This window comes from Arachis hypogaea, chromosome 7 (assembly GCF_003086295.3).
Source record: "Arachis hypogaea cultivar Tifrunner chromosome 7, arahy.Tifrunner.gnm2.J5K5, whole genome shotgun sequence".
Lineage (NCBI taxonomy): Eukaryota > Viridiplantae > Streptophyta > Magnoliopsida > Fabales > Fabaceae > Arachis > Arachis hypogaea.
Window position 1 is genome coordinate 14,343,217 of NC_092042.1, and position 72,089 is coordinate 14,415,305.

At 33.7% G+C, this 72,089-nt stretch overlaps 3 protein-coding genes across 9 annotated transcripts in view; 1 reads left to right on the top strand and 2 right to left on the bottom strand.

Annotated features, from left to right (window-relative positions):
* Window positions 1–5,194, bottom strand: part of LOC112702569 (pre-mRNA splicing factor SR-like 1) — a 5,821-nt gene extending 627 nt beyond the window's left edge. Inside the window, exons 1-6 of one of the 6 annotated variants that reach the window (XM_025753665.3) lie at window positions 5,003–5,175; window positions 4,006–4,385; window positions 2,658–2,738; window positions 2,087–2,158; window positions 1,751–1,838; window positions 1–522 (exon numbers count right to left, since the gene is read on the bottom strand). The exon at window positions 1–522 is cut by the window's left edge and continues 627 nt beyond it. In XM_025753665.3, the coding sequence (XP_025609450.1) occupies window positions 1,770–1,838; window positions 2,087–2,158; window positions 2,658–2,738; window positions 4,006–4,293 (510 nt within the window). In that variant the 5' untranslated portion in view covers window positions 4,294–4,385; window positions 5,003–5,175 and the 3' untranslated portion in view covers window positions 1–522; window positions 1,751–1,769. Of the gene's footprint in view, window positions 1,291–1,750; window positions 1,839–2,086; window positions 2,159–2,657; window positions 2,739–4,005; window positions 4,386–5,002 lie in introns of all 6 variants that reach the window. The other 5 variants (XM_072199190.1, XM_025753663.3, XM_072199188.1 and 2 more) reach the window with 5 other exon arrangements.
* Window positions 5,195–12,183: 6,989 nt separating this feature from the next.
* Window positions 12,184–12,876, bottom strand: LOC140174292 (uncharacterized). Its single transcript, XM_072198708.1, has one exon. It carries the CDS (start codon window positions 12,874–12,876, stop codon window positions 12,184–12,186), a length of 693 nt encoding a protein of 230 aa, XP_072054809.1.
* Window positions 12,877–33,103: 20,227 nt separating this feature from the next.
* LOC112702571 (uncharacterized) lies at window positions 33,104–35,614 on the top strand. Of its 2 annotated transcripts, XM_025753668.3 has the most exons (3): window positions 33,144–33,446; window positions 33,555–34,020; window positions 34,290–35,614. In XM_025753668.3, the coding sequence occupies exons 1-3, from the start codon at window positions 33,344–33,346 to the stop codon at window positions 34,303–34,305; spliced, it is 585 nt and encodes a 194-aa protein (XP_025609453.1). In that variant the 5' UTR covers window positions 33,144–33,343; the 3' UTR covers window positions 34,306–35,614. The 2 variants fall into 2 exon arrangements, with proteins under 2 accessions (XP_025609454.1, XP_025609453.1); XM_025753669.3 differs by lacking the exon at window positions 34,290–35,614 and having other exon boundaries at window positions 33,104–33,446; window positions 33,555–34,250.
* Window positions 35,615–72,089: the final 36,475 nt, after the last annotated feature.

Sequence of the window (72,089 nt, forward strand, 5' to 3'; positions counted from 1 at the left end):
CCTCTCATAATCCCTATCCCGATCCCGGTATCTTTCCCGATCCCGCTCTCGATCCAAGTCCCTGCTCCTATCTCGGTCACGATATCTGTCCCTATCCCTGTCCCTATCACGCTCCCGATCCCTGTCCCTTTCACGTTCTCGATCCCTGTCCCTTTCTCGGTCTCGATCCCTGTCCCTGGACCTCGACCTGTCTCGGTCTCGGTCCCGGTCAGAATATTCACGACTCTGGCTGCGAGATCTTCTTATGTCATCACTGCCATTTCTTTCGTGAGGGGCAGGTGCTGTACGGCGGATAGGTGAAGAATCCCTTGTGGAGGCACGATGTGGTGCACGCTGCCCAAAAGACACTGACAGGGCTGCTTTTACAGAGGGTGGTCGACGGGCAGTATCATCAGAACCATGACGGGTAGTTTCACCTGTTGAACCAGAATGTGTAGTAGGTAGCTTCAACTTTTCAAGATTAGTCGTTACCTGCCGCAGTACAGGCACAGGGATGCGTGGAAAGAGGGTGTCAAAGTAATACTGCAACAACAAAACAGATTCATCAATTTCCTTCCTTAATGCAACGTTAAAGCAACAAGATCAAAAATATTTGGAAATTGAACATTTAATTCTGTCAGTGATGCATATTTCATACCATGCACAAAACACCCTTAGATAACAAAGAAAGACTACTACCATGAGGTAGTTTCACTTAATCCAAATCCCAGAGAAGAAAACAGAATAGGAATAAGATTGTGCTCAGTGCTGTTACCGAGATAACAATCACTATCAAGGCAATGTTGGCAACAATGCAGAAACTCTAGTTTAAATTCGGCTTGAATCTACATATATTAAAAAAGTATTTTAATTAGGCAATCTGCTCCAACTTTTGCATTCATCTTAAACTCAAACAGAAACTCTAGTTTGTGTACGCTTTTGTTTTTGGGAAGCAAACTAAAAGCAGATTAAATTTTTATAGCATCATAAAAAATTTTCTATTAAAAAATTTTAAATAAAAAATTGATAGCAACATCTTTAGTAGTCTACCAGCAACCCAGAACAGCAAATTGTTACAAGCATAAATTATCAATGCAGAAAGCAATCAAGAAAAAATGAATGAAGACAGTGACATCAACTGCTGCCTCATTTGCCCCATCTGGGGCGTCAGAAACTGTAATTCATAGAAGTTACCTTGAATATGCTAAAAAGAAATAAAGATAGGGGAGGCAAATACATCTACATACGACATAAAGCATGCCAAATTCCAAAAGTGAGCCAAGGTGTTGCATGAGAAATGGAACCCATCCCCTATGAAGGACACAAAACATTAAGTATAACTTACTTCATCATTAAAAGAATGGTATTAAAGCCAAAAATCTATAACTCTATCCAAATAATGGAGGTTAATAATTTGTAAACCAGAGTTGACAAAGGGGATAAAATATGGGAGATCTTAAAACCGAGAGATCAAATTAATATGACAGGGAAAATTAATAACAAGAAGATCTTCTAGAGTCTAAAATAAGGTTTCTATTCTAATGCGTTTACTATAATTTAAAATAAAAAAAATTAAAACAAAACCCTCGAATTTCTGACTAGATGCCGCAGGTGTTGGAGCAATGATTTTAGAAGAAAGAAGACAACCATTAAGAGAATGCAACCAGCAAGAACATGTCAAGAAAGATAAAAGGAAGATTCTTTCAAACTACTAGTTATCTGCAATTACTGGTAGGTATGAAAGTTTTATGTCCAAAGATACTGAATGCACCTCATACTGCTACTCCAAATTATGAGATGATGTGGAACACATCTGGATTTGCAATCTCGTGATGCATCTTGAATCTGGTAGGAGAGCTCTGAAGAAAGAATTCTCAATTTAACTAGTCAATACTTGAGTCAAAATGATTTTTTCCCCTTAGCCAACATATGGCACTAAATTTTAAACAAAAATTCCCATAATCAATGTGTTAGGGCATAACTTGCTGACTATTATGTCAATGCATTAGATTTTCTACAACCAAAATGAAAGCAAGAGTCCAAAGTGGTTAAATGAGGGAGCAAACTGGTGTAAAAATAATGCAGTCTAATAGATTTGATAACAAACCTGTCCAAGAAGCAGATCACGAACATATACACCCATTGTAGTCATTCGACCATTGGATCCAGGAGAAAATTCCTGAAATACAGCATCATTAGTTAATATGAATAACAGTTTGTATATTATATAAGCATGAACATTTAAATGGTATCATAAACACATAGCAAATTATTTAATACAACTATACACAAATATGTAACCGATTCCATAGAAGATGAACATGTCACAGCATGTATCAGAAGCTAAAGTTTTGACAGGATTGTTCAAAAGCATATAATATGAGAACACTTGGTAGACAAAAATATTTTGACAGGACACAATATCTGCCCTTTGCATAGCTCCAGCACTTTGATCAGAAACTTTCACATATATCATCCGACTTGACACATGGCGGGAAATGCAGATGAATGAAAGACAGTGATCTTTAAATTTCAATTATAATGTAAAAGAATCAAAAATACATTTTAAAATAGAATAATCGACATGTGGAAGAAAGTAACGAATAGCTTAAGAAAATAAATGGCACTTCATACTAGGCAGCCAGAGCTAAAAAGATTTCATAAACATATCACCCTACCTCATCATCTTTAACATAAGGCTCATACCAGCTCCACAGAATTTTCGGATCAGCGACATATCTCAGATACAGAAATCCAATCTATAAGCAATAAAATTATGACATAAGATAAACTGACAAAAGGGATATTAGAGAAAAAAAAAAAGACACTAATAGAATGTTGCCCATGCAAAATATAATCAACCCATCCTTTGAAAATAAATGAAACCCTTTAACATTCTCAAACAAAATAAGCCATTTGATGCGTCCTAATAGGCTAAAGATTGCTGTATTAGTGTATTCTGGGATGATGTGTAATCAAGGATCCCATTTCTCTCATGTTACATGGTATGTAATGGCAGGAGAGCTATTAACAACTAACAAGAGTTATGCCTGTGTTTGGCTATTGTCCACTTCCACCAGAGACATGGAAATGGTGGCACACGTCTACCGTTGTTTTGGTGAGACATGGAAATGGTCTCCTCCTTTCCTTTCATTTTCCTTCCACAGTTAGACCCAACCACCACCGCCTCACTCTCCCTCACCATCCGCCTTTTCCACTGTGAATACTCCTCTATCGCACAAAGAAGGAATGCCTCCTCTGTCGCTCAGCAACAACAGCTCCTTTGGCATTCCATGTTCTATCTTTTGTCGCCTCAACCACCAGTCATGCCACTGCCACCCTTTTCTCTCCTCTCCTCCTCCCTCTCTCGATCTTTCCCTCTTCCTCAAGGAATGCCTCCTCTGTCGCTCAGCAACAACAGCTCCTTTGGCATTCCATGTTCTGTCTTTTGTCGCCTCAACCACCAGTCATGCCACTGCCACCCTTTTCTCTCCTCTCCTCCTCCCTCTCTCAATCTTTCCTTCTTCCTCCTTCACTCTCTCGGTTCCTCTTTCACTCTCTCGATTCGTTTTTCATTTTTTGATTGAATTATTTTAATCTTTTTAAATTCCAAATTTGGTAATTGTATAGTTGTATTTGATGGTAGTAGTTTTAGATATTGGAAAGAAAGAATGGAAAACCTATGGTGGTATTTGCGGTGGTGGACTAGTGGTGGTTGTGATTAATGGTGGTGGAGTAATGGTAATGATATAGGGATAAAACTGACATTTTGGTAGGAAGATAATTTGTTTCTCATGCCTTGTTCTTCATTACCAAAAAAGATTAAATATATTGTGTATTTTGTGTCCATGTCTTAATTATCTATGTCTGTGTATCTATGTCTCAAAGTACTGAAAGTATACACTAACCAAACATAGCCTATGAGCATGAAAGCACACCCCTTAATGAATATACAAAAGCTTTAAGTACTTCTACATAAAACAAAATTAACAAAATCCATACACATCACAAGATACCTCTACATACCGCTCTAATGTAAGGTGAATCGGGGTGTTTTAGTAGCCCGTGCATTTGTTTGACAGTCAGCTTCATGGTGAAGAACTTGTAGAGAAGGCAAAAAGCAGTTGAAGGGCCACGACAATTTCCTGTCATCCATGGCTCTACGTGATCAACTTGATTGTAAATCTCATCAATAACTTCATGGTATGTCTTTAACCGATAGAGCTCCTTGAAGTAATCAGATGACAGAATGTTCATGCAAAGCACCTTCTCCAGCAAGGAATCAATGGGCTTGCCACAAGTCTGTATCTCCATGGTGGTCACAAAATATTCTATTGCTCCCACAGTTAAAATTTGAGAGAAAGGAGAATCAATTTATAGCACAATATGAAGTCACAATCCCATTCCTACAGCAAAGGATAAAAAAAAAAGTGTGAATTTTAAAAATAAAACAGTAAAAAAAAAAATAAGAGAGCATGAAATAAGCAAAAAAAATGTGGTTTCATTTAAAGGACAAGTACACAACTACTTAGTTTTCAACCACGAATCTCGTTTACTGTGGCAATCAAATAATAATTGGGGGAAAATACATGCCCCCGGAAAAAGAAATTCAAACAAAAATCTCTTTTGACTCAAATTTCACAAAGTACAACCTCCCGTTAGTTCAAAAAAACTCAGAAAACCAAAAGATTTTAGAAATATCACTAACAATTCCGCCACAATTACTACCAAAAATGCATAATCGAACATCTATTTGATTAAAAATTGAAACGAAATCGGCTAGTTACTTTGAATCATATTCAACACAGTAATTGAAATCAAAGAAAAGAGTGGAAAAATGTACAAGGCCATATATATACCTGCAGAACCCTAGAACCAGAAACGAAAATATTTTGAGGAAAAAAAAGGCCTTTGCCGAAAAAATCGAGATTGGGGATTTTGCGAGAAGCAAGTGAGATATAAAGGAAAAAAGGAGGAACGAGGAAAGTAGGAAGGGGAAGCAACTGAGTGGAAGAAAACGCACCAATTGGGAAGAGCGGTGAGTGGAAGCGAGGAAGCTGAAGAAGCTTAATGCACGGTGATGAAGAACCCTAGTTCCTGAGGCCTCTGTTCGAAAGAGGAATAAAAGGGAACAGAAAATTGTGCTTTACCTTCACCTATATGGAAATAAAAGCAGAACCGGTGGTATATCGACCGGACCGGACTGGATTGGTCCACACGCATATTATAATTTCATAATTTATAATAATATAATCTTATTTTTAACTGTTTGGTGAGTTTATAAGAAAATATCTTTTTGAAGTTATTCTTTTAAAATATCTTATAAAAAAATAAAAGTAATTTTATGTTTAAATATCTCATAAAAAAAAATTTTTTATCTATCAATTATATTTGGGTATAACAATATAAAAGTACTTTTTTGTTTATTTATTATATGAAAAATATTTTTTTTAAAAAAATATTTAAAAAAAGATATAAATTACACTTTTTTAAAAAAGACATTTTTTATTTTTTTAGTGTTTTTACGTTTATTATTAGAAATTTGTCAAACACACTAAAAAATAAAAAAAATCTTTTTTCATTAAAAAAAGATATTTTTTATTAAAATAATGACACCCAAATAAATACTTTATTTTATATTTTGTATAACAAATAACAATAATTTTATACAATTAGATCAGACGACTATAGAAAAATCTTTCACATTAATATGTTTTAATTAAATTAATTTTTTAAAAAATAAAAAATATTTAAAATATTTAAAACAGTAACTATTTCATGACTCAAAAAATTCTAATTTCAACAAAATATCCATTTAATAAAAGATAAAAAAAATTATCTTAGTGTAACATTTATCTTAAGTTCCGATTTTGTCTCAAATATTTAAACTATTTTATTTTTATTTTAAATATTTTATTTCATCTTATTTTTATCCTTGAAAATAAATTAAATTTTTTAACTAAAATTATTATTTTTTTATTATTATTATTTTTATTTTTTTATTATTTTCACTCTCAAATTACTACTATTACTACAATTCCTGTTATAATTGCAGCTTTTGTTGTTGCATAGAAGAAAATGGTAATGAGGAAAAAGGTATTTCTAGAAGAAAAAATTGAATATTTATCAAATAATTTAAAAATAAAACGAAATAAGACATTTGAGAAAAAAATAAGATTTTTAAATATAAGAGACGAAATTAAAATTAAAACTTAACCTAAATTTTAAAAATTAAAATATTATTTTATTCTTTAGCGAAAAAAAATACTTATTAAGTCTAAAAATAATTAAAAAAGTGACAAATTTTATTAAAAAATTGTTTTAATATTTTTTCTTATTTTCTCTTTACTTTGTTACAACTAAATAAAGTCTTAGTTTAGGCCCAGATTAATCTCACAAATGTCTTTTTATTGAGATAATATTCAGTTCAATCTCTAAAATTTTCAACGCTCATGAAAATGGTCTCAAATTCTGGAAATGACTAAAATGGTCGTTGAATTTTAAAAATTATGAACCTATATTCATCTCCAATTCAATTATCATTAATACACTACAAAAATCGCTGCTAAATGAAAATCTGGCGGCGGTTATCACGATTGATTAGAAAGAGGCTTCCAAAAGCTTCTTATTTTGCAGCAGTTTTGCTATAATCGCCGCAAAATATCGATTTTGCGGCAGTGGTTTCTCTCAATTACTGCAATATGTTTTTAACTCGAATTTTTATGTTTTAACATTGTCATGTAAAATCTACTTAAGTTCTCACTATTTTTTTGGAAAAATATGTTTCAAACACTGTTACTTAATGTATTACATACATTTTCGGATTTGTATTATGTAAAAAATAATTAATGAATTAAAAAAACATATATTGATTAATAATGTGCACAAATTTACGAATTAGGTTTCCTAGTGTACTATCAGCTAGGGGTGAGCACGGGTCGGTTTGGTTCGGATTTATGGTAAAATTAGAATCGAACCGATCAAAATGTAATTGGTTCGATTTGGTTTGGATTTGCAATTTTTTGTACATGTACCCAAACCAAACCAAACCGATTAAGCACTTATTGGTTCGGTTCGGGTAATTGGGTACCCGATGACTTCGAAATTTATAAAAAAAACCAAATTTTATCTTAAAAATTCAACAAGTACAATAAACATGTAACATCAATAGAAATAATCCAAACATGTTAAACACCAAATACATTAAAAACTAAACTCATTAAAATCCAAACATATTAATAGTGAATAATCATTGTCTAATAGAAAAGTCATATATTTTTAAATTTTTTTATTTAATTAATATATGATCGGGTTCACGGGTTGGTTCGGGTTTCGCACTCCCAGAACCGATACCCGAACCAATTACTAACAAAGGCCATCGGTTTGGTTCGGGTTGGACCTGATTACCCGTCGGTTTCAGAACCAATTTAATTGGTTTGGTTCGAATTCGGACGGGTAATCGGGTACCCGCTACCCATGCTCACCCCTACTATCAGCATCTTTTAAGTTTGCATTCAAGTATAAATGTTAAAGAAAAATCAAGTCAACGTCTGAATTTATAAAGTCAAAACAAAGTTCAATAGAGTATAAAGATTAGAATTCTTAAAGTAGGCAACCAAGTAATGAGTCAAAATTTCTCTTCAACATCATATTGACTTAGCCAGAAATACAAATTTACAGCCTTCATATGATAAAAGATCTAATAAGTTATCTCCAAACCATGACTTTTTGTTCAGATTGAAGCTCTTTTTTGTAGCATGTACATCATTTCTCTTTGTTGGGTGTATAAAGTTTCATTGTCTTCTTCTGAAACTTTATTGAGTTCAAACTGTCTCGAGGTGTCAATTCTACCGAGGAGATATCATCTAAATTGTCTTTTGAATTAGTCTCTACCCCATCTAGAGTGTCATTAACTATTTTGCTTGAATATTCAGCTAACACTAAAAATTTCAACATGCATACAATAATCTAAGTTTACTCAAAAGAAAATGATAACTCCCAGATCATTAGCTAGTAATTAAGAAAAAAAAGTTGCGTTAAAATGGTAAGGAAACTTTAAAACTAAAAAAAATTAATAACTACCATCTCCTTTGTCGGTAGTTCGGACAGATTTTTTGAAAAGAAACTCTGTAATGTGTAATTCTATATACTTCATTTCCTCTTTTAAAGCAATATCCAACTCAACAACATGCGTATTTCTAAAGTGCATCTGCATCATAATAAAATGTATAGTTCACAGTCTTTTTTGTAAAGCATACTGTTTCTCTATGATGCACTTTCTATGTTAGATATTTATTTTTAACCTTTAATTTAACAAGTATGTCTTTAGATGTCCTACCAGCTGCACACGTCACAAAAACATACCCAAATTTCTCTTCCTACATTGATCATTATTCATGAAGGTTGCATTTGTTTATGAAAACAGGACAAGACAAGACACAGAGAACAAGACATAAAAGATAGAGACACAAAATTTTGTATTCTTGTATTTTCTTTGGTGATAAACTAGAACAAATTATGAAATTTCAATTTATTCTCATTTTTTTCACTCAAAAATTTGAGACGAAAAATATAATAATAAAAAATATAATTATAAAAAATTAACAAAAATAATGAAAGAAAAAATGAAAAATAAGTTATGTCTCTTACTAGTGTCTCCGTGTCCTTTTTGTCAGGATGGACACAAAATATATTAATTCATTGTCTCTGGACACATTGTCTATGTCCATGTCTCCTCTGTCAAACACGATCTTGTGTCTCTATCCATGTCTCAGTGTCCTGTCTTTGTAAACAAACTGTTCGATTGAACGGTTACAGGACGGTTCGGGTGGATATTTGAGGAGGTGGGAACGCTTCAATCCCGGTTGTGCTGGGATCGGGTCTGCCGGGTAGCCGAGCTCTCGTTGTGGAAGGAAGGAGGGGGTGTCACCTGCAAAGACACTCCGACGCTCTAGTCAGTTAGTGTGCAGGTGAGGAAATTGGTTAGGTGGAAAGTGTGACGTACCTTGGGGGAGGGGTAGGACCCTCCCCTTATATACTGTGTCAGATGTGGGTCCCACGAGGGAAGAACCCACCTTCTTTGAAGTTTCCTTGTACAGCTGTGGCGGTCAGCTGTCCCGGACGCGTGTTCGGGTCGGATATGGGCGTATCATCCGGCCGTTCAGGTCGGGTGGTAAGTGGGTCGGGTCGGTCCGAGTTTCTTTTGGACCGGGCCGTAACAGTACCCCCAACGCGTTAGCAATAGTCGCGTGGGCTGTTGGTGGCGTGTTATTTCTGATTTCATGCGTTGTTGCCAAGTCGGCCGTCCGTGGAGGGGACGTACCTCTTACGCACGTGCCTGTTTGCTGCTGGGGTGATCATTTGTTGTCTCGTTCTTCGTGTGGAGCATTAAATGTTCATAAATGGGTTTAAAACCATTCGTGCAAAGACTAATATGCCCATCGGCTTTCGCGCTCCTCTTGGTAGTGGTTTTAAAACTGTTCTGCGATGCCTTTGGTGTTCATTCGTCGTTTATACTTTCGTTTCCGATCCTGCTATCCCCATCTTCTTCTCCCTCAGTAGTTTCGGGGCGTCGTTATTGTCTTCCTTTCGGATTTTTTGCTATCAGTGTAGGTAATTGTGCATTTTTTTGTCCTTTTTCATTGTTGTTCTTTTGCTTCTGCCAGTGCTTCCTTTTTGTGCATGCCGTTTGTTTAGCTTTGCATGATGATTGATCTTAGGCCCTAAGTAGGTGTGTTAGGGGGGTTGTCATTCCATGGTAGTCTTTGTTTGGGTCTTATCTTTTTTAGCCGTGTTTAGTCTTAGTTGCAGAATAGAGCTTCTGCATTCACTCCGAGTACCCGACCTCTTAGACTGACTGGATGGTTCCCCCGTGTAGGTATGGCTCGCATCGCCTCCCGGGCTTCCCCTTCTCCCGCGGCGTACGACCCCTACGCCTGGGTGGCTTTCGATCTGAGGGACTCCCCCAATCAAATGGGCGAGGATGAGCTCACCGAGTTCCGCCAAAACGAGTACTTATGCGGCGGGACCAACGAGGAGGCTAACTATGATGTCTACGTCCTGGCTCCCCACGAGCGTTTATATGAGATCAACTTCCATGCTCTCCGAGTTGCTGACTGGATTTGGTTCTATAAATCCATGTTTACGCAAGTGGGGGTTCGTATTCCTTTCTCCGCCTTCCAAATGGCACTTCTGGGCCGGATATCCGTGGCACCGTCGCAGCTGCATCCGAACAGTTGGGCTTCAATCCGCTGTTTCAAGATGGTTTGTGAATATCTCGAGCTGCCGGTGTCTGTGGACGTTTTTCTTTTCTTTTTCAACCTTACAAACCCTTCGAAGGAGAGGAAACATAAGAAGGGGTTCATGTCCTTCTGGTCTGCCCAAGGTCGGAGGATTTTTGGCTTGTTTGAGGACTCCTACCATGGGTTCAAAGATAAGTATTTTAAGGTTCGCCCCGTCAAAGGTCGTCATCCCTTTTGGCTGTCGTTAGAGGGGGCACGCCTCATCCCGACCTATTGGAGCTTCGGGGCAGGGTCCAATGCCTTTATTAAAGTGTCCTACAAGGGTATGTCTGCGGTGGAGAGGAAGATTGCCGATGTATTACTGGCAGTCTTCGGGAGGAATCATGTGAATCCTCACCTCCTTATGGGTGACCGGAAAGTCGGCCGGAACTATATTTGTGAGAAGTTTTAACTTGCTTTGCCTTTAGCTTCTTACTTTTTTCAATCTTTCATCACGACTAAACAATTTTCTTTTCTCGTTACAGTGGGAATGTCTGCCGAGATAACAGGTCTCCCTAACTTGTTCCAGACCTTTTTATGTGCAAGTGATGATGAGGCGGCCAATGAGAAGTCGACTGCTCCCCCGGAGGACAAGGGCAAGGCCACTTCCGAGCAAGGGGTTGTAGCCGACGAGATCGGTACCTCGGCTAAAGGTGCCTTGGCTCGCGGCGACAAGGAGGTGCGTGTTTCCCCCTTCTGCGAAGCAATTGGTACTGGGGGTTCGACATCCAACCCAGCGGCCGACGATGAGGTGGAGGAAGTGCCCAGCCTCAAAAGAAGGAGGACGTCCAGTAGTCCCGAGGGGGTTCTTACTGTGATGGAGAAAAATTTTGACGCCGGAAATTTTATAGATTCTCAATTGATTCCCGGTACTGAAGAGCACTTCCACGAGTCATCCCTTGACGGGCAAGCGAGGTGGATGTATCGTACCCTCCTGCGCGGCGCGGTGATAGCTCGGAAGGCTGAGTTTGAGTTGTCCGAGATGGAATCTCTCCGCAGGAGGTTGGAGTCTGCTGGGAAGGCCAATAATGAATTTAAGCGCGAAGTCGAAACTCTTTGGGAGCAACTGACCTAATCTAATGAGAAGCTCGACGCTGCAGAGAACAAAGCATCCGCCGCCGAGAAGAAAGCCTCTACTGCCGAGAAAAAATTAGAAGATCGGACGCCACGGTTTCCCGGCTTGTCGAGCGGGAAATGACTTTAAAGAGTCAGGTTGGCGTGGCTCAAGGGCGGGTGGCCGCGTTAGAGAAAGAGAAGGAAGCTGTCGAAACTGAGCTTGCAGAGTTGAAAACAAAGTATAAAGAAGTCGTTAAGCAGGGGAAGGGCGCGATCTTGGCGACCGAGGAGGCCCTTAAGGCTCAGGTCAAAATTGTTGCTCCCGATTTCGACACATCGGCAATTGGTGTCTTCAAGGTGATCAAAGATGGCAAGATTGTTGACGTGTCTAGGAAATGATTTCTTATGTTCTGTATGAAACTTTTTTGCGAGCTGTTTTGTTTTAGCTCTTGTGAATAGATGGTTTCTTGGGTCGTTTGCCCTTTTTATCGTAGTAAATACTTTCTTATTCGTGTGGTTGTGTTGTCGTTTATATTCACCGTTATTGGTTTGTTGTTCCTGTTCGCTCGACCGTATTGATGATGTTCTGGCTGAGCCAGGTCGTGGCTTTTTAGTGTAGCCGTTTGCTATTGTGGTAGTTGATGGGCTCCCGGGGTGATCAGTCCCGGGGCCGCGTATCATTGCCACGTTGCGTGGAACTCATTTGCGCAATGGGTTGTCCATGAAAAGTAAACAAGACAAAAGAAACAAAACTTTTGACAAGTATATGTTAGTCGGTAATTGCACAAAAGGTCTATAAGCCATAGCGGAAAGTACAATTTCACGGGTTCACTACTTAGCTCGTTTGGTCGGTAAACCGTCACGCGCGCTAGGAGTAGAACCTTCTCAAGTTGCTCGCGTTCCACGTTCTTGGAATCTCTTTACCATTGAGCCTTTCCAACTTGAAAGCGGCTTTGCCGATCACCTCTTTAACTCTGTAGGGACCTTCCCAGTTTGTCGTCAGTTTGCCCTCTCCCGGGGTCGGTAGGCCGATGTCATTACGCCTTAAGACGAGGTCGTTTGGTTCAAACTCTCTTCTGAGTACTTTGGTGTTATAGCGCAGGGCCATTCTTTGCTTCAGCGCTGTCTCCATCAGGTGGGCCATCTCTCTGACTTCGTCTATTAGGTCCTTCTCCACCGCTTCCTCCACTCCCTTCAAGAGTAGTCGTGGGCTCGGCTCCCCGATCTCCACGAGTATTACTGCGTCTAGCCCATATGTTAGCGAAAGAGAGTTTATCCGGTAGATGATTGTTCGATTGTACGGTAGGACCAAAGGACCGAGGCGAGCTCGTCGGCCCAAGCACCTTTTTTTATCATCCAGCCGCTTCTTAAGTCCCAACAGGATGATCTTGTTTGCGGATTCGACCTGTCCGTTTGTTTGGGGATGCTCAACTGAGGAGAACTTTTGTCTTATGCCCAGGCAGGTAAGGAACTCCGTGAACTTCTTGTCGGTAAATTGCGTCCCGTTGTCCGAAATAACGACCTCCGGGATGCCGAACCGTGTTATCACTTGCCTCCACATGAACTTCCTACAATTGGATAAGGATATGCTGGCCAGCGGTTCGGCCTCTATCCATTTGGTGTAGTAGTCAATGGCAACTATAAGGTATTTGACTTGTCTAGGACCGACCGGGAAGGGTCCCAAGAGGTTAACTCCCCATTGAGAGAATGGCTGGGAAGACGTCAACAAGCTTAGCTCGGAGGCCGGTGCCTTGTGGAAATTGGCGTTCTATTGACACTTGACGCACTTTCTGACAAATTCTTTTAGAGTCTGCCATCATTGATGACCAATAGTATCCAGCTCGGATTAATTTTCTTGCTAGGGCTTTGCCCCCTATGTAATGGCCGTAACACCTTTCATGGACTTTTCTGAGGACGTAGTCCGTTTGATCGGGGTGTAGGCATTTCAATAGAGGCTGGTTGAGTCCTTTTCTGAACAGCTGCCCCTGGATGATCGCGTACCTGGCTGCTTCCCTTCTCAGTTTCTTAACATCTTTTTCGTCATCGGAGAGTTTGCCGTTTTCTAAGAAGCTGGTGATAGGGTCTAACCATGAGGGGCTTAGCCTTGACAGGTGCAGAGTGACCGCTGGCTCCCTCACCATACCTTGGATGAGAGGCCGGTTACCCTCTCCCAGTTTTGTGCTAGCCAGCTTTGATAGAATATCTACCTGTGTGTTCCTTTCTCTTGGAACGTGGTGGATCGTGACCTCCTCAAACTTCTGGCTCAAATCCTTGACTTTCTCCAAGTACTTTTGTAATAGTGAGTCTCAGGCTTGGTAGCTCCTATTTACCTGGGAGGTGACCATTTGTGAATCGCTGCATATTTCCAACCTTGTCACTCCAACTTCCGTTGCTAGGGCCAAGCCCCCTATGAGGGCCTCGTATTCTGCTTGGTTGTTCGAGATAGGGAATTCGAACTTGATTGACTGCTCGTATACGACCCCGGCTGGGCTTTCCAGGATGATCCCGGCGCCCCCGGACGTCTGGTTGGAGGCTCCGTCCACATGGAGCTTCCACCGTGTGTCCGTTTCTTCGGTTGGTTCCCCCGTCACCTCTACCAAGAAGTCAGCCATCGCTTGTGCCTTGATTGCTTGCTGGGGTTCGTACCGTATGTCATATTGGGAAAGTTCAATGGACCAAGTCATTATCCTTCCCGCCAAATCGGGTTTTTAGAGCGCTTGTCGGATTCCTTGATTTGTCCTTACGACAATCTGGTGTCCTTGGAAGTATTGTTTCAACCTCCGCGAAGAGGTAAAGAGTGCCAAAGCTAGCTTTTCCAGTTTGCTGTACCTTAGTTCTGCCCCTTGTAGGGCTCTGCTCACGAAATAGACGGGCTGTTAAGCCCTTCCTTCTTCTCGTACCAAAACCGCAGTCAGGGCTTCTCCTGTTATGGCGAGGTATAGGTATAACGGCTCCCCGGCCCTTGGCTTTCCGAGCACAGGGGGTGTCGCCAGGATTTCCTTGAAGTGTCTAAAAGCTTCCTCGCATGCGGGCGTCCATTCAAATGCTATCCCTTTCCTCATGAGGTTAAAGAAAGGTAGGGCTTTTGTTGCCGAAGCTCCGCAGAAACGGGATAACGAGGTGAGTCGTCCTGTCAATCTTTGGACGTCATTGATACAACCCGGACTGTTCATCTGGAGTATCGCTTGGCATTTCTCAGGGTTAGCTTCCACCCCCCTCTAGGTTATCATAAATCCTAGGAACTTTCCAGCTTCCATGGCGAAGGCACATTTGAGGGGGTTGAGCCTCATACCGTATTGTCAAAGAGACGCGAATACATTTGCCAAGTCATTCAGGAGGTCGTCAGGTCGCGTAGTTTTCGCGAGGATATCGTCTACATAGACTTCCACTGTCTTGCGTATGAGATCACGAAATATTTTGTTCATCAGTCTTTGGTATGTTGCCCCTGCATTTTTTAAGCCGAAGGGCATCACCTTGTAACAAAAGGTTTCCCCAGGCGTTATAAATGCTGTCTTGTCCTCGTCGGGTCGATGCATTGGTATCTGATTGTACTCGGAATAGGCATCCATGAAGCTCAGATACCGATAGCCCGCCGCCACGTCGACGAGTGCGTCTATGTTAGGGAGGGGGAAGCAATCTTTAGGGCATGCCTTGTTGAGGTCGGAGTAGTCTACGCACATTCTCCACTTACCGCTGTGCTTTTTTATCAGAACTACATTCGAGAGCCAGGTCGAGTAGTCTAGTTCCCGTATGAAACCTGCTTCTAGGAGGCTGGCCGTCTGTCTGGCCACCTCCTCTGCCCTCTCCCGCGACATCTTTCTTCTCCGCTGGGCTACCGGACGTGCTTCCGATTTGACGGCCAGGTGGTGTGACATGACTTCGGGGTTTATGCCCGGCATGTCGGCCGGAGTCCAGGCGAATAAGTCTCCATTGGCCCTGATCATTTCCACCAGAGGCTCCTTCAACTCATGTGGAAGGTTTCTATTGACAAACGTGAACTTTCCCTCCGTGTCGCCGACCCTGAACTTTTCCAGGTCCCCCTCCGATTCTGGTCTGGGCTTGTCGTCTACCCTGGCATCCAGGTCAGCTAGGAACACTCCCGACACCTCTTTAGATTTCTTCCTTAGGGAGAGGCTGGCATTGTCGCAAGCGACCACCGTCTCTAGGTCTCCCCTAATGGACCCTATAGATCCGTCATCGGTAACAAATTTCATGACTAGTAGCTTTGTGTTGATTATGGCTTCAACATCGTTAATCGTCTTCCTCCCCAAGATGATGTTGTAGGCCGTGGAATCTCGGAGAACCACGAACTCAGCCATTGTCGATCTTCGGCCTTGGGCCTGCCCTACGGAAATCGGCAGGGATATCAATCCATCCGGCTTGATGAAGTTGTCGCCTAATCTGATGACCCCGTGCTGGTGCGTCGATAGGTCGGCGTCCCTTAACCCCACTGCGTCGAACACATTGCGAAACATAATGTTCGAGTCTACCCCCGTGTCGACGAGGATTCGTTTGACGAGGCCGGTTCCCACTCTGGCCATGATGACCATGGGTGGATTTTCAGGGGCCTCGTCGAACTACTGATCTTCTGGTCCGAAAGAGATAGATGGGGGCTTCCTAGAGCTTCGCATCGGCGAGGAGGAGACCGCCAGGACCTTGGCGTCTTTCTTGTGCGCCGACCTCGACCTTGGTACGGTATTTTTGGCGGTTACTACGTTTATCACGGTGAGACCGTGGTCTTTGTCTTCTGGCTCTTGTCGCCGCTTTGCAGACCGGGTCTTGACTTCCTCGTCTTGGTCGTGATGTCGCCTGCTCGGCTCCCTTATAAGATGGGAGAATTCTGTTAGTTTACCGTCCCTTATCGCTTGTTCTAGTGCATCCTTCATGTCAAAGCAGTCCTGTGTTTGGTGCCCATAGCCCTTGTGGTAGTCACAGTAGAGGCTCTTGTTTCCCCCCGTACGGTCCTTGAGTGGCTGGGGCTTCGATAGGATTCCTTTCTCAGCTATTTGCTGGTAAACTTCCATGATGGGGAGAGTGAGTTGAGTGTAGTTGGTGAATTTTCCGATCCGGAAAAACGGTCTGGGTGCCTTGCTCGGCCCTCCTTCTTTGGTTTGTTCTTTCTGTCTCTCCCCGTTACCTTGTTGCCTAGGTTGATTGTAGCCGGAGTGTCGCTTATTGGCAGCCACAACCTGGCTGACCTCCTCGTCATTTATGTACTCCTTAGCTACCATTTGGATCTCGTGCATCGTCCAAACCGGTTTCGTGGTGAGGTGCTTTCAGAAGTCCTCGTTGAGGAGACCGTTCGTCAAGCAGAGGCTGGCTACCGAGTCGGTTAGGCCGTCAATTTCCAAGCATTCGTCATTGAAGCGATCCAGGTATTTTCTGGTCGGCTCCCCGGGCCTTTGGGTTATCCCGAGCAGGTTGATCGGGTGCCTTGCCTTTGCTATTCGTGTTGTGAATTGAGCTAAGAAGGCACGGCTGATGTCCGAAAACCCATAGATGGATCCCTGCGGAGGCCGTTAAACCATCGGATCGCAGGTCCAGCCAGGGTAACCGGGAAGGCCCGGCACCTCACCTCGTCTCCTACTCCCTCCAGATTCATTCTAGCCTCGAAGGCCGTGAGGTGTTCCAGAGGGTCTTGGGTTCCATCGTACCTCATGTCCGTCAGTTTGTCAAAGTGCTTCGGCAACCGGACCTCAAGGATGGACCGATAGAATGGGGTGGCGCCCATTATCACGGGTCGCCGTGTCCTCACAGGCCTCCCTTCTTGGTCTTCGCTACCTCGTCCCGTGTGGCGCGTTTCTTTGCCTCGGGAGTAGATGATTGTGTCGTTTCGTCTTCTCGGGATGGATGAATCTTCTCGGGTGCTTTCCGCTTCTGTTCTGGAAGCGAAGGCGTACCGGGGGCAACTCCTACGGGAATATCTCTCTCGGCTTTCAAGGGATGGCGAGTAGCTAGGATCGCTGGTTCGTCGATCGTCCTCCTGATCGGCTAGTTGTCATTCTAGGTTCTGGACCCTATGGCGTAACTCCTGTATTATTCTAGCGCTGTCACCGCCAGTTCCTCCGAAGGGTCGCGTCTCTCGCGTTCTTGTGCGTGGTTCGGTTCGTTGTCGGGGGGACCTTCGTCGCCCTCCTGATGAGGCGACAGAGGCTGCCCACTCTGCGCCGGCTGTTCGGCCTTGGTCTCCAAAGCCCGGCATGACTTCCATTTAGGCGTCCCCACAGATAGCGCCAATGTTTGGTTGAACGGTTACAGGACGGTTCGGGTGGATATTTGAGGAGGTGGAAACGCTTCAATCGTGGTTGTGCTGGGATCGGGTCTGCCGGGTAGCCGAGCTCTCGTTGTGGAAGGAAGGAGAGGGTGTCACCTGCAAAGACACTCCGACGCTCTAGTCAGTTAGTGTGCAGGTGAGGAATTGGTTAGGTGGAAAGAGTGACGTACCTTGGGGGAGGGGTAGGACCCTCCCCTTATATACTATGTCAGATGTGGGTCCCACAAGAAAAGAACCCGCCTTCTTCGAAGTTTTCTTGTACAACTGTGGCGGCCAGCTGTCCCGGACGCGTGTTCGGGTCGGATATGGGCGTATCATCCGGCCGTTCAGGTCGGGTGGTAAGTGGGTCGGGTCGGCCCAATTTCCTTTGGGCCAGGCCGTAACAGTGCCCCCAACGCGTCAGCAATAGTCGCGTGGGATGTTGGTGGCATGTTATTTCTAACTTCATGCGTTGTCGCCAAGTCGGTCGTCCGTGGAAGGGATGTACCTCTTACGCGCGTGCCTGTTTGCTGCTGGGGTGATCATTTGTTGTCTCGTTCTTCGTGTGGAGCATTAAATGTTCATAAATGGGTTTAAAACCCTTCGTGCAAAGACTAATATGCCCCTCGACTTTCGCGCTCCTCTTGGTGGTGGTTTTAAAACTGTTCTGCGATGCCTTTGGTGTTCATTCGTCGTTTATACTTCCGTTTCCGATCCTGCTATCCCCATCTTCTGCTATCCTAAAAATATGCGCATGTCGGTTACTTTGCCAGAACCTGATACATCTGGTAGCTAACCTAGATATCGTCCTCGTGAAAATCGGTGGGTGGTACACCACCACGAACCCCACTTGGTGGGTGGTGTGGAATTTATAACCCACAAACTAACCGACAAGTGCACCGGGTCGTACCAAGTAGTATCTCAGATGAATGAGGGTCGATCACACGAGAATTAATGGACTAAGTAACAATGATTGAGTGATTTACTTAGTTAGACAAACAGAAAATGGTGTTTTGAGAGTTCAAAAGCATTTATAGTAAATTCAGAATATCAGAAAGCAAGCAGTAAATGGTTTGTGAAATATATGGAGAAAACAGTTAAGGCTTCAGAGATAATTATTTTCTGGATTAACTTTTCTTACCAACTACTTTAATCATGCAAGATTCAATTCATAGCAAACTATATGTGACTAAACCCTAATTCCTTAGACCTTTTTAGTCTCCACTAACCTTTATTAACTGCCGATTCCTTGGTCATTTGATTCCAATTAGAGAGTTAATTTCAAATCTAGTTTATGTGCCACAGAAATCCTAATTATCCAAATATAAGAAGATTATATGTCACGTATCCTGTTAAGTCCAGATAATTAGTGATATAGGAGAATTTGTTTTCAAGCTGTTGTTCAGGTAAAGAACTTTTTCAAGTTTTACAAGAACTCAAATAGAATAAGGGTCATACTTCCGTTCCACCCAGATTCATAAGATAAAGAATAAAAATAATTCTTAAAATTGAAATCAATATATGAATTAAAATAGAAAAGTAATAGTATTAATCCATAGAATAAACAGAGCTCCTAACCTTAACAATGGAGGTTTATTTGCTTATGGTTCAGAGAAAAAACAAGGATTCTGAAAAATTGTAAAGTGCGGAATGAAGTAGAAGAGAAGAGAGGAGATCGAAGGGCTGATTCTTTTCCCTTTTATATCTAATCTTAACTAACGTAAAATATATTTTCTAAAACTAAATAATATATTTTCTTATTTGTAAATAAAATAAAAATTTTAATCAAGATAAATAAAATCTTCGTTGATGCCTTGATTTGGCATAGGGACCATGTCTTGAAGTTTAACTGGTGCCTAACTTCACAATCATGTGCTTTTAGTCTTCCTGGCGCCTAACTTCAAGATTCTGAAGTTAGACGGTGCCCTGGTAGCACGCATATGGAGGAGGCTTTGTGATCTTGACTATACAGAATGGAGAGAAAGGGTATACTATTATATATCATTGGAAAGATCTAGAAGTTAGCTTTCCAATGCCGCTAGAATCACATCAATTGGACTTCTGTAACTCAAGTTATTTCTGTTGGAGTACAAGGAGGTCAGAGTTGACAGCATCATTCATTTTCTTCTCTTTTTCTACAGAAACTCCATCAAATCTATCTAAATGCTACCTGAAATAAACAGAATTGTACATAACTCAAAGTAGCATCTACAGTGGCTAAAAGATATTTAAATCTTGATTAAACTCAACGATTTGAATACAAATTCACTAGGAAAAGATAGAGAAGATACTCACGCATCAGTGGGCGGTACACCACAACAAACTCCGCCATTGCGTGCGAGCGATACACCACCATGAACCTTGCAAGATCATCAATTGAAAAAATAATACACATGTAGATGGTAAATAACCACGATCCCCCCACCTCAACTGCAATCTTTGACAAGCGGCACACCACCATGATCCTTGTCAGGTGCATGAATCACAATGTGGGTGGTTATCAATTTAGAAACTTCCAAAATTACCAAGTCTTTTTCCTTTTCAAATTCAAAGAGAGTGTGAAGTAATTTTTTAAGATCGCTAGTAAAAAAATAAAAAAATTCATTATATTTTTAGAGAATATTGTCATTAACCCAATAATAATATTGTATGGAAGAAAATATCCCTCTAAATATAAAAATCTAATCATGCCTTAAAACTATAATAATTAAACTATTGTCATTTTTTTCATTATAATTTTTTTAACAATTAGTACCACCGACATTAGGAGAATAAAAATACTACAAAAAAGAGAAATCATACTACAAAGGATTATTAAAAACTAAAAACTAAAAGAAAAAAAAATAAATTAATCAACACATAGAAAATAAAGTGAAAAAAAGAGGTGGTAAAAAAAATGAGAAAGAAGAAATAGAGAAAAAAAGTTAAAAGGGGAAGAAAAGAAAAGACGGAGAAAAGGGAAAGAGAAAATTAAAATGATGAAATCAATAATAAATTTAAAAAAATAAAAATCGTTTAAGAGCATCACACATGCATTTAAAAAAGTTACAAAAACATATATCAAAACTTTTTTTTATTATTTCGACCAAATAGATCAAAGATTTTTTTATTATTTTGACCAAATTATTATATATTATATTATACTCATTTGAAAATAATAAACAATAATTTTCTAACAAAAATAACAATTGATTTAATGTTTGTGATAAAAGCTAAAGAATTAGAAAAAAATCTAAGCTCTGATATCTTCTGATATCATAAAGATATACGGTATCAAATCTAGGTTGAAAAGAAGAAGAGAAAGGTTTAAGCTAAAAGTTCAGTGGGTTCGAGAGAGATTAGAAAAAAAAAATTATCATTTGTCATTTTATTATTATTTTAAAGATATATTCCAATATACTCAATGAATCTATAATAAAGTATTTATATACATTTTACACTTTTAATAATATGGTTGTAGCTATTTAACGACATTTCATATTTCACACTTTAAAAATTTTCTCCTCATCTTTGTCATAAATTTAGGCCGTCTTTTTATAAAAAGATATTACTTACATGTTATATTCTAAAAACATATCTTTTTTTATATATAAATAATTAGTTAGGCGTTAGTTTTTTACATATGTATGTGAATCTGATAGTAATTAAAAGACATTAATAAATAAGATTTTTTTAAAATAATATAAATTTTATCAATTAAATATAAAAAAAGATTTTAATCATTTTAACTATAAATTTAATAGTGTTTAAGATTGATATTTTATGTAAATAACATTTGATTTATGCATAACCATATGGTGAATGATATAAAAAATAATAAGAATTATTAAACTTGATATTTTTTAAGGTATTCTGGAATAATAAGAGTATATATTGAATAAATATTGCATTACCATCAATTACAATGTTTAATCACTTAAAAATTTGATTAATCGTCGTATTTTATTTTTTTAGGTTTTATTGTAAATTCAAACTATTCAAAAAAAGAGAAACGATAATTATAGAAGGAATAAAATAAAACTGAAGAAAAATAAGGATTTATAGAAGGGAGTAATAAGAAGAGTTTTTTTAGTTTTATTTTTGACATTAATTTAACTTTTCTAAAAAAAAGGGTAAGAAAAAGCAAAACAACAATGATAAAGAACTTAAAATTAATAAAATTCAGTAAATTGAAAAGTGATGTTTGATGGTTCTAGTTGAATTTGAGAAGGGGGTTGAATCAAGTTAGTTTAAAACTTAAAGTTTCAAATTCTGTTTTTGCTGTAGCATAATTTGTAGGAGATTATTTAAAATAATCTCATACGCAGAATAGTAAAGAGTAGGGAAGAGAAGATGAAGACCAGCATATATCCTGGTTCGGATTTTTTGTGCAATGAATCCTACGTCCAGTCTCCACCACAAACCATGGTGGAATTTTCACTAATCATTCACAGATTACATACACCAATACTATTGAATTTTTTCCTAATTCAACTAGTATCTACCCCCTAAGCTTTCATCACCAAAAGCTTAGCTTCCCATAGTGCTGACCCAACTAGGAAGGGGGATCAACCAGATTCAATTTCCCCAAGTGCTAACCCAACTTGGTAAGGAGAACTAATCCTAGTTCATAAACCCAAAATACATAAGAAATTAGTGGCTATTTTGCATCACTCTTGCCTTTTCTCTCTTGACTTTTGAACCTCACATAATTTCCTTTTCTCAAAACAGAAAATGACGCAAGACAGCCATAACACAAAGATCATAATTAAGCTTGAGTAGAAGAAAGAGATTCTAGCTCTTGTGTTAGAGATGGTGCTCTGAGTGTGTGTTCTCTCTCTCTCTCTCTTGTTCGAAAAGATGGAATAAAGCTTCTTATATATCTTCAGCATTTCCTTCATTTTTGCCTCTTCCATTTCCTTGTACCAGCTGCTCATTGGAGCCGTCCTTGCTGGCATGCAGTCCTTTCTTCATCCTGTTCCACCACCTCTGTTGTTCGAGGAGCTCGACCACTACCTCTGCTGTCCTTAGTGTTTCTTTCTTCCTTGGCAAGCTCTCCTTTTTCATTCTGCTCCATTTCTTTACTGCTGCAAGTTTGTGTTTTGCTCAACTACGATCCATGCATTGCTCTGCTAGTAACCTTGGGTTAGTGGAGATGTCCTTGTGTCCTTGGAGCAATGAGAGTGTATCAGCTGTCCTTCTGGCTTTATTATACCAACACTTGTCCTTTTCTTTTTCCAGCTGTCTTCCTATAGCTTTTAGCAAATACATATAACCTTTTATTTTTGAACGTCGCTATGAGGATGAGCTTTGGCTCTTTTACATTGCTGAAGCACTTGCTGGACTTTGACATTTGGGCCTGCATCACTAACACTCACATTAAACAATATTGGGCTTTCCACCCAAAATAATGTTTGTCATCATAACTTAACCCAAAATCAAAACTAGGCTCAACAATCTCCCCCTTGATGACAAACATGATAACATAGGAAAATTAAAACTCATTTGAATGAGTTAAGAATACTTCCCTTTGATGACATTTGGATTGTGAGTAGCTCCCCCTCAATGCTAGCATTACTCCCCCTTGATCATGGCTTATATCTTTACCTAAACAAATCTTAAAAATAGTCAAGACCAAAATTTCCAAGCAATATAGTACTATAGTACTAATATCACAGAACAATTAACACTAGGCATTGATACACAGCACATGACAAAATGAGTTAATTAGCACCACAAAGCATCATTGTTCTTAACAAACACTATTAACCCCTAAGCCAGAACTAACATTCCCTTTCTTTTCTCCCCTTTTTGTCATCAAGGGAGGAAAGAAAAAACCTGCACAAAATTTGTTAGTGGCTGGTGCATATAGTTTAAGTAGCAGAGTAGTTAAGGTCTTTACAGTCATCCAGAAATGAAACAAGTTCAAAAAATAAACTAGGTCATAATCACAGATGAGATAAAAGGAGCTAGGCATCAGAGTTGGATTCATCAGAGATTCCATTGTCCTCCCCCTCATTGTCAGAAGTTGTGATCCCAACCTCAATATCCTCCACAAAGTCTCTCAGAATCCGAATCCTTCCTTTGGTCTTTTTGAGAGCATTTTCCTCCAAAACTTGGACTCTTTTGTGCTCAGCACCATGATGGAGAAGAATGTCTGTCAAATTGAGGAATTCTTCAAGCACATGCTTCATGATGCGTGTCATGGTCCTGACCGTAGTAGAGGTGGATGGGGGAATCAGAGGATCCTCATCAACAGAGGAAACATCAGTGATGTCATCAGTTCGGCGACGCCTGGGAGCTGTTTTCTTTACTGCACCACCCCCTTTGATATATGAGTTACAATCTTTTGCAATTTCAGCCCCAAAATCAACATTGCAATATTAAAAATTTTTTGTAAGAAGCATGCCATAGGGTAATGCATTTTTGGTACTGACACAAGCATACATATGTCTCACAAGCAAGTAAGCAAAAGAAATGGGAATTTTCGAAAGTAATGCATACAAAACCAGTGTGTCACAAAATGAAACACGTTGACCAGAGCCGCTCTGAGGTAAGATGATGTGATTTACAATCCGATGCAACTGGGCACGGACTGGACCAAGAGACTTGTGAGTAGGAGTGTTACCTTCCAGGAGAGGGATATTGATGCAGACAGTGCTTAGGGCATCAAAGTAAGAGACATTGATCGTTTCGTCCCACTTACCAGAGGTGTAGACATCAGCTCCTTGGTCCTGGTAGTCTAAGGCTTTGCCTAAGTGATATTTGTCAAGAATGATCACTTTGCCTTTAACAAAAGAAGTGATTCTCCCTTCTTTGTAGGACATGTTGCTATAGAACTATTTGACCAAATCAAGGTAAATTTTCTCTTTTATGGACATTATGGGTGTCCAACCTTGATATGCAAACAATGGGGTAAAGTTCAGATCTTTCCTATGGAGTTTGTCTAGATTGACAAGCTTAGAAGGACAGAGAGTACACTTGTAAACATCTTTGCAGAAAAACAGGTAGTTCATGAGAGATTAAAAATGGCGACGATCATAAGACTCATCAGGAAAATCAGCATAAAAGGACTTGTAAGCAATAGGATTGGAGAGTCTAGGTTCAGCAACAGGACGAAGATGAAAGTCAATGACTGTACCGCGAGTATGGCAAGGCTGAGTGGGGGGGGGGGGGAATCTCTTCGTCTTCGTGAAGAGGCCTCTTTCCTCTGGAAGAGATGGGTTTTGATGAACTTGGCTGAGAGGTGTTTGGCGAAGGAGGAGGAGAAGGGCGACGAGCAACGCCAAGACGGTAAGCAAGGGTCTTAGTGCGGGCCATGTCAGGAGAAGGGTTTGGTGGTGATGGTGGTGAAGAGTAAGTAGGAGAGTGTGAGGGAGAAAAGTGTGTGTGATCAAAATGGTGGGGGCCACTATGAGAGCCTCTGCAGGTAGCTCTCTTCTTTTGATAGAGCACTGGTTTGAAGAAGATGAAAGAGTGAAGAGTGGAGAGAGTAGTGTGAATGGATGCATGTAATGGAGAGTTAATATAGGTGTGGAGGAGTGCAAAGATTGCACCTTGAAAACAGGTAAAAATGAAAACTTTAAAGTGGATTTGAAAAACATTGAAAGTTACAGCTTTAACCTTCGTACGTTTCAGATAAAAACAAAATAAAACAAAAAATGGATTTGAAAACAAATAAAAATAAGGCCCAAAATGAGTAAGAAACATATTTTCAAAAGAAATGAAAAAGCAACCAATAAATGGGCTCAATGGATTCAGTAAGGAAAGCCCATGTGTCATGAACTGCTCCAGCACGTGATGTCCATCATTCATTATGATCACGCTTGAATCCAGTAGGCTTCATGGTGACCCAATGAAGATTACTCATCATCTGCCAAAAGATTTCACCGCGATTTATGAGACAAAACACAAAAAAATCTCATTAGCAGAGTCATTAAGAAAACAAAGATGAAGCAAGAATGCCCAGTTCACTTCGTAGCTTGCAGAACCTTTCCTCTATCAATGGTTTGGTGAAAATATCTGCTAGTTGACCTTCAGAGTTAACAAACTGAATATCCAAATTACCATTTTGCACATGTTCTCTTATAGAATGAAATCAAACTTTAATGTGCTTTGTTCTTGAGTGCAAAACAGGATTTTTGGAAATATTAATAGCACTCATGTTGTCACAAAATAATGGAATATTAGAGACATTCAGTTTATAATCAGCTAGTTGAGTTTTCAGCCATAATAATTGAGAACAACAAGAGGAGGCTGCAATATACTCAGCTTCGGCTGTTGAAAGTGCCACCGTAGCTTGCTTCTTGCTAGACCAAACAATGAGAGATTTCCCAAGAAAGCAGCACATGCCACTTGTGCTTCTTCTATCTATCCTGTCCCCAGCAAAATCTGTATCACAAAAACCTACTAATTGAAAAGAATCAGTCTTAGGAAACCATAACCCATAATCAGTGGTACCAAGTACATATCAAGTGATCCTCTTGACAGCCGAAAGATGGGACTCCTTAGGCTTTGATTGAAACCTTGAGCAAACTCCAACACTTTGGATGATATCAGGCCTTGAAGAGGTTAGATACATTAAGGATCCAATCATCCCTCTATAGCGGGTCTCATCAACATCTCTACCATGTTCATCCTTATCAAGCTTGATATTAGGATGCATGGGAGTTCCCATCCGCTTAGCACAGTCCAGCCCAAATTTCTTGACAAGTTCTTTTGCATATTTTTCTTGATGGATGAAGATGCCTTCTGCAGTTTGCCTGATTTGCAAGCCTAGGAAGAAATTGAGCTCTCCCATCATGCTCATATCAAATTCATTAGTCATAATCTTAGCAAAATCTGCACACAAATCCTCATTAGCCGAACCAAAAATAATATCATCAACATAAACTTGCACAAGAATAAAATGATCATGATAGTTCCTAATAAATAAAGTGGTGTTAGTGGCTCCTCTTTGAAAGTTATTTTTCAATAAAAAAGAGCTAAGCCTCTCATACCATGTCCTAGGAGCTTGTCTTAAACCATATAAGGCTTTAGCTAGTTTGAAAACATGGTTAGAAAAAGTTTTTTTTCAAAACCAGGTGGTTGAGCCACATAAACCTCTCTATCTATTATGCCATTGAGGAAAGTACACTTTACGTCCATTTGGAATAGCTTGAATCCACAGTGAGCAGCATATGCTAGGAGCAATCTGATGGCTTCCATTCAAGCTACAGGTGCAAATGATTCATCGAAATTAATCCCTTCCTCTTGATCATATCCTTGAGCAACCGATCTAGCTTTGTTTCGGACTATGGATCCATCTTCACCCAACTTGTTTCTGAAAATCCATTTAGTGCTAGTGACTTTCTTTCCATTTGGATAAGGCACCAATGACCAGACCTGATTCTTCTCAAATTGCTGCAATTTTTCCTTCATGGCTAACACCTAAGATGGATCGACAAGAGCTTCTTGGATGTTTTGAGATTCAATCTTTGATAAAAGAGCAAAGTTGTTGGATTTGGTTCTTTTCAAAGATGAACGAGTGGTCCTACCAGTGGAGGGATTTCCAATTATGAATTCTTCAGGATAGTTTTTCAGAAACCTCCATTCTCTTGGTCTTCTTGACTGGTTTGAGGATTCAGGTTCCTCTTGATCAACATTGGCCTCTGCATCAGTATTTTCAGCTGCGACAGGAGATAATTCCAAATTGTCTCCTGCAGAATTAGGATTTTCGCTGCTAACAGGTGCAACTTCATGAGAACTTGGATTTTGTGGAACAGGTTCAGTATTCTTTGGAAGCTCAGCTTCAAAACCTGGACTATCATCAATGCAAACACTGGGAACATTGTTAGATTCATATGCATGATCTCCTCAACTGTTTTGGAGTTCTTGTTGTAAACCTTATAGGCCTTGCTATTTGCGGAATAACCCAGAAAAATGCCTTCATGTGTTTTAGGATCAAATTTTCCTAAAATTTCTTTGATATTCAGAATGAAACATTTGCATCCAAACACATGAAAGTAGCTAATATTGGGAGGATGCCCTTTCCAAAGTTCATACGGGGTTTTCTTTAAAAACTTCCTAATGATGGTTCTATTTAAAACATAGCAAGCTGTATTCACAGTTTCAGCCCATAAGAACTTGGGAATTTCATATTCATATAACATAGCTCTAGCCATTTCTTGTAAACTTCTATTTCTTTTTTCCACAACACCATTTTGTTGAGGTATTCTTGGACAAGAGAAGTTATGTGATATGCCTTGTTCATCACAAAAAGATTCAAAGAATTGATTTTCAAATTCTTTACCATGATCACTTCTAATTGAAACAATTTTTAAACCTTTTTCATTTTGAATCTTTTTGCTGAATTTCTCAAAAACAGAAAAGGCCTCATGGTTATGAGCAAGAAAGAACACCCAGTCAAATCTAGTATAGTCATCCACAATTACCATGCCATAACTCTTTCCTCCAAGACTTTGAGTCCTAGTTGGTCCAAACAAATCAAGATGCAACAACTCCAATGGTTTCTTAGTAGAGACATCTTCCTTGGGTTTGAAAGAGGTTTTAATTTGTTTACCCATTTGACAAGCATCACAAATGATGTCCTTATCAAACTTTATATTAGGAAGACCTCTAACTAAGTCTCTCTTTACAAGCTTAGAGATTTGGAACATGCTAGCATGTCCTAACCTCTTATGCCACACCCATTTTTCAGTCTCCATTGAAGAAAAACAAGTTACATTTTGAACTTTTAGATCATCTAGAATGATACCATAAACATTGTCACTTCTTTTGGCAACAAATAAAACAGACTCAGTTTTCTCATTTATGACCCTACAATCAGATTTCCGAAAGGTTAGAGCATATCCAAGGTCACACAATTGACTTATGCTCAATAGATTATGCTTTAACCCATCAACTAAAAAGACACTATCTATGCAAGTTGAAAAATCTTTGCCAACCTTACCAATGGCAATTATTTTACCTTTACCATTATCTCCAAAAGTGACAAATCCTCCATCATACTTGTTGAGTTTAATGAAGAAAGTATCCCTTCCGGTCATATGCCTTGAACATCCACTATCAAGATACCACATGTCCTTTTTCTTCTTGGATGTAAGGCAAACCTGCATGTTCTTCAACTAACCTTAGGTATCCAAATCCATTTGGATCCTTTGATGTGAAATCTTCTTGATTGTCCAACAGCATTAAAATCATTAACAACTTTATATAATTTACTATCATTACCAAAAGACCTAAGACAGATGAAACATTGAGGAGGATCATGACCATTTCTGTTGCACTAGTAGCACTGATTCTTGCTCACTGATTTTTGAGGTTTGCTGAATCCTTTTGGTTTGAAAAGCTTAGAAGAGGAGGCTTCAGATTTTTTAAAGTTTTGTTTAAAAATAGCCTTATTTTCCTCTTTGAATCCAAGTCTAGATTTTTCAGATCCAAACCTTTGACTAGCTAGCAGTTTGTTCAGATTTTGAGAACCTTGAACAAACTTTGCTAAGTCTTTATTCAAATTTTTTATTTGTTCATTCAGCTTTTTGTTTTCAGAAATCAAATCAGTGGAAGCAGTAACTTCATGCTTGAGTTTGAATTTTTCTAATTCAACTCGCAAGGCAGTGTTTTCTTCTTTTAAAAACTTTTCATTACCAGTTTCATTTTCCTTAACCTTTTTCAAAAGAAGATCATTTTCAATCCTCAAAGCCTCATTTTCTTTCTTGCATTTTGCATACTTATCCAAGAGTTTCTTGGAATTGACAAAGATGTCTTTGATAATATAGTGCAGTTCATCAATAGACAAATCAGAAAGATCTACCTCATTTTCATCATTATGGTATGTCATCAAACATAGTTGAGCTTCTTGATCCGAGCTCTCCGAGCTAGTGTCGTTCTCCAAGTCCTCCCATGTTGCCATCATTACATTCTTTTTGTCTTTCTTGGATTTTTTGCCTTTCTTAAGTTGATGGCAATCTGACTTGAAGTGATCAGGTTCCTTGTAGTGATGGCATGTGAATTTGACTTGATCTTTCTTGACATCTTTGGATGAAGAGCTTCATTTGTCTTTGCTTTTGTATCTCAGTAGTCTTCTCATTTTTTTTGCAAAGAGCACCGTTTCTTCATCTGAGAATCTGTCATCAGATTCTTCTCCTTGGACTGTCATTCTTAATTTTAGTGCTATACTTTTCTTTTTGTCATCTTTGTCTTGAGACATGTGAGTGGTTTCATAGGCCAGCAGCTTGCCTCTCAGCTCATCATAGGTGATTTTGATCAAATCATTCCTTTCAGACATGGATATGCTTTTTACTTCCTATTTCTTAGTAAGACTTCTCAGGATCTTTCTCACTAGAGTTTCTTCAGAGTACTTCCTTCCCATTGCATCCAGATTGTTGATGATTATTGAGAACCTTTCGAACATTTGATCGATGTTCTCATCCTCCTTCATACTGAACATTTCATACTCCTTCATCAGCATCTCAATTCTGGTTTCTCTCACTTGCTTAGTGCCTTCATGAGTGAGTCTAAGCTTGTCCCATATTTCTTTAGCCGTTTTGCACCTTGACACCTTTTTGAATTCTTCGAAACTAATTGCGCAATGCATCAGGTTAATAGCTTTGGCATTGAGTTCAACCTTCTTCTTTTCTTCATCTGTCCATTCATATCTTTCTTTGCCACAACTTCTCCATCATTATTCTGTTTAGTGGGAACGTCTGGACCGTTGAGAATGATCTTCCAGATGTTATAGTCGATTAACTGCACGAAGATTTTCATTCTTTCTTTCCAGTAAGAATAGTTGCTGCCATTGAAGTAGGGAGGTCTATTATTGGACTGCCCTTCAGTGAGAGTGAACGCCACGATGTTGGGACTCATGTTGTTAGCCATGGATCTTTGCTCCAAGATGTGAAGCTTGCCTCCTTGAGACCTTGCTTTGGATACCAATTGATGGTTCTAGTTGAACTTGAGAAGGGGGGTTGAATCAAGTTAGTTTAAAACTTAAAGCTTCAAACTCTGTTTTTGCTGTAGCACGATTTGCAAGAGATTATTTGAAATAGTCTCATACGCAGAACAGTAAAGAGTAGGAAAGAGAAGATGTAGACCAACATATATCCTGGTTCGGATTCTTTGTGCAATGAATCCTACGTCCAGTCTCCACCACAAACCATGGTGGAATTTTTACTAATTATTCACAGATTACATACACTAATACTATTGAATTTTTCCCTAATTCAACTAGTATCTACCCCCTAAGCTTTCATCACCAAAAGCTTAGCTTCCCATAGTGCTGACCCAACTAGGAAGGAAAATCAACCAGATTCAATTTTTTCAAGTGCTAACCCAACTTGGTAAGGGGACCTAATCCTAGTTCATAAACCCAAAATACATAAGAAATTAGTGGCTATTTTGCATCACTCTTGCCTTTTCTCTCTTGGCTTTTGAACCTCACATAATTTCCTTTTCTCAAAACAGAAAATGACACAAGACAGCCATAACACAAAGATCATAATTAACTTGAGTAGAAGAAAGAGATTCCAGCTCTTGTGTTAGAGATGGTGCTCTGAGTGTGTGTTCTCTCTCTCTTGCTTCGAAAAGATGGAATGCAGCTTCTTATATATCTTCAACATTTCCTCCATTTTTGTCTCTTCCATTTCCTTATACCAGCTGCTCATTGGAGCCGTCCTTGCTGGCATGCAGTCCTTTCTTCATCCTGTTCCACCACCTCTATTGTCCGAGGAGCTCGACCACTACATCTACTATCCTTGGTGTTTCTTTCTTCCTTGGCAAGCTCTCCTTTTTTCATTCTGCTCCATTTCTCTGCTGCTGCAGTTTGTGTTTTGCTCAACCACGATCCATGCATTGCTCTGCTAGTAACCTTGGGTTAGTGGAGATGTCCTTGTGTCCTTGGAGCAATGAGAGTGTATCAGCTGTCCTTCTTGCTTTATTATACCAACACTTGTCCTTTTCTTTTTTCAACTGTCTTCCTATAGCTTTTAGCAAATACATATAACCTTTTATTTTTGAACGTTGCTACGAGGATGAGCTTTGGCTCTTTTACATTGCTGAAGCACTTGCTGGACTTTGACATTTGTATCTGCATCACTAACACTCACATTAAACAATATTGGATTTTCCACCTAAAATAATGTTTATCATCATAACTTAACCCAAAATCAAAACTAGGCTCAATAATGTTGATGATGAATATTTTTTTATTAAATTTTATCAAAATATTTACTATTTTTTTTAGTTTTTAATATATGATTAACTTAAGCTACGTATAAAAAGAGATTAAAAAAATAATCATAAAATAAAACTAAAGATAGATGAATATGAAATCAGAAAATCAACGCTTTTTGTTGATTTTTATAATTTATTTAGACTAAAAAAAATGTGGTATTTTTTATGTAACTTTGATTATTTGAATAAAACATAAAAAGAGAAGAGAGAAAGTAAAGAGAGTGAGTAACAGAAAAAAAGAGTATCAGACAAGAGAGAACAGGAAGATAGAAGATCAAATGCATTACAAAATTGATGATAATAATAATTCTCCCAATAACACAAACTTAATTTAAAATAAGAGAGAAAAAAAATCAATCCCCTAAAAACTATTTTTTTTTCACAGCCATGATTTCTTTTACTCAAGTGGCAAAAAAATAAAATAATATTAAAAAAGTTTAGATATCAAATTTTACCTTAGTTTTGTTTTTAAATATTGAAAACTCATTATTTTTAACTATTTTTTTATTTTAAACAAAAAAGTTTTGAATTGTTTGTACTTTCAAAGAATAATATATATTCATTTTTTTTACCGAAATTTGTGAGATTCGAACCCGTGATCTCTTAGGTAAGTATGGAAAGACTATGTTATTTGAATTATAATTCATTGATATAATATCTATTCATTTTTATTCATTTAAAAAAATGACATTTTATCGAATTATATTTAAACAATAAAATGATATTTTTTTAGAAATTATTTTGAGAATTGGATCTTTTCATAATCTAAATTAGAATTTATTTGTTTAAAATTTTTTTTGGATATCATTAAATTCTTAAAAAAGTTAATAAAAATATTTTTTATTTTTTAGTATGTTTGACAAAAATTAAATAATAAAAATAAAAATATTAAAAAATAATTTTGTTTACATGTAGGATAAAATATATTTTTTTCTCTAATATTAGTAATTTTTTTCAAAAATACTTGTAACGTTTAATTATATTTAATTTTGTCCTTAACATTTTTAATTTATATCAAAATTATTTTTAGATGATAATTTCATCTAAAATATTGGGGACAAAATAAAAAACGTTTAAGAATAATTTTAAAATAAATTAAAAATTAAGGCAAACTTAAATAAATAGATAATATTAAAGATAAAATTGAATAAAATTGTATATAAAGGATATTTTTGAGAAAAGTTACAAATCTTAGAGATAAAAAATAGACTTTATCCCTAAATTTATAATTTATATTTTTTTAAAAAAATATATTTTAAATATAACATTATTTTTATTTTTGTAAAAAATTTTTTAAAAATATCTTTTTGGTAGAAATTCATAGAACATAATTAGTGCAGTAGTACTCCACAGTCCACACATGGGATAAAAATACAACGCTGAAAAGACACATACGTCCCTCTTCAAGTCCAGAATGTTCTAGACCACCCATGACGGGCCTCAACTCAACTCCAAACCCCATCTTTAACCCCGTCGCAACACCATCTCTTCCACCTCGCTGCTACTTCTCAATCTTGAATAGAACAAAATCTAAAAGCTAAAATCATACCACGAAGAAAATTAAAAGATGTTCGGAGTAGTTTTCCCAAACCGCAGCTTCCCCATAGACATCTCCACCTTCGCCCAAATCGATACCTTCCATTGGGTTCTCGACATGAACACTTTCGTCGGTAAACAATTTTTATTTTTGTAAATATAAGTAGTAACATTACCAGCTCACTAACCTGCGCACATTAGCGTCCTCTCCGTAACTAACAGCTTCACTCTAACATGCGCAGGTGAGGCGTACGATCAAATTCGCGAGGTTTGCATCTTCCTTCTCAACGGCTTTACCCTTCCTCCGGACAAGGCGCTCGCCGTCTACGTCCAGTCGCCGGGATCACCGTTCGTCTTCTGCGGCGCCGTCACGCTAGCTCGCCCCTCCGCCGTGATCTCGTTGCCGTGGCCGGATCCCGGGAGCGGCGGCCAGCTGCAATTGACGGCGGCGGACGCGCAGCCTCTGTCGGCGAAGATTGGTGTTTCGGTGGAGGACGCGGCGGCGCTGCCGTCGCTGGACGTCGCCGGCGAGCAGCGGATCGAGCGCGTGGCGTTGAAGGTAGGGGAGAATCTATTCAACTTCATGCAGAGTTTTTGCGGTGTTGATGGTTCGAAGCTTGTGGTGCCGATGGATATTTTGGATCGGTGGTTCAAGAAGTTTCAGGAGAGGGCCAAGCGTGACCCTGAGTACTTGAAGGGTTTCGCTTTGTAAGTGTTTCTTAATTGAGAAAAGAGTTCCAATTTCTCCTTTTTTTTCTAGGGTGCTAGAAATGATAGAGAATGCAAAGCGATAGTGTTTGTGTGAATTGCGATGATAGATTAGATGTAACTCTATGCCTCCATTAAATCAATCCATGGAGATGCCTTTGTGCACTTCAATTACAATTGAGGAGGGGAATTAGTATCTAAATGAAGATGTTGCACCCTTTTTCTTTTTAGATATTTGAATTTGAAATATGTTTTGATCATGTTGACAGAGGCATAGACTGTTAATTGCCGGAAGTTATACGAGAAAGCTATGTCTGCGGCTAAAGAAAGAACAATTTGCTATTAATGTAGAGTTGATGACAGGGGACTGTGGTCTAAGTGGATGGGTGATGGGTTTAGGATCTGAAGTATGACACATTTTATTGTTGATGCTTGATGCTGACAAATCATGTTCTAGCGTTTAGCTTGGGTTAAAGAAAAAGCAATGTTGATGGTTGTACTAGATTCTGCATTCCATTTGAGTGGTAACATTTAGTCTTCACTCTTCTCTTTAACCAATTATGGGATTCCTCATCATGATGGACGCTAGTCAATGGCCATTATTTTTCCCGAAATAATCTTGATTTGATTTCTGATAGTGAGTAGATAATAGGGTTTAAGAATGGGCTTAGTGAGTAGATAATAGGGTTTAAGAATGGGCTGGAACAAGAAGCGAATGTTGGGATAGTTGCTTTTTAAGGAGGCAGACAGAAGATGAAGTAAAAAGTAGATACTTTCAATGTTTGGAATCTTAAAAATGTTACTAAGTTTTGCCCCATTTAGAAGTTACAAGGATGTTTAGATTATCTATCTGGAGGGTAAACTATATTTTGTATGTTATTGAACCTTTGGCAAATGGTTAGTTTCTGTATTAGGCATGCTTTTAATACTTTTGCTGTCTCCTATATGAATGGAATCATAATATGCAATCTTTTAAGATGATCTCATTTATGGGATTATGGATATTACTAATAGAATGGGTCATGGTGCTTGGTAGTTATATAGAGCTCTAATTGTAATACTTGAATTTGATTGCAACAAAACAGAAGGACTTGTTTAATGTATATACAGACAGGTCATGTCAGAACATAAGAATTAGTTACTTGTGATAGAAGTAGTAGTCATTAGTTGGTTAGACGTGTTGGTCTCTGTGAGCTGTGTATAAGATTGGAATCATATAGAGAAGCATCAGATGAAGAATTTCATTTGTTTATTTACTCTGTTAATAGTTTCTTTTCTCCTACTTTATGAGTGGCACTTATTTCAATTATTTGCCTTCATAATTCCAGACCCTATCATGCCTGCACTTGTTGTTAAGAGGTTTTCTTGAATATGTATTTCGGCACCCTTTGAGGTGTTCCTAATTAAAGTAATCATAGATAAGTGACTGTCCTATGAGGCTTCCATTGTCAATGTTCCCCATCCAAGGAGTAATTTCTACTTGATGACAAGTTTCCTTCATGTAACAGTTAGAAATGACAAATTGAATAGTAGTAAGTGCCATTTTTGAGGGAGATGTGCCATTGTGTGTGATAATAAAGGTTTTATTGTTCTATTTTTACCATAGATATGTATATTAGGTAGCATGAAGAACAGTTTTCTTGATGCTAATTTTATCGTGTTACTATCCTGTTCATGTTGAAATAAAATTTTGACCATTACTTTTTTCAAAAATTGAATCTCTAGTAAGGTGCAACATACATGAATAACATTATATTAACGTAGTAATAAATTCAAATTTTATCATATGTGAACAAGTTACAAATGGATTTGTTTCCTTTCTCTTTCTCTCAAACTGAAGGCCGAAATGGTTGCTCTCCTTTTTGGTATAATAGTAGGCCTTCTATTATAGTGATGGTGTAGGCTAGCAGGCCACGAGCTAGCCCATTTATGTCTTTCTGTTTTCCCTCCTATTCTACCTTCCTAGTTCTGGGTCTCAATTTTAATTTACTTGGGCCAACTGAATGTGAGTTGTTGCATTAATTTATTATTAGGCACCCATTTATGCCTTTCTTTTTGTTATTATTAATTTATTATTAGGCACCCATATGGACTTCAATTTTTATTCCCCTTGAATGGTGTTATGATTTTCTGTTCTAATGACGCACTCTCTTTTTTTCTATTGGATTTTGTTGGGTGTAATGGATACAGCAATTTTAGTTGTATTAGTTACACAAAACCTTTCTTACGTCATTCTTTTTTAATAATTTTCCCTTTCTTCAATTTGATGTGGTAGAGGTTGGTTATTATTGATTTAATAATTTTCACCAACTTCAGGTAGTGAGATGGCCATAGATATTAGATACTAGCTAGTATCAATGTTTGGGCGTATGTAGAAAAATAATCCACAATTCGTACATGCCATTGTCAGGAAGAAATTTCACTTCATTTGGTTAGATTTTGTAACATTAGAGATATTGATGGGGACCAACAAGATCCTGTTTTGTTTTATGGTGGGGTGGCTAAATTTGCGTTTAACCAAAATGGATGTAAAATTACATTCACTGAAAATGCATTGGGAATTTTCTTTAAACAAAGAGCTTATGGGAGCCTTTTAAATAGCAGTATGCTTGGATTGGAGAAAAAGAGAAGACAACTTTTAAATAGCGGTATTGCTCAAATTTGATAAATCTCTTCTTATGACATAATTGTTGAGATTAAGCAATTTTTAAGATGTTTCAGAACCTATTTCTTAATCATGATCAAATCACTTAAAAATCTTTAGTCTTGCAAATTTGGCATATCTCAATATCTAGTTCTTTGGAAATGAAAATTACTTGTAACAAAGAGAAGCCATTAAACATTTAAACATATGTAATAACCACACTTTGTTTTCTTGATTTTTTTTTAATAATTAAATACACACCCAATTGGTAACTTTAAGCTTTAACTATGTAGGTTTTTGCAATTCAGCTAGAGATTAGCCATCATTATATTAAACGTTGAATACATCAATCATAGACCAAAATTTATGCTCAAATTAGATTCAACATTTTAGGGTTTATCCGATAAAATGTCCTAATATGTTCCTTTGAAAAGAAAAGAAAGAAAGGAATGGTTCTAATTATGACAACAAATTAAACTAATTATTTGATTGGTCAAGACTTTGAGTGTGGGAAGTTATTACTTATTAAAGTGAGGAGGACTTGACAAGCTAGATGAGTCTTTTTTAGCTAAAATCGTAGCTAGTTGTTATCATCATAGCCTTAGGAGGACCATCTGATCTTCTGGTACACCCTAGCCTCCAGGGTCCACACTAAAACAAAAATTTGAGGCTGATGATGATCAATTGCGGAATTGCCTTATTCCTTATGCCATTCTCTTCTTCATTCCCTTTAATGATGTCCTTTCCTTTAACTTCTTCATGAGGTAGAGGTTGGTCATTATTATCTATTCGTATTAAATTTTCACCAACCTGAGGGTCTCAAGGTGGAGGATACTATCAATGTTTGGACGTGTTTTTAGACATACCCCTAAATGGCACATACCATTAACAAGGACAAATCTCACTCGATTTTAATAACAAAAGCCCTTCAATGTTTGGAATCAATACGAGTAATAGCATTTTTAATAGAAGGGAGTTTGAGAATTAATTTTATTAACGGTAATGCTAAGAAAAAAAAAAAAAAACACAAGACTTACTTAACAAAACTTATTTTACTTAGTATGTATTAATGCTAAATAAGATAAGTTTTAATTATTTGTTGTTAATTTTTTTTTGTTATTAAATATTTTCGTTTTATTGATACTTTAAATTTAAATTATATTGATGATATTTTTTTATTTCTTTTTTTTTTATATTAAATATATTGGCTGAAATTACACACATTTTTTTAAGTTACCACATTTATATTAATTTTTTTTAGTGATAAGACTAAGAAGACAATATTTAAAATTATCTTCTATATACATATAATATTCGTAATTATATATATTACATCTAAAATTGCACAATTACTCTAATAATAATTAATTAATACTAAATAAGACAATTATTTATACCCTGGCCGAAGTAACCAGGTCCAAATTAAGTTAAGAAGTCCAAATCCTAAGGATTGGCCTTCACGCCTATCGGACAGGAGATCGGAATCAACACACAAAGGCAAGTAACACTTATTTAAGTAAGTAACTGCCTTCTTATATCTCTCACCAACTTCTAGAAGAGAGATTCCAACAATCCTAAAATAAAGAGACGATTATCCACCATCAGAAGTAGAACTACTTTAACGGTTGTTATTGGCTCGTCTCCTATAAATATCTTGACATTCTCATGTACAGTTAAGTTCGAATATACTTAAAGCCTGCTTAATCCTTTGCTGACTTAAGCATCGGAATGTCTTGGAGATACCACCCCCATTTCTCAAACGCACAATTCGGACAACGATAATCAAGCGAGAAGTCGGAGATCCCCTTTCTTCGCAATTTGAACCTTCTGTTCTAGTCCAATTCACATATTTTCAGATTATTCACGTAACAATAATTTTAAATTATTTAGGCTGATTTTTTTATTGTCTTCCAAATATTATTGTTCTCTTCGTATCATGTTTATCGACTAAATATTGCCAAATTATATTTTACGAAATTTAGGATACACTAAATGGTATATAACTTAAATTTTTTTAGAAATTAGTGAATGCATCATAAAATAAAATAAAATAAAACTATTAAACTAACTTTTTCAGTCAACATTCTTTTTTAATTTCTTTTATTCTCTTTTTAGACTTTGTTACACCTATTACTTTGTTGATTGATTGTTGGTTAAAGAAAAAAAAAAAGCTAATTCCAACTTTTGGGAAAACATTATAAACAAATTAGGGGACGTCACACACAAAAATATCAAATTTGCGATCAAGTAAGAGCTTAGCGACCTAGTTATATCTACTAAGTAAAGTAAACATTTAATATAAGAAACTATTTATTCTATATAATTTACTGTATCAACTTAGATTTAGCATTCACCATTTTTTAGGCACAATTCAATTTTTCTTTTAGTATCGCATAAAATATGTACATATATAACATAACAGCCAAAGTATAAATCATATATATATCCTAGAAAAGCTAAGCAGAAAGAAGGGCACTGATGTATATTTGAACCAAAATTTTTAGTTCAAGCCTCAAGGCTTAGACATTAACATCTTAATCACTCATTTTGTATCATAGAACTCAAAATATTAGTGTCCACAATTCCACATACTCCATATCGCAAATTAATTATTGATAAAAAAACATACCCTCCTTCATAAAAGGTCTAGGTCCGATCCATCCCTTCAGATAGCATTATTTTAAGAAAAAGATCTTATTGTTGGGCCTCTAATATAAAGGGAAGTAGGTAATAAATCATGAAGAAAGTAGAAAAGATAGCATATGGTAACGGTATATATGAGAGTCCACACACGATAAACAAATAGGAAGTGGTTAAGTAAAAGAGACCCATCATCTTTTAATTAAATGTCAACAAGTCAATCTTTATCTTATATGTACAGAAATATTTAAAAGTCTAAGTCAGATATTTTACATATTGAAATGGCTATAAATTTAATGAAAAAGGAGAATCCATAGTCCATGCGATCGAAGCTTTTAAAAAACTAGATCAATCATTGTGTCATAATATTACTTTTCTAAAATTTAAGTTGATAAGCATTTTTTTTAAATTAACAAAAATTAAATTCTAAATTTTTAAATCATAAAAAATTCTAATATCACATCATATTATTATTTTTTTGAAACAACATATGAATAATTATATCTCTAATATATATATTAAACGAAAAGAATTTAATTTCAATATACTAACAATTTACACAGTCGTGCAATCACATTTATTCTTTTAGATGATTATTTACGCAGTTAATAAAAATAATAGTTATTTTTTATGATGCGTTATTACATAATTAAATACACGTATAAAGCTAATTTACACTAACAGTGTATCAAAATTAAATTCTAAACTAAAAAAAAAAACTAAGTTTTAAAAACTAAAAAAAATCACTAAAATTTAATTAAAATTTAATCGAATATGATAAAATAATATATTTTTATATAAAATTTATATTTTCCAATTATTTTTTCAAAATAAATGTATAACTTATTTTTTAATAAAAACAAAATCGATTCAATCAATTTAATAACTAATTGTTAATTTATGTTATCAAAATAATAGAGAGTATAATATAGGAGAGTACGTAGGTTAGGGGTGGAGGATGGGAAGAGTATAGAGAGAGAGGGGGGGCTTTAAATGCGAGGCAGAGAGTAGAGTCAGCGACTTTGGTGTGTCAGGGCCCTTGCTCCATTGATGGTGACTGCTCACTCACCCACACATGCATCACTCATCCCCACACACCATTGAAGGGAGCCTTACTGAAATTCATTCATTTTCCACATGTGCTCTCAATAATTATCTATTAGTTTATACAACTTTATATTTCACCTAGCTTTTTCAAAATATTCTCAACTTCATTTATAACTTCTTCAAAAAATTCAAATATACATTTATAAATTTTTCCTCTTATATATGTATCACGAATCTATAGGTCTACTATACAATTTATAAGTTTATTATTATAATTCTTTAAAAACATATATAGGTCCTATTTTCTTTTATTTATAAATCTATAATTCTTTCGTAAACTTTTTTCAATGACTTATTTGATTATTTTTTCTTAGAAATTCTCTACGATTATGTGATAGATTTCATAATCAATAAGGTTTATAAAGACACGTGATAGCTTAATTAATAGGATAAAATAATTTTTTTAGATATTAATATTTGAATAAAATTATTATCATTATTATATATAATGAAAACATTAAAAGAGTTTATGTCCATTTTTTCTTAAAAATTCTTTCTTTATATATATATATATAATTCATTGACAAAATTTTTATTTTCAAAATTCAAATCTAATATATACTTAGTTTTATAAAAATTCATTTAGTTAATTTATTTTCTTATTATTTTTATATGTATTTATTAAATAAAGAATAAATATTTAAATTACTTCTTAAAAAATTTTAAATGAGACACTTTGATTTGTAACAAATTTTTATTTTAAAAAATCTTTTAAATATTATTTCTGTCGATTGATTCTTATATCATTTTAGAAGGAGGCTAATTTGTCTTAAAGTGTATTCTTTGAAGACTTAATTATCTTATAATAAAATTTGTTAAAATTTATTTATTCAATACATATATAAAAAAATAATTCAAAATTATTTAGTGATTAATCTGTCTGAAAAAAATAATTTGCAAAAACTTTTATTTAAAAAATAAAAGTTTATTAAAAATTAAAATATTAGATGTAAAATTTTTTAGAAAATAAATTAAATATTTATCTATAAATAAAACTAAATTAACTGTCTATTGATACACTAGTAATATATAAAATCTATGGTGAAAACTCAGATATAGTCGACTTCACGTGAAATTGATAATTGAGAGTCATTAGATAATTTGACTTATTTGACTAAATTTTTATCTAACAACTCTCAAATATCAATTTCACCAATTTCACGTAAAGTCAAAATGTATCTAAATTTCCACCAAAATCTATACTGATCGAATAATACATAGCAGATGCAAAATATAGTGATTTTATGCACTTTAAACACATATGTGATGATAACTACGACCTTGTTATTAAAGAAAAAGAATATTAATGATAAAATTTCAAAAGAAGAAAGAAACTAGTCCTCAACTACCTTTCTTTTTATAACTTATGATTTACACATCATCTATCCCCATCTTGCAGCTGAGTACAAAGTGTACCTGTGATTGTAGCTGTGGCTATGATGTTAATGGAGCCGAGGAATTGAAGCCACGCATGTTCCTGCATTTTTGATCATATACTCATCATAACCTCATAATTAAATACATACTCTACTTCCTTCTCTCTCATCTACTTTTTTTTTTTGACTATATATGTCAGAGTTGAAAAAGTTAAAGTTGAAAAACAATACTGCTTTTCAATTTTGTTTTTCTTTTTTTTTTTTCTACTCCTATCTCTCTCTCTCTCTTTCACTCGCTCAAAATGCATAGATATACCTTTTTCAATGTTCATCAATCATAAAGCAATCGATTACAAAATCATTTCTCACCTCTCACATCAGGACCCTCTTTTCTGTTCCTGCCAGAAAAGTAACTGTTTAAATTCTGACATTTTGCATTTATTATTCTTTTCTTGAAAAAAGTGCCATGATATAATTTATTTTAAAAAATAATAATTAGTATTTTCCTAAAAACATTTAGTTGATAATTTGATATACATCTTAAGCACATAAGTTAAAATTATTAATTAAAAAATATTATAAAAAAAGAAAATATATAAATTTAGATTTAATAATAAATTTATTATATATTTATTAAAATAAAAATTTAAAAATTCTAAAGACATATAATAGTTAAATTATTATATTAAATTTTTATATAAATAATTTTATGATGCAGTCTCATAATTTTTATAATAAAATTTTTTAAAATATTTGTAACTGAAAAAATCAATATAAAATAAAATAAAATAAAAAGCTATGCTACAAATTATGCTTTTAAAAAATTGGCTAGGTTTGGAAAATTTGGTAGACAAAATATTTTAAATGAAATTAATATTTTAATAAATATGTCTAAAAATAATAATGTTTTGTAATAGATTTATATCTAAATTAAATGTCTAAACATTATTATTATTTGAATTAACCAAATAGCTATTATTAGTTTGTATATATTCATAATGATTATTAAAAAATACTTTTCACAAGATGACTAAAGATTAGGTTATTTTAGTCTTGTTTATATATATAAAAAAGTAAATTACTGTTTTGATCGCTAAGTTAGGGTTATGTTTTATTTTCATCCATAATGTTTAAACATTGTATTTTTATGTAAAGTATTTTATATTATTTTATTTTAGTCATCTAGTTAAAATTAATTTTTTTTAAAATACTATTTTTTTCCTTTATTATTATTATTTTTTTATTATTTTATTACTTTTACTCTCAAATCACTATAACTAGTACCATAACTAATATAATTATCATTTTTTTCGTTATCTAAAAGAAAATCATGATAGTAAAAATGGTATTTTTGAAAAAAAAATATTTCTAAACCAAATAACTAAAATATAATGAAATAAGATATTTTTATTAGAAGTAGAACATTTTAAATATTAAAAATAAATCTAAAATTTAATTTAAATGTTAAAAATTAAAATAATATTTTATTTTACATCTTATAAATAGATAGAGAAATAAATATCATTTAAATATTTCGCAGAACAAAGAAAAGTCATTTTCTCTATATTATATTATTACCACCTCTTGTATTCTTTATGCTCAACCTAAGCTAGCTCATTGTTCTCTATTGAATTCTCTCTCTCATGCATACATTCATGTGTCAACTTCAAAAGCGTACAACTTTGTTCCATGTGTCAATTGTAATAATAATGTGTGATGACTATGACTTTCCCTTACCAACTTGTGTTGATTTTGCCAATTCATCAAACACTACTACATACAATTTTACTATGCGGCGCGTGTATATTACAACATGGGAAATATAATTTCAACCCCACTTTGATGAGAAAATAGAATTTTGTCTTGTTTATGTAGTAATTAATTGATTAACGATAAATTTTTAAATAAAATTTAAATTTATATTAAATTAACATTTAATTTATTGAGTTGAGAGATACGGTAACATTTTTGTTTTTAAAAAAATCCTTAAAAACTTTAGCATTTTTTACTAATTATAAAAGCCACATGACCATGCAGGTTTGAAGAAAGAAAGAAAGAAAAAAGAATTTTGGGGTGAGACATCTTCGACTTTTCTAGGGAAAGTTTTTTACTGTAAAGTTTGAATGAACTTTTTATTTGGTATCCAATGAAATCATCATTATGTTTTTCAAATCAAGATATTAGATCACTGTATACCCTCCTGGTTGAGTTTATTGAAAATAAAAAAAATTAAATTTTTAACATATTTATTTTGTATTTATTAAATAAAAATATTTAAATTTTTTTGTTTAATAATAAATTTATTATATATTATTAAAATATATGTTAGTTAACCCCATAAAATTATTGTAAATGCAAACAATTTTACAACTTCCTCGAGATAGACAACCTATATGACCCTAATAATTGCATATCCAAATTCAATGCATCGGTTAAATGGTGTATGGTTTATTAAAGATTAAAATGAAACATTATTATCAATCTTTGAGGAATCATCAATAGTTAAATCATTGTTTGAGAAATTTATTATCAAATTACTCTTTATAAAAATTTAAATTGAAAAAAAAAAAATATATATATATATATATGAATAATTATATTTTTAATAATTCTTTTTACATAAGACTCTCTTTTAAATTTATGTGAACTTTTTATATAGATTTTTCTTTTATTTGTCTTATGTTAAATTTTTTTTATTAACAAGGATTAAATTTTAAATTTTTAGATAAAAAAATTGATATTATATCATAAAACTAATTCTCTCAAAAATTTAAATTGATAAAAAAAATATTTAAAAAATATTTTCACCATGAAACTAGTTTATCAAAAGTTAAAATGGTTCTTAATTATTACTCATTTTATTGTTATTGGTGAACGTGGTATATATCGACTTATATAACGATAGATGATGAGAAACTATTTCACCAAATTTTTAAAACAACTAAAATATTAAAGTATTAATATATAATTTTTTCAAATTTTCTTTTATTTTTATATTTTTAAAATTAAAAAATAGTGTTAGCGATATAATTATTCATGTTACTTTCTCTTATGAGCTTAAGTTTTTGGGATGAGTAATTTCATAACATGGTATTAGAGTTCTATGTCAAAAAATCTAGAATTATTTGATTTTTAGTGAACTCTAAAAATAAAAAAATAGTATAAAGCAAATAAAAAAAGAAAACAAGGCCTATAAAAAAATCAAGTAAATCTAAAAAGAGGTTATTATTTGAAGAAAAAATATTAATCATTCATGTTATCTTCTTCTATCAACTTAAACTTTTAGAATGTTTCATTATAAGTAGACATAATCATGATAAAATTAATTATCTCAAAAATTTTAAGCCATTAAATAAAATAAGGATTTAACTAACATGTATCTTAAAGATATATGATAAATTTATTATTAATAAAAAATTTTAAATATTTTTATTTAATAAATATAAAATAAATGTATTAAAAACTTAAATTTTTTTATATTTTCAATAAAAAAAATTTAATTAGTAAACTTAACATGTGTCTTTAATTAGGGCACAAAATAAATAAATAAATCCATAAAATAATAATTGTACCGCTAATATATACATATATGATTTTTTGTCTAACACTTCAATAATGTATGTTAGAATTGTCAAATGTAGAGAAGCCAAGAGGTAATTGAATTGATGAAGTGAATGAAATTGTATGAGATAGAGGGAAGAAGATTATGAAAGTGAGAGTGGGGGTGGTTGGGTTGGGAGACAGCAAAGGTACATTCTTTGGATGGTGGTATTTCACCTTCATTATATTCGTTTCTCAATGTGGATGAGAATTTGGACCCCATTATTATTTATTATTTCATTTTCTTCAATTCCTCCTCATCTCTCACAAACAAAGTAGTGGACTTTGACATGTCCCTCTCAACCTTCTTCTCTTTCTTCATCAATCTAAAGTAATTAAATAAAATAAGCAGTACCTTCTCTTTAATTTACATGTGTGCATATATAGCACCTAGCTTTTTGTTGATACAGGGTGAGATTAATTTGGTTGGTGTTGAAATATGAAGCTGTAAGTGCGCTGCTTTTATTGGGAATGATATAGAAAAGTTAATAAGGATAAGAGACTCTCCTAATTTGTCTATATACTCCATTTGTTAATCAATCATTGTCTTTATTTTTAAATTTTAATAATTTTTTAATATGTTTAATATAAAAACATCAATTGAAAATTTCTTTTCTAATTTAACTCTTTTATTTATTTTTACTCCAATTAAATAAAATAATTATAATTTAATAAATAAAAGAGACAAAAAAAAGATAAATATATTTAACATAATAATTTGAATTGTTTTCTAAAATTTGAGGTATATATAATTTAGTGATTTCTTAATTTTTGTACCTCAATATATATAGTACGGTACATAGTAAATATAAACTTTACCAGTCTCATGCACGAATGTAGTAAAAAAAAAACAACTAAATTCTTAACTCATATAAACGAAGGTGGTCATCATCATTAGTATATAGAGAAAGTGGGTGGACTAATTCTTGAAAAGAGGATATACTTTTTTCCGGTCTAAATAAATTTATACATATTGATTGATACGGAAAAGAAAAGGAAAAAAAGCCTCCCTGCATATGTGATATATTGGGATCTTGTTTTTTTACAATGTTTCATATCATCAAGTAATTATTCTAAAAAGTGTAAATTGATACAAACATATATATATATATATATATATATATATATATATATATATATATATATATATATATATATATATATATATATATATTTTTTAATTATTTATTTTAAAAGAGGTTTTTGTGTAAAAAAATATCAAAGATATAATTATTTATTTATCTTTTTTTATTGATTTAAATTTTTGACAAAAATAATTTTATGATATATTAGATATATAATTATTTATGTGTCTCTATCTATCAACTTAATTATTTGGAATAAATATAAAAAAAAAACAACTTCCATTTTAGCTCGAAGAACCTAGGCTGACAAAAAAAAAAGTAGTTATAAATGTTTATGATAATATTTAATTTCAAGAATCATACATGATATGCACGCTTCAATTGATGGCTTCTTGTTCAAACATCACCAAGATTGCAATAAAACCCAGGGAAAATTGGGAATGACAAAATAAATTTTCACCTAAATATTGGCATGCATGTGAAATCAATAAAAATGTCACAAGTTTAATTTTACATGTATATCTGCCGCTCAAAAAACAACTCCCCTTCCTTGTTTTTTCTAAGATATTCTTCCATTCGAAATTGTTTTTGAAATTGCTTCTTTAAAAAATTTAAGCGAAAAAGTCAATAAAAATAATTATACATAACCAACAAATATTATTATTTTTGGTAAATACTTAACTAATAATAATTTATATTTATATTTACAGATGTTTTGTATACAAAAAATATATAATTTATATCTATATATTTATTAGAATTTTACATACATGAATCAATACAGTTTGCATCTATGAATCAAATACAATTTGCACTCACGTTTTTCAAAATTTACACACATAAATTAAAAAAAATGACAATTTAGTATTTATACTGGTCAAATAATAACCAAAATACTAAAAATTACTGGCTTCCAATAATTTCTCTAATTATATTTCTAACACACTTTCTTATTTTCTCTTTTGATTTGTTTTGTGCTGTTTTTTTTTTTTTGGGTTTACCAATGATAAAATTCTAAATCTTTTGAATATAGAATTTTAATATCATATTATAATTTAAAAAAATTAAATTAATAAAAAAAGATAATATAAATAATTATATATCTAATAAAAATATGGGAAAAACAAAATGAAAGTTGATTAATTAATTCCCTTAGTGGTATGGAGTTGCTAGCTAGTCGCACACCCAGGAAAAAGAATGGAAGAGAATTAATGTAAGACCATGCAACAGCTTATTATTAAGGAGCATTTTAATATTTTATTTTTAGATATAAATGTTTTGGGAATCTAAAATAATAATAATTTTAGGGTGACCGAGATGCTCTCCTTAAGGTGAGGAAACATTACATCATTTAATCAGGTAGGTCTAATTAATTCAAGTTTATTTGTTAAATATAACTATCATCATTCATCATCAAGTAGTTGAGTATTGGAAGCCTAGAATGTAGAGAAACACAAAGAGAACAAGGCAATACTTTACTTTAAAAAAGAAAATTGTATCACGTGATTAGGTCACTCATGACTCGTTTTTCAATTTGCCCAATTTATATTAATCATCATAACCGAGCCAATGTATGTATTAGCTGCACCTAATAATTTCAATTATTTAGTTTTCTAGTATTTCAATATTTAAATTATCACAGTTTTTTTTCTTGGGATTTTAAATTATAGTCAGAATTTAACTAACTTAATCTTGGTGAAATAGTTAGTTTATTTGTCCATTTAAACAAATGTCAATAATTTAAATTTTATTTTGTGTATACAATAATTTATTAACAAATTACATACTTTTAAATTAAATTTAGATTCGCAATATATTAATTTTTGACCTGTCAAATTGAAAATACGGTAAAAAATAAAAAATAAATGTGATCAGAGTTGTAATTGTGACGGTAATATCACTGCTGCAATATCTACCATAATTGTATTTAGCCACAATTATATGTGTTGCCATTATATATACGTTTTTTCCATTATTCTTGCATTACAGAATCGAAAACCACGAGACTTTCCCAAAATCAATAGTGACAGAGATTATTTTCAATGTTTTGCATGGCTTGTAACATAGGAAATTAGGTATGTTATATTCGTTTAGGAGTTTGGTTTACCATAATGGAAGAAAAGACAAAGTGAAAGAATTCCTTCATTCAAAAGATTAAAAGAGAGACATATATTCTATAAAACGATAACAAAATTTAAGGAAAGGAAACAATGTGTTTGTGATGCTGAGGTGAGCTTTAGTTTGTTGCTTTGGTGAATATGTGAACATTTTTCGTGTCATAAGAGACAATGCAGAAAAGGAACACTAAGGACCTTCCCATAATACTCTCTTTTGTTTCTGGAAATCACGAAAGCTCTTTTGTTCTATGCTCCATTCACAACCGAATCCACATCATATATCGAATATGTTATGTATACATTAAAATCAATCACGAAAATCAACTATCAATATAAAATACATATTAGAATAAAAATACACATCTAGAATAAATTAAACTATATATATATTTAAATATAAATTCAGTGACTAATTTTAGTAGTTATCGATTATTACCGAATTTTTTTCGAAAAAAAAAATTGATTGATAAATTGGTTATTAATTTCTGACGTTAAATCGGTTGTTAAAATAAAAATTAACAACTGAATTTACAACCAACTTTTTTTGCCATAAAAAATTAATTCAATTACAAAATCAGCACCCAATTTAATTTGTGTTAAATTAGTTGCTATTTTTGAATTTTCTTGTATTAGCTCAGGGGAAAGTAAACCACAAAAACAATATGAATTGTGATAAATTAAACTACTTGAATTTGAATTGAATATCTTATGTTTTCATCTAAGTGGAATTGAAGGAGTCAATGCAAAAGGTAGGGGTCCGGGCAGAATCATCGGAGATTTTCATTGTCCAATATATTCTTTCTCTCTTAGCTTTGAGGAAGGAATGTGCACAGACAGAAATTAAAAAAGAGGAATATATTGTACATCATAATTGCATTGTTGATTAGCGTACAAGTAATTTGTAGTAGTTAATGTGTTTGAAATAGTAATTAATTAGACATAATATTTTATTATCGCGTGTACGTGACAATCATATGTTATATTTGGCAATATATCATGGCTGACCTATCACCGATATTATATGATGGCCATTATTAAAAAAAAAAATTAACTGTCTTGTGTTCTAAAGAGATATTTAAAATAATTTAATAATTAAAATTTTTTATTTTTTAATATACTTAATACATTTAAAATATAAAAAATTATCTTTTTAATAAGTTTTAATAATTTTTTTTCTGTGGTGATCTTAAATTATGCCGGCACATTTTTGCAAGACCCATTTAAGTTTTGAATGCTTTGATATATGTTTTATTTATTTATTTATTTTCTCTATATATGCTTGCAAATAATACTGACTGAATATTGCGCTATAGATTAATCAGTGGACATCTTGCATATTCTACATGTTTTCCCTTTTAATTCATAAGAAATAATGATAGCATAGATAAAGATTAGACACTTAATTTAATTAAAACATTATTTGAATTATAATGATTTTACAAGAAAAATCCTAAGCAACCGTGATTTAATTTCTATAACAGTTTTTTTTCCTTATAGAAAAATAAAAGGTATCCCTACTAAAATCTTTCGCATTATTAACGGATTTTTTTAATAAGTTTTAATGAATTAGTGACGGGTATAGAAATTATTGACGGAATTAACGACCGATGGATAGTATTTTTTCATACAAATGGCATCGCTAACAATGAGTGACAACATATCCTATCCGTCACTAATTAGTGACAGAATTTAGTGATGAATTTTTTCTGTATTCATCTCTAATCTAAATATAAATTTAACTTTTACGGGCACAATTGCATTTGTTTATGCCCAGAATTAAATATATGTATATATATGTATAATTTAAACTATAAGTATATCTTTCAAACATTGGGATGGTTAGATAAATGTTAATCGATTTTTTTTTCAATATTTTCTTTTCAAATATTGATGATTTCCGAGAAGAATTCTGATTTTATGGTAACCATTTCTTAAAGATTAGAAAAGGTTAAAAACAATAATAAGTATAATTTCCGAAGAACAATAATGGAATAATTAAGAAATCTAATATGAGATCACACTCAAGTTTGCTAAGGATTCTAAGATACTATATTATTGTACAATTCTGTTGATTTTGATTAATGAATTTCTCTAAATTAAGGTTGATCCATGGTCCCCTCATGACCAAGCTGGAAGGGGATGGAGGTCAAAGGTTTTTCTTTAAAAAAAAAATTAAAAATAAAAAAAGTTAACTCATTTTCAACTTAATGTTATTATTAAATCAAATGAAATTAACTCATTCTTATATATTGTGATAAATTTGGTTCTAATCTATTAAAAATTTTAAATATTTTATATGATCTCATTTAATTAATATTTTATATTTTTAATAAATATTCAAATATAATACAGCAACAATAAAATCTTATTCTATCAATGGGATCAGCTACATAAATTAAAAATAATGTCATTGCGCGCATCATATTATATATTATATCTACAATAAATTTATTGACACGTATATATTTTTTTCTACCACTTCATATATTATCTTTTTGTATTGAAATAATATGTGTGATTTTTTCTTTTGTAGTGAAATTATATGAAAAAATAAATTTTTATTAGATAACATTTATTTACTTAAATTTATATATCAAGTTATTTTATTCTATTTATATACAACCATGTTTTAAACATGCAAAAAGCAATCTGTAATGAACTATTCGTAAAGATATACATATTAAAATATTAAATAAATACATATTTATATATTTATTATAACAAAATTTTATAGACAAGATAATTAAATATCATAAATAATGTATCAAATTAGATATATATTTACAATCAAAATCAAATATAAATAAAAATATACAAATATTTAATGACCAAATTTTAGTGTTAATTAAAGTTTGATTTATTTTAGATTAATAAATTAAAAAATATATAAACATACATATACATCCGTCTCTAATAAAATCATATTGATGGTATGTATGCTACTTTTGATTTTCTTTTTTGACTCTCATGTCCATGATGAGTCCAATTATTGCTGTAAAGTTGTAAACAGGGTCAGTAAGGGACAATTTGGCAGGTGGGGATGTTGTTCTTCCTTTCCTTCTCCATTAAACTCATACTATAGCAATATTCATGCTCTCTTTTCCATTGCTTTGGTACATTAATATCCCTTTATTACTATCTATGCTCTTTATTTCCCTTAACATAATGCTCCCAATATCACTTTCCCATAGCAGTTATTTTTCTCATATAGCTTCTAACAATTCATGGCAAAGAAAAATTAAAAGAAGCTTTCATGAATTTTTGGACTATTGTGTTTGTCACACATTTCACTTTCACCATCATCAGTGCCTAGTAGGAGGGGGACCATAATGCATGTTAAAAGATAAATAAATAAATAAAAATTACTTTTTATTTATTTGTGTTTTGTTTTTTTCATGTTCCCTCAGAATGTGTGTCTCTGTATAATCATATACTATATCCGTGATACTATAAAGAAAGTCAATCCCTTCATAGAAATGCAACATGCATGGTTTCATTCTATCAAATGTTGCTTTCAATCTGTACCTTTGTTCATAAATGAGACAATTTATTAGTCTCTTATAAACATTCAGAAATAGAAGCAACACTCACTTAATAGTACTTTTTCAAGGTACCTACTATATAAGTCTTTTAATTAATTCTTCAACAAGTAACTAAATAAAGACTCAGGAGAATCATAATGTAGAGCCTATCATATATTACCTACCATTGCATTCTCTCTTTTATATATTTCATACCACAACATCTAATTAATTACCAAATTTCTTGTATTCAATTCTAATAATCATTCCTCGTGTTAATTATTTCATCAATATGTAAATCTACCTATTATATACAAAATTTAGACATCTCAAAAACGTATATTGGCTTTATTTAATTAACTGAAACGACATATATAATCTGAGTTGTTGGATATTTTTTTTATAGCTAATTAGTATTGTCTTTACTTTACTATATGAGTTTGTTCCCAGAAGAAGAAACTGTGGTCAAGAGCGTAGAATTACCGCAGTGAGTGTAACCCTAACTGTGAATATAAAAGTTGTAGCGTACCACACTCCCCCGTCCCCCACAAAATAAGGGTACCCAATTAAAATAAGGTCAATAGGTACATGCAGCAACGGCTATGCTGCTTTTTATTTATTGAGGCTCCATTGTTTATTTTATATTTTCTTTTGGCTAAAATATTATTTTATTTTCTAAAGTTTAAGTTAAGTTTTAATTTTGTTTTTAATGTTTACAACGTTCTATTTTTATTTTAAACAATTTATTACATTCTATTTTAACTCTTAGTTAAAATTAATTTTTTTATAAATATCTTTTTTTAATTATTTTTTTTATTATTCTGTCACTTTTATTTTTAAATCGCTAAAATCATTATGACCATTATAATTATCAATTTTGTCACTATTTAAAAAAAATTATGAAAAATATGTTTTTAAAAAATTTATCTTAAACATTAGAGATTAAAATAGTATATTATTCTATTATTTTTTCATCATTTTATCCATGCATTAATATCTTAATTCTTTAAAAAGATATCAATTCTTTCAACCAAACTTACATTTGTGGGTATTCATTTCATCGCTAATCGATCACGGTAGATAATTATTCAATCTACTGCATGCAAATTTAGTCGTGGAGTGAAATTAAGATTTTGACGGAACGATGTAGGGGTTAAGTACCCCAGAGATAAAGTTAGAGCGCAAATTTTCTTTACTCGCATCGGAGCAACGTTTATATAGGATAAGAGAGAGTGAAAAGAGGTTGTATAATGCTAAAATCGATTTCTACTCATGTTTTATTGTCATCTCTAAGTTTTTTAATGTTGTTTTTGGTTCTGAAAATAGAATAAGATAGGATTTTGAGAACAAAACACAAAAGATAGAGACACAAAAATTAGTATTTTTGTATATTGTTTTATGATAAACTAGAACAAATTATGAAAGCCTAATTTATTTTTTTTAATTTGAAAAAAAATATAATAATAAAAAATATAATTATAAAAAACTAGCAAGTATAATAAAATAAATAAATAAATTATATTTTTTGTTGGTATCTTTATATCCTTTCTGATAGGATATAAAGATACAAAATTCACTAATTTAATGCTTTTGGATATAATACCTCTATTCATATCTCATATGTTAAATACAATTTTGTATCTCTGTATTCCTATCTTAATATCTCATATCTATAAATAAACGCACCCTAAAAGATTGCTTGCACCACAATTTTTTTCCTTTCTTTTCTTCCAAATTTTAACATCATATACCTAAAACTTGAATTCAAGACATTTTTTTTATTTGCTTTAGTATAATTTCATCTCTATTACTTGAGCTATATGATTGTTTTGGTTTACACTATTTATATATTGAGAAGGGAAATAGGGATTTTAGAATTAGCATTAGCCAAAGTCTATCGAAAACTTGTCACCGAAAAGTGGAGCGGATAACTAACTGAAATAACAGAAGATTAGGAACTAGCCTAACATATTTTTGTAACTGCCACAACCGAATTGCTTAACTAGCCTAATAGTTTTATCCTTCTATTCCAATTAAACCACCTCGTATGCCCTATATATGAAGTAGGATTGGTTATATCCATGGTCAATATTAGGATAGATTTGAAAGGACCAAAAATAAATTTCACAAACAAGAGAGGTCAATCTAAAATATACATATTATATCAATCAAATTGTAAAAGTTAAATAACTAATCTTAAAGTCTAACATATAATAGACAATTATTATGTGGACTAAAGTTACTGGCTGCAACTATTGTCTATTGTATCCCTCATCTTTTAGATATACACTAAAATCAGTTATTAAAATTAGTCATTAATATAAAATATATGTTATAATATAAAATACATATTAAATATGAATTAAATTACATATGTATTTATAATAATTAATTTTGATCGCTGATTTTAATATATAAATAATATTTTTGAAGAAAAATACTAGAAAAATAATATTAACTCAAATGTAGTAAATATGAAAAAAAAGGTTGGTCAGATATTATTTATGTTATTGAAGCAATTGTAATTCAATCTCAAAACTCAAGTGATTGTCACATATTAAAGTGGTTGGAAGTTGAGGTAGCATATAGTATATGGCATGGCCACTCATGCTTGAGACTCCAGCTTGTTCCAACTTGTGTAATCTTGGCATATATATGAATGGTGGGTCTGAGGATTACAGATTCTTAACAAGCATCAAATTTTGTGAATCTTAGAAATTCAAATTTGTTGTTAGAGGTGATAAATGATCACAAATTTTTTATATAAAGATGTATGTGAATGTGAGATTTTCTTTTTGTTGTTGTAAAAGGATCATTTTAGTCGATGATATTTTAGTACTTTCATAGTAAGTGTTTATTAAACCTCAAAGTATGTTTTGATATTAGTAGCTTCGTTAAAATAGTTTTGTAAACTGAATTGACCGGATTAATCGGAAAGATCAATTCCGTTACGTTATTAATAGTATTTCTGTTAATTTTTTTCAATTTTTATTTATAATTGTATTTAATAAAAGTGTCTTTGTAGATATATCTAATAAAAATGTCTTTTTTATGATAATATCTAATAAAAGTGTCTTTATATATATATATATATATATATATATATATATATATATATATATATATATATATATATATATATAGATGTGTTTCTTTATACATATATTTAGAATATAATAATTAATTATTATTAACAATAAATTAGCAGATAGTATATTGATATCCTATATTTTTTTAATCAGATTGGATCGATCAAAGTAAAAATTGGTTGTCAATAAATTGGTTAAAAACCAAAATGAAATTAGTAAAAAATCGATAAATTAGTTGAATAGATTTAATTTTTTTATGGTTAACAGATTTAAATAATAAACACATTTTTTTAAAAAATATTTTATATATAAATATATATTATTTTATTATATTCGATTCAATTACAGTTGAATTTTGATTGAATTTTTAAATTTTTAAACTTTTAAATTTGTTGATATGATCACCGATTCGGTTATCGGAATTTTGTTCCTTAACCAAAGTCAAACTTATATAAAATTACTGTTAATAATTTTAAAAAATGGATTCATAAGTAGTGACAAACAAATAATTCAATATAATATACGAGTTTTATTAACATATACGTATAAGTTTCTATATATTTTGAGGTCCAAATACCCTCAGCATATTTATATATATAGTTAATGAATTGTCCTAAGCGCCATATGTACGAATGCAACACATCAAAAAGAAAATATATATATGTGCATTTTGTAATGAATGATGGTTCATTATCATCCTTTTTGTGTTTTGAATTTTTTATCTCTTTCTTTAATAAGCCATTCATGAATGTATTTAATGTAGTGTATGTTATGATCTATTAAATCTCTCACATATAACGCCAATGGGAAGAATTGGGACCCTCTACACTAATTAAGTAGTATGTCTAATTTCCTCCAGTTAACCTTCCAATTAGATTGCTACTCAATTTGCTAAAGAGAAATGTTAGGAGTAGAAACTTTTGGGATTTATAGTCATTAAATAGTTATTAATGAGATTTTTAATAGTGTGAAATTAATATGAGATTTTATTCAATAACTCACTCTTTTTTATTGGTTACATGTTGGTCAAAATTTAATAAAATTACTGATCCTTTAAAAAATCATAACATGAAAATTTTGATATGAGCCAGGTTACCTATTCGGTAAATATTATTATTTTTTATTAATATTTAATTAATAATAATTTATATTTATAGGCGTTTTACACACAAAAAATATATAATTTATATTTATATTTATTAAAATTTTACACACATAAATCAATAATTTATATTTTTTAGAGTTTATATATATAAATTAATAAAATTTATTTATTAAAAATACTTTAATACTTATACTAATTAAATAATAATAAAAAATATTAAAAATTACTGATGATATGACCGGTATACATTTAGTGATGAGTCATAGCTCAGCAAGAAATATAAAGGTCGACTAGATCGTAACCGATGTATAATCATAATCGATGTATAATCATAACCGTAACCAATGTTCATGTTGTAACGTCAAATATGCAGTTAATTTTCCTTCTGAGTGCCATTACTCGGAAGGATAACAGTCATCCCCGTCTCCCGGGGTATAAAGGAGAGACGAGAAGAATAGAAAAGGTACGCTATTCCAACAAATAACTTTCATTGATTCATTCACTCACTTACTTGAGCATCGAAGTGTCTTTTGCAGGTACCCGTCCCCTGTTCCACCTATTGCCGATGTATTCCACGCTTTGGTCAAGGAGCTCATCGACGTTTGCTGGAGTACGAGCTATATATCGACAAAACCAGGCAAGAACATTTGGCGCCCATCGTGGGGCAGAAAAATAAGGTTTTTCTTATTTATCGGCCTCAATGCTCTCATATACACCCATGGCTGAGGCACCTCCACCCACACCATCCGAATTTCTCCGGATGGTACCTGAGCTACAACAAGCCAACCGGCATATGGCAGAGGCAAATCAGCGCATGACGGAGAAAAATCAGAGAATGACGAATCAGATCGCCGAGTTAGCAAATGCTCGGATTGAAAACAACAATGATCGTTGTGAACAACCAGAGGAGGAAGAGCACCAATCTGAACTGACACACGTTTCCAAAACCAGTCAGATTATAGAACCTCGACCTCCGCGAAATGAAGGTACTTGGCTCCCACGAGATGAAGAAGATCAACCAGAGACCGAAAATGGGGAGTCCGATAATTCTGTAGGGCCATTCACGGCTGACATTATGAATTTTGAGCTACATAGAAAGTTCACTTTGCCACCGACCTTGGCCCCCTACGACGGGTTAGGAGATCCAAAGAAGTACCTCAGAAAGTTCAGATCCATAATGATTATAACCGGTGCTTCCGATAAAGTCTTATATCGTTGTTTTCCATTTTATTTAGATGGTCTTGCACTTGATTGGTTTTGTTCTTTGTCTTCAGATTCCATTCCTCGTTTTCGAGACATCACAAAGCTTTTTGAAGATCACTTTGCTGAATCTGCCATCTATCTACATGACTTCGACTACCTTAACACGATCAAGCAAGGCCAAAATGAAAGTTTGAAGGATTACATGACCCTTTCACAAAGGTGGCTATGAATATACCAGATCTCCATCCCGAGGTACATTTGCAGTAGCCATGCCCAAGATCCTGGCCGAATTCCATGAAAAGGCAAAAGGACGGATAGAGATCGAGAACTATGACAAGCTCGGAAAATCGACAAGCCTCACTATAAAGACAAGGATAAATCTCGGGACAGCAAGAGAACTTTCAAACCAACCCCCCACTACGATTCATATACTCAATTCAACACAAGGCGGGATGACATCATCAAGAAGATTCTTAATTCAAAGCTCATCAAGCACCCCCGGAAAAATCGGTAATTATCCCGAGGCAAAGAACCTGGACAAGTCCAAATACTGTACTTTTCACTAAAAGCATAGACACACAACCGATGAATGTGTCATTGCCAAAGATCTGCTTGAGCGATTAGCTCGGCATGGGCACCTCGACAAGTACATTGGACACCACATACAGAAACGAAGTACACCGAACTCTGAAGGACAATTTTCTCGCGAAAAAGAAAGAGCTCATACTACGCCACGCAATCAACCTCGCAGAGTAATCTACTACATATCTGGAGGATATGCTGGAGGAGGACAAACGACTTCCACATGAAAACGCACTTACAGGGCCATGCTTGCAGTAGAGAATGCAACCAGTACTCATGAAGCAACACCAAGCATACCAGAGCTGACTTTCCATCCATCCGACTTTAAATCCATCAACCTTAACTTAGATGGCCCAGTCGTCATTTCTCTTCAAAAAGGAGACCTAATAGTTCGAAAGGTACTATTGGACCCCATAAGCAGTGCTGATGTCCTGTTCTTTTCTACATTTGAGAAAATGAAGCTAAGCAGCAACATACTCCAACCATCCGTCGGGGACTTGGTCGGATTCTCTGGTGAGCGAGTTCCTGTTTTGGATTCAGTGTGGTTACAAAACACACTCGATGAGCATCCATTATCTAACACACATGATATCCAAAAAGAGCAGCCCACATTGGCCGAGCTAGACCCCCAGGCCGACTTTTAGGATTGACCTACACCAAATGAAGACCTAACAAAAGTCAACTTAACTAATGACCAAAGAAAATTTACTTTTGTAGGATCATCTATTCAGGGAGAAGAAAGGGAAAAGCTCATCGATTTCCTCCGACTAAATGCTAACCTCTTTGCTTGGACTCCAGCGGATATGCTAGGGATTGACCCGTCAGCAATCACTCATAGATTGGCCATAAGCCCAGCTGCCCGACCAGTTTTCCAAAAAAAAAAGAAACCTCAGCACTGAGAAGCGACAAGCATCCATGGAGGAAGCTAAGAAGCTCATCGATGCCAATTTCATCTGAGAGATCAGATTCACAACATGGTTATCCATTGTTGTTATGGTAAAGAAAAATAACGGTAAATGGCGCATGTGCGTTGACTTTACTGACTTAAATAAGGCTTGCCTTAAAGATGCATACCCCTGCCCTGTATTGATACTTTAGTTGATAACTCTTGTGGTTTTGGCACTTTGAGTTTCATGGATGCATATTCTGGTTACAACCAGATCCTCATGCATCCATCAGACCAAGAAAAAACAGCCTTCATAATAGAGTATGGTAATTATTGTTATAATGTTATGTCTTTGGCCTAAAGAATGCAGGGGCAACATACCGAAGACTGATGAACAGGATTTTCGAACGACAAATAGGTTGGAACATTGAAGTCTACGTTGACGATATGGTCGTCAAGACAAAAATTGGCAATTCTTACGTGGACGACCTTGCAGAAATTTTCGGCCATATCCAAGCATATAACATGAGGCTGAACCCAGAAAAATGTGCCTTTGGTGTACAAGGGGGGCAAGTTCCTTAGCTTCATCCTGACTAGCCGAGGTATCGAGGCAAATCTAGCAAAATGTCAAGCCATACCCGACATGCACAGCCCGTGGACAATCAATGAGGTCCAATGACTAACAGGGAGATTGGCGGCATTATCCAGATTTCTGCCTTGTTTAGCCTCCAAATCTTTTCACTTTTTTCGATCTTTAAAAAAAAGAAAGAGCTTTCAGTGGGATGAGAACTGTGAAGCCGCATTCACAAAATTAAAAGATATTCTTTCAAAACCACCTATTTTGTAAAAATGCATAGTTGGAGAACAACTTTATTTATATTTATCTATTACTGACTGTGCAATCAATTCTGTCCTTGTCACAGTTAAAGACAAAGTCCAACAACCCGTTTACTTCACAAGCAAATCGCTTCAACATGCCGAGCTCCGCTATCCAAGGTTGGAAAAACTTGCACTCGCATTAGTCTTCTTTGCAAGATGTGCCTCCGACCTTATTTTCAAAGCCACATCATCAACGTTCGAACAGACCAGCCGCTTAGACAAGTCCTCACTAAGCCAGAATTAGCGGGAAGATTAATCAAATGGTCAATTGAGTTATTAGAATTTGATATCCACTACCAACCCCGGGGATCCATCAAATCACAATACTTGGCGGACTTCATTGCCAAATTTTCCATGCCAAGCTTCGATGATACAAGCCTGGAATGGACTTTATATGTCGATGGAGCTTCAAATCCTCAGGGATCAGGAGCAGGAATACTTCTCGGAAATCAAATAGGAATAGTTCTGGAACATTCTCTCCGGTTCTCATTTAAAGCAAGCAACAATCAAGTCGAATATGAATCGCTTATTGTAGGCCTCAGGTTAGCCATTGATTTGAATATTCCTAACATAAAGATTTACTATGACTCTCTCTTAGTTGTTCAACAAGTAAACCAATATTTTCAAACAAAAGATCCTATTTTATTAACATATCTGGATCTTGTGAAATAACTTGCAATCCAATTTTCAAAATTTGAAATTCATCACATATCCAAAGATCAAAATCATCGAGCAGACATTTTATCAAAATTAGCCACTACACAATCACACACTACTACCCTTTTACAATCTATGTTGCCGAAACCAAGCATTGATACAACAAACATTTTTCACATTAATGATGAACATAGTTGGCAACGGCCTTACGTCCATTACCTAAAACATAGGAACATCCCACATGAGATCACAGATCAGAAAAGATTCAAAAGGCAGACCTCCTTCTTTACATTATTAAACGACAACTTATATAGGTGAGGATACACTCGACCTCTCTTAAAATGTCTAGACAAATCGGAGTCTGAGCTTGTTTTGGCTGAAGCCCACGAGAGCATATGCAGAATACACACGGGCGCAAGGAGCTTAGCAAACAAAATACTCCACACCGGGTTCTATTGGCTGACACTATGGAATGACTATCGACAAAGGTCAAAACCTGCACCAATTGCCAGAAACATGCTCCGATCATTCATATACCAGCTGAAAACTTACATTACTCTAAGGTAAGCTGGCCTTTCTACCAGTGGAGAATTGATATACTTGGTATACCTCACCATATCATTACTGACATTAGTCGCCAGTTCACCGACCATAATTTCAAAGCCTTTTTGCAGAATCTAAGGATACAGCAACACTTCTCATTAGTAGAATACCACAAACAAACGGGTTAGCTGAGGCTGCCAACAAAGTCATCCTACAAGCTCTGAGGAAAAAGCTGGACAGTGCTAAAGGCTTCTGGGCCGAACTTATTCCAGAGGTTCTATGGGGATACAATACAACCATACATTCTTCAACCAAAGAAACACCATTCCGTCTAGTCTATGGATCCAAGGCCATGATATCGATAGAGATTTCACAAGCCTCACTAAGGACACAATCTGATGAATGTGAGGACGCAAGACGAGCCGAGCTTGACTTAATTGGCGAGGTGCAAGATACATCTTTAATTCGTCGCAGGGCACTACAACAGTAGCTAGCCAGAAGGCACAATCAGAAAGTCCATTCCCGATCTTTCGAGGTCGGAGACTTGGTATTAAGAAAAACGGAAAATACTAGAAAACCTCCTCCCATGAAAAGCTCGCGGCCACATGGGAGGGCTCTTTCCTCGTAATTGAAGTCATCGGTAGAGGAGCTTATCGAATCGAAACGTTGGATGGCACCAAAGTACCCAACTCTTGGAATGTTACCTCTCTCAAACAATATTACAACTAAAAGACGGGAACATGTTAGTACTCTTTTTCCTACCAGGAGATTTTCTCCGTTAGGGTTTTGCTCGAGGTGGTTTTAATGAGGCTAGCCTCCCTAGGCCTTTTTATAAAGGTACTGTAACAAACAAATAATATTTAATTTTCCTAACTTTCTTACTGTCCAAATTTCATCTTACATACCCATTAACATTATTTGTTATTGAGCTTATACCTAACACGATTTTCCCTGATTAAGCCTATGGCTATTAGTGACCGGCAATATGCTTATCCAATAAAGGATAATTATTCAGATCAAAGTCGCATCGTATCCACATGCGCAAAACTAAGCCGAATATTGCTTAAACTAATTCAATTCAAAGCACCCAGACCCTCCTTCATAAGGCCACCGATCATTCAATTAGGAACAATCAACACCTAATCCAATCAACGCTAAAATTCATTCAAACAAACATCCAAATTGAGCATGAAAATTGTTCAATGCAAAATATCAGTTTTAAAAGAGCCATCATATGCTCTCATCAGCGAACAGTCTAAAGATTAAAAATTTTAAAACAAGCCAAAAACAAGTTGGCACCAGCATAAACAATAAATTATATTCTTAAATTCAATCTGCCAAGTTGTCATCCCCCTCTTTGGCCGCCTCCTTGTCATCCACCAACTTCCTGTCCCAGATCACTTTGCTTAGATCCCTGGTTGTAAAGTCACCGTCAGGAGCCAAAAATTTTGCCTGTGTCACGGCACGTTCACAACCCTCGACAAAAGCATTCAGAATGTCAGTTTCTTGACTATTCTCCATATTTTTCATCTTCATAGTAACCTCAATCACCTGGTTACTCAAGTTAGAAAGGTCATTCTCCTTTTTACTCAGCATTTCAGCATCTTTTTTATGATTACTTTTCTCTAGTTTCAACTCTTCTTGGACATTGGCCACTTTCTTTTTTAACTCACACAACGCTGTTTCTTTTGAATTCAACTGTTCTTTCAAACCTATAGTTTCATCATTTTTCAATAAAACTTTCCTATGCCTCTTCTCTTGACTACGACCTATGCTTGCTAGTCGAAAACCTGCAACCTGCATTCGCAGACGAAAAGCAGAAATAATTATAAGAATGTACTAGCATATTTCTAAAAAACAAAACCAAAACACACATATACAGAACTCACCTGAAGGAATTGATCAATACCTACATCCCCGACCTCGTCTACCAGTGAGATATCTGAGGCAGACTGAACAACCTCATCAGCCACAACATTGAAGGGAAACGTCCTATCCCAGACTGAAGAACCATCCCCTTCATTAGCAAAAGCATGCAATCGTTCTTGCTTCATGACAAAGCTCGACAACTCTTCCAGCGGAATCCCTTTTTCTTTTTCTTCTTCAACGTCCAAATTAATTAACTCCGACTTTCTTTTCTTGAAAACAATCCCCTTTTTCTTCGGGGGCGGCTGGTTAACTTCGGCTCCATCATCCATCTTCTCGGGGTTCGAGGACAACCCTTCAAAGTTTTTAGCCTTAAACCGAGCTCTCAGGCTTGATGCTGATACTCCCGGATATTTTTCAGCTACAAAAACCAAAAGAAAATTACATTATCTCCAACAAACAATTTCAAAGCAAACCAACTAGAATATAGCTCAGCACACTCTCACCAAAATAATTCAAAACAGACGACTTATCTTCCTCCCATGGAAGCAATCAAAACTAGACATCAATCCACCATTGTCAACCATCTCGATAAGGAATGCTATTATACATTCATTTCGAGGCATTATAAGCTCCGAACCTAATATATGCTGCGGTTGACAACACCAATACATCGGAAACTTCTGCCCCAAGTGTTCATCCAAGTAAAAAGGAAAATTCTCATCCACTGCTTTTACTTTCAAAAACATTTTTTTAAAAATCTTTTAAAGATGATTTGTACAATTTGAAAACAGAAAAACCTGGGGTGCTATTTAGGTTCACCCAGAGACCTTTCCAAACTCCCTTGGCTTGGAACAGAGAAAAGAAAATCTCTAGGTTTGGTTCAATTTTGAGAAATTGCATCAAAACCTCGAAGCATTTCAGAAACGCCCAACCATTTGGATAAACCTGAAAGGGAGCACAATTGATTTGTTTCAAAACGTCACATTCAAAATTTGTGAAAGGCAATCTAACAGGAAGTTTTTCAAGAACACAGCTATATATGAAAAAACTCTCAAAATCTTTTTTCCTATGAAAAACACAATCAGAACGACTGCATGGTAGTAATTCTAAGCGAAACTCAGGCCTCACTACCTTTGCTACGTTTACCTCACTAACACTCTCCTTATCAGCAAAAAGAGAAGCCCGTATCTTAACATCCCCATCAACCGAATCATAAGTCTCATCATCCCCAACCTTTGGCAAACCCTTCATCTTTTTCTCGCTCATATCTCACAAGAACAGACAACTAGTATAGAAAATTAGAAACAGTAAGAAATGTTTCCACGAACCTCTTTTACTCATCTTCTTTGATCTTTTCGAACAACACCAATTAAAGGATAATGCGTCTAATCAAGTTTTTGAGACTCGAGATAAACTCTACCAATTCATTTAATAAACCCTTCATTTCCACCATAAATCAGATCCATCTAGCAAACAAAGCTTTTAACGGTTACAAAACTGCTTTGGAAATTGCACCCAGCTTTAAAAATATCACTTCAATTTAAATTTCTATTTTTCATTTTCCAAAAGTCTATTCCACTACCCTAAGCATTTTTAACGAACCACGTTGACTTGGTGGCTCCACATACCGACCTATAACTCGATCAATAATCAAAGTTCAACCTGCCTCATCAAAATCAGGCCAAGTTTGGGAGCCGTGATATGACCGGTATACGTCAGTTATGAGTTATAGCTTGACAAAGAACATAAAAGTCAATCAGATCGTAACCGATGTATAATCATAACCGATATACGATCATAACCAATGTTCATGTTGTAATGTTAGATATGCAGTTTATTTCCCTTTTGAGTGTCATTACTCGGAAGGATAACGGTCATCCCCCTCTCCCCAGGTATAAAGGAGAGACGAGAAGAATAAAGAAGGTACGCTATTCCAATAAATAACTTTCATTGATTCATTCACTCACTTACTTGAGTGTCAGAGTGCCTTTTACAAGTACCCGTCCCCTATTCCACCTATTGCCGATGTATTCCACGCTTTGGTCAAAGAGCTCATCACCAACATTTGCTAGAGTACGAGCTATACATCAATAAAATCAGGCAAGAACAATTGACTCTCAAAATTTTCTCTTCTGATATCTATATGATGCATACTATTTGGATTCAAACTTTGTAATTTTGTTACTCTCATTTGGGTACTTACCTGTTTTCTTTCATTATCCGTTTTTTGTTGACTTGGAACCTTTTTTAAACCATGGGAAAAAAAATAAAAAAGAGAATAAATTAGATAGATATATTTTGTTAGCATATACATGGCTTACCTAAACCAATGTTACCAATTTTTTATATGGTTAAGTTGTAATGTTTGGCTTTTTTTTAAATAAAATAAGGAAAATAATATGTCGTCTTTACAACAAAAGGCAAAACACTTACAAACCCAACCAAATTAAACTAAACACCATTAGAAGAAAAGTTACAACATAACTGAGATTCCATATCTCGGGAATACACGATTGATTTATAAGCTGCCATTTCATGTTCATTTTGTTGGCGTATGTAGTATATATATGTGATGAAAAAACAGTTAGATGAAAGATACACAGTAGTAGCCATTATTACAGTTATAAATTAAACAGTACTAGTAATTAGCTTTACATTAATTTTCAATTATACTAGTAGCTTATTGTCCAGCATATATAGGTCTAAGTTGTTTTATGAGGTGGGACCAGTATTGTATTATATTGGGATCCTATGAATGGTTAATGATAATGTCGATTAGGAAGATAAAAAAAATAGCATAAATTCATTCTTATTTGAGAGCAAGGTCCTGCAAAACCGAACTCGTTTACATCTAATCACTGGAATTAAAAATTTAAAAGTTTCATTGAAAGTCAACCAAAATTTAATTTGAGTTAAATTAGATATAATAAAATAATATATTTATATTTAAAATAAATAATTTTTAAATAAATTAATTACTAAAAAATTATATCATCAATTTAATTGATTAATTAATTTTTGATTAATTTTTTATTTTTTATTTATATTTAAATTAGTCTAATATAATAATTAATTCTCAATTAATCAGATCAAATCGATTAGTTCAATTCGACTCTCTTAATCATATTTGAGAATAAAAAAAAAGAAATTTTTGAACATCAAAATCATTGTATTTTAAATCGGCATGTACTATTTTTTTTATTAAACTTTAAATGTGATTTTCATCATAAAATTAAATTCAATTTTTTTTAATATTTGTTAAATATTAATATGTCACACGAACACCTCACTAATATTAAATATACAAATGATAAAGTATTGTGGCGAATTATAAGTATGAAAAATTAAGTCAATATTTCCAAATTCTTCACCATACATTCTTGTGAATCTGACATCCAATAAATGATATGCATGTGGGGAAGAAAAAGCCCTTTATAAGATTTGATATAAGAATGTGATGAATAAGGGGAGTTTCTTAAAAGGTTGTGTGTTATGTCGTCAACTAAGTCTTCCCCTATCAGTGCAGCTCTTAATAATTATCATGCTGCGTAATTTGACCTTTATTCTGTTAGATTATGAACAAGTATATTCCATATTAATTAATTAGGGGTGACCTAACCTATACATATAGCTAGGCTCTATTATTGAATACCAACAGATGAATTGTCAAGGGATATCTTAAGTAAAACACCAACAAAAATATTCAAGAAGTTAAAAGGTGGAAAATTCAATATTTTTTTACTAGTACTTATAATTTAATAAATAACAATCATTATATATATATATATTATATATTTTGGTTTTTACTATTTTATAATTTTAAATTTTAACAAAGCAAAGATTAAAAATAATAAAAACAAGATTTTGTTATTTTTATTGCATTCAGTTTGTATTTTTACAAGAATTTTATAAATAAAAATATAAAAATAAAAAGACTCAACAATAACACAATAATATTACGTGATTTATTTTTGAACAAACATATTTTGGTGATCCTTCACTCAAAATTATTTCTGTTTCAAATAACAAATTTTTAAATACAGTTTAAATTTACCATAAATTAATTCTTAATCTCTCAGATAAATAGTACCATGAGAAATCAAATAATTATAGATCTCTAATCCTTGCCGCCAGGATTGAATGAAATGGAAGTGTTTGTTATTAGTATCTGGAAATGCACATTCATCACGTTTAGGGTGATTATTATATTATATAGAATTTAAAAAGGTTTAGACTTTAGACTCGAAATAAAGGCCAAGTCAATATTCATTAAAAAGGATGGTTGGGTTCTCAAACCTAACTGAAGTCGTTCGTGTTGTATTCTAGAATCAACATGTTAAACTCTATCTAAACCAAGCACATTTTATGTTTTAATTAAAATCTTTAGACGCATCATATGCATGTTAATTAATCACGTGATACTAGCTGAGAAAACATAACGAAGCGTCTTGCATTGTTAAACTCTATCTATAATGTTTTTTAATTAGTTATGGAGCCAAATTAATCTTATCTTTGGTACATCATTTTTTTGAAATTTTTTGATATAAATTTAATTGAACAAAAATGTGTGTCGGCTGGTTTAAGTTAACCGACTACGCCATGGCCCTTGATCTGAGCAAATTAAAGTTGTACTCTCACTCTCTGATTTTATGTAATTTTTCTTCAGATTGATTAAATCGATACCAAGGACATACATAATGGTTGCCGACTTGTATTTCAGAATTCTGAGCACACTAATAAATAACACTCATATTATATATATATTACTATTATTTCATATCTGCATTATAGATCACTATGTGTATATATATGCCACAAAAAGCTAAGTCAAAACTCAAAAGCGACTAACTAATTACTACTAATGTGATAAAATAATTAAATACAACAATGAAAAAAAGAAGACCATCATAATTTTGATTTCAGTATGACTTTTGAAAGAAAGAAATGAGACTATGAATTTTTTAGGCATAATTTTATTCGACAAAATGCATTAAATATGAAGAGATATATTTTGAAAAAGAGATTTATACATTAGATTTTGAAGTAATTTTTTTTAAAGCACATATCTAAATATCTTTGAATTTTGTAATTTTATATGGTACATAGGTGATTTTTCTTTTTGTAGTTTCTTTTTCTTACACAAATAACAGAAAAATTTAATTAAAAAAAGGTTGGGAGATCAATTTTTTTCTTTTTTATGAATATTTAAAATAATTATTTGAATGTTACCAAAAAATATATCAAATATAATGCTGAATAATGTGTCGTTTATAAAAAATTATTTCAATACTATTTATTTCTTTTGGCGTGTTTTTTTTAGAAAACTAAACCTACAGTTTGGTTTGTGTTTTTCTTTTTTATTTTTGTCTTAAAAAATTAGAGGTGAAAATAAAAAATAAGATTTTATTATTTATTTTTTTCAAAAAATTTAAAAAATAAAAAATATTAAAACTAAAAACAAAAATAAAAATACAAAATGATACGTCACTACTATCCTCGGCTGCCCGGAAAGCTCGGCACGTGAACAGATAAAATTGGCCTCGCTCATTTGAAGATAAGAAATGTGCTTAACAAACCTAATCACTAAAACAGAATATCATAACCAACCTACAAACTCGGACTTATCCACATTAAACGGGTAAAACAGCTTCTATAAAGCCGAACTAATATTCTCGGCTAAGGATCAGGTTCCATTTTCAATCCTTTATTTTTCACTTAACTAAAGATCATTATTGACTTGAACGTCGAAATATCTTTTGCACGTATTTCCGCCGCGGTGTTCGATCCAGGCCGACGTATAGCTCTTCCTCTCTGACAGTCGCCTGCTCAAAATTGCTCAAGCTCGGCCACTCCAGTACCAAGACGAAACACAAAATAAACACATCTTATATAATTAAAAAATTAATATTACCACTCCTATTTTAATAATGTTATTGTATCTTTTATAAATTCATACAAATATACATCACAAAAAATTATGTGTGATTATATATATGTGAAGTAACACATTATAAAAGATAAAAATAACATTATTTTCCAATAATTATTTAGTCTTTAATAAATAATAGTGACTATTTTTGGAACCATATCGCCTTAAAATTTCAAATTTTAGTTAATCTATTTATTGTTAAAAGCATTACATGACATTATACACTGGCCTCGTGGGGGAGACAACTACATTTTGTGAATTTTCATTATTGGGCAGTTTTTTTTATATATGGGAGTTTTTTTTTTGAAATACAAAAATATTCCGTTTTTGGGAGATTTTATTAAATAGGGGTAAATTATAAAATAAAAAAATTATTAATTAAGATTTTTGTATTTAAAAAAAATTCATATTACACCTTATATAATTTATTTAAGCTAATTAGAGATATTAGTTAGTTAGACTAATGTAGACAATTAGTAAAATCATTGTCATATATATTCTTGTATATAGTGACGGATCTAAAAAATTTTATCAGTGGGGGCAAAGTATATATAATATGATAATAATTTTATTATTATAAAATATAATTAGTCTTCTAGTTATTTAACTGATAAATTAAAATACTTGTATAGTAATTTAAATAATAACATTTAACTTAAAATTTTATTCTTCAAAAATATCCCTAAATTTTATTTTGTTTCAATTTTGTCCCAAAAGTTTTTTATTTGCATCAAATATATCCCTAACGGCTAATTTTTCAAAAAATTTAAGACCAATTCAAAAATAATTTTATAAGAACAACTCTCAACACAAGCAAATCAAGCATAATTTTCATGCATTATTGTTAGATTGGTCTTAAATTTTTTAAAAATTTAGCCGTCGAAAATATATTTGATGCAAATCGAAAACTTTTAGGACAAAATTAAAACAAAATAAAACTTAGGGATATTTTTAAAATTTTTGTCAAACTTCAAGAATAAAAAGTATACTTTACCCTAAAAAATATATACAATAACATAATTATAAAATAAAATGCAAAATAATTGAATGAATAAAAAATATAAAAAGATAAAAATAAACATTTAATTAAATCAAAAGAAATTATAGAATAAAGTTAATGAGCCTTACTAGAAAATAAAAAACGAACAACAAGAGAAGAGATTTAAAATTTTAGAAAGCATAAAAAATATGCTTTTAGTATTTAAATTTAAATTAGACTTATTTTTTAATTATTATTTTTATTATTATTTAGTTATTTTTTATTAAATAACCAGTATAATATTATTATAAGATAGTGAGATCTTCTTTTTATACATTATGAAGACAGAAATAAATTAAAAAAAATTTAAAGTAGGGTCAAATTTATTTATTGAGTGGGGGCAAATAAGTTTTTATCCCAAGTAATACATAAAATTTCATAAAATCATATATATATATATATATATATATATATATATATATATATATATAGATAGATATATATATACTTTATTTGTAAGCAAATACTAGTAATGAATTTACAATTTTTTTTTACTTTGCATTTCAATATAATGTCAAATGAGATTTTTTTATGCTTCTGCCCTTTTTTCTTTTTTTAATCTTTTTTAAAAAAATTCTCTTAATTTTTTTGTCACAATCCTTACCCGTTGAACATCATAACCATCTAGATTTCACTTTTTTTTTCAATGGATTCTTTTCATTTTTTCTATTCTTTTACTCTTATAATACTTCTTCTAATTCTTCAATTTCTTTTTAACTAAGTCCTGAGCAACGATGTCGACCCCTTCAAATGAGATTCCGTTACAAATGGTTTCTCCGGCTTCAATGCTACGCTGGTCAATTCCTAATGCTTACACACTTCATTCAAGTGATCGCTCAGAGCTCATACTAGTGTCTTAACCACTTTAAGAAGACAACTATATTTTTTGGTGCCGATCAATACAACTCATACTCAATGAAAAGCACAAAATTGGGTTCATTGATGGGTCCTGCTAAAATCAGACCTCGCTCTTAATCCAGTGCTTGCAGAAACATGGAAATGCACCAACGATATCATTATTACTTGGTTCCTAAATTCGATTTTGAAAGATATCACTGCAAGCATGATTTATGCTGGCTTAGCTGTGCTTTTTTGGCAAGATCTGGGAACTAGGTTCTCCCATAACAATGTATCTCAAATCTTTGAATGAAAGAAATCATTGATGATGCTAACTCAAGAATCTCTCATTGTTTCACAGTACTTCACAAAGTTAAAGAATCTTTGGAAAGAATTCAACACCTTTAAATCTTTTGTTGCCTGTTCTTGCGATAGAGTGAAGGTCATCCAAACGTATCTCGATCAAAAGTACGTCATGCTATTTCTCATAGACTTGAATGACAACTTGGCAAATGTGAACCTCCAATTAAAAAAGTTTTTTTGCTAGTGCTATAAGAGGAGAAACAGCAAACACTCACTTCATCTCAACCACCTCAACACATGACTTTTGCCGTGAAGCAAGCTCTAAGACTCATAGCAACTTCTAGATCTAAGATGAAAGGAAAGAAAGATCGTCCTCAATTTGCACACTATGGCTATCTCAGCCACACAGAAAAAAGTGCTATAAACTGCATGACTACCCACCCGGTTACTTATAGAACAGGAATACTCGCCAAGTCGCTTAGGTGAATTATGTCTACAAGCTCGAGCCAAGTCAAGAAAATCAAGATTTCCAGCCAAACAATGGATTCTCACTTACAGAATCACAATACAATCAGTTAATGGCATTGTTTCAAACTCAACAAGCAATGCAAGGCATAGAACATGAAATTTGTACAGGTGAAATATTTTTCTCATGTTACATGAATAAAAAGGTAGTGTCTAGCTCTTGGATCAATGATTCAGAGGAAACCACACACATAACCAATACCTTCACTGTTCTTATCAACCTATAACCATTACTTCATCATTTTGTAGCCCTACCAGATTAACTAGAATTAAGGCCTTAGCCATAGGCAATGTCATTCTTAGCCCCTATCTAACCCTCTACAATGTCATTTTTATTTCTTTTCTTTAGGTGAATTTAATTTCTTTAAGTTTCTTACTATATTGCATGGTTACCTTCTCTGACCTCTCTTTTATTATACAGGACAAAATCTCCAAGAAATTGATTGACAAAGGTGATGAGTTAGATGATTTATTTATACTGCAATTACTTTTCATAGCACCTTCCACACACATAACTGGTTCTTGTCATCAAG

What these genes read in the sequence shown, in the direction of transcription:
- LOC140174292 (XM_072198708.1), bottom strand. Translation starts at nt 12,876, where the DNA reads ATGTGGAGGCAAGTGATAACACGGTTCGGCATCCCGGAGGTCGTTATT.
- LOC112702571 (XM_025753668.3), top strand. Translation starts at nt 33,344, where the DNA reads ATGTTCGGAGTAGTTTTCCCAAACCGCAGCTTCCCCATAGACATCTCC. An exon ending in CGACATGAACACTTTCGTCG is followed by an intron (nt 33,447 to 33,554) that starts GTAAACAATTTT and finishes TAACATGCGCAG; the next exon opens with GTGAGGCGTACGATCAAATT.